This window comes from Staurois parvus, unplaced genomic scaffold (genome assembly GCF_062004578.1).
Source record: "Staurois parvus isolate SC_StPar_1 unplaced genomic scaffold, SC_StPar_1.0 ptg000192l, whole genome shotgun sequence".
NCBI classification, from domain to species: Eukaryota; Metazoa; Chordata; class Amphibia; order Anura; family Ranidae; genus Staurois; species Staurois parvus.
The window spans coordinates 10,102,889-10,174,977 of NW_028317988.1; the positions used below are offsets into that span (position 1 = coordinate 10,102,889).

The window sequence follows — 72,089 nt, forward strand, 5'->3', positions numbered from 1 at the left end:
GCAACCCACCAACATAATGAGTTGTAGAACATCAAGCAATGATACAATGTATTCAAGCACAATGTGTATAGCGACACAAGAACAAAATCGACCAATAATGTGTAATGAGGAAAACATACTGATAGCATATTTAGATTTTGCAACTAATTACACCATAAGCAAAGTGGTACAAAAATATAATTGGTATAGTAGAGAGGAGTAAAAAACAAAAAAAGGAAAATATAGAGAGAACTGAGAGAAGAAAAGTAGAGTAGAATAATGAAAAGAAATAAGAAGTGTTGCATTCTTTATGTGTTTTGCGGGTTTTTTTTTTTTTTTTTTGCTAATAGCAAAGTATGATAGTTCTGTTCATGTAGTGCGACTTTACACTCTCTGGCACTCAAATAGCATTGAAATCACATCAAAGTAGTGCAGGAACCTTTATTTATTTATTACAGGTACTTATATATCCTAGAGTATGAGCTTGAAAGAGCAGGGCCCTTGACCCCCTCATGTTTTGTATTGTTACTGTATTGTCTCATGTTCTGTCCCCCACTATAATGTACAGCGCTGAGCAAACCTTTTAGTGCTATATAAATACTGTATAATAATAATATAGTGCCATCAATTTACATATATATTGTACATTCACATTAGTCCCTAACCCTCAAGGGGTGTACAATCTAAAGTCCTTATCCTACATACACAAACTAGGGACAATTTAGACAGGATCCAATTAACCTACAAGCATGTCTTTGGAGTGTGGGAGGAAACACACTCAGGCACAGGGAGAACATGCAAACTCCAGGCAGATGATGTTGTGGTTGGGATTTGAACCAGCAACCCTAGTACTGCCAGGTGGAAGTGCTAACCATTTAGCCACTGTGCTGCCCTGAAGTGTCTGTGTGTCCACAGCCACAAGTTAGGGTATCCTAGGCCTTAACCCCAACCTTAACATGTGACTTTGAACATATAAAGGTTCTTGACGACGCATGAGCCACGAGGAGGGCCATCTTTATACCTGTTTTCTCCATTACTTCCTACATTGCTTTGTCCAGATGTGAGTTCATATTTTATTGTCATTTTGATCACATTTAATAAACATACTACACTATCCAAGCACTATTTCTCTGGCTCATTAATTTATGAGCAATTTTAAGGTGGGATCCTGTTAGTGCACATTGATGGTCCCTATATACTTGGATTGGAGCATATCCTGGAGCTTTGGAGAGTGGTAGTCGGATGATCAACTGAGGTGCGGAGGTATACCAGAGGATCCCCAAGTTCACCCCCAGGATGATGATGACCAGGAGTGGTCTATGTACTCAAATGCGCTTCTAACTGTGCTATCTGGTTAGTGCAATATTTGCTCAAATTTCACATCCACTGGAAGCACGGAAGTTCACTTTTATTATTTATTGAACTATTATTATGATGTCACTATTGCACTTTATGCATCATTTTTAGACGCTACTGACACTGCTATCCTAGCGCTCCACAGCGAATTGTCTACGTTCTTATTTATACACGCTCTACGTTGATACTAATCTGATTGTATTCTGCTTTTGAGATATTCAACATGTGTTATATCACATTTGTGTGATACACTGTGTGTACAGTTGCAAGAAAAAGTATGTGAACCCCTTGGGATTACGTGGAGTTTTGCATGAATTGGGCATAAAATGTGCTCTGAACGTCATCTAAGTCACAACAATAGAAGAACATAGTCTGCTGAACATAATACTACACAAACATTAGATGTTGCCATGGTTTAATTGCACATAACATGTAAACATTCACAGTGCAGGGAGGAAAAAGTATGTGAACCTTTGGACTTAATAACTGGTTGACCCTCCTTTGGCAGCAATAACCTCAACCAAACGTTTCCTGTAGTTGCAGATCAGACCTGCACAACGATCTGGAGTCATTTTGGACCACTCCTCTTCACAAAACTGTTTCAGTGTAGCAATATTCTTAAGATGTCTGGTGTGAATCGTTCTCTTAAGGTCATGCCACAGCATTTCAATCGGGTTGAGGTCAGGACTCTGACTGGGCCACTCCAGAAGGCGTATTCTGTGCTGCTGCAGCCATTGTTTTGTTGAAGTCAGATCCCCTGCTGAGCAATGCAGGAGTCCACCCCCTTGAAAAGGAGCCTAACAGTGAGTGGGTCATGTGATGTTGTGGCATTATTCTCCTATGTGCCCAGGCTGCTGCAATGATGTGCCCCCAGGGGGCAGGTCCCTGACCTCCTGGGCTCACAGGAAGTGGGTTGAATGATGCTGGCTGTCATTCAACAAAGAAGATGATGAACTGCAGTGTGCTAGTCTGTGGGGATCAGCGTCAGAGTATAGGAGCGGACTGCAATTTTTCTATTCCAACATAAACCCAAAAACATTGCTCAAATCTTCATGCAAAACAGGAACACGGAAAGTGTCACTTGCGGAGGTGCGGCACTCTAGAGACTGGGGAATCCTAATACTAGCAAAAAAATAATAAAACAGGGTGCACTCTCCTTGTACATTACCGTGGTAAAAACTAATTTCATATAAAACGACAAACGCATACTCACAAACCAACAGGTCATGAAAACAGAGACAAAGGACCAAAGATGTCAGTCCCAGGCAGCGGGGGTCCTTGGGAAAACAAGCTAACGTGTTTCGGGAGTGGAACTCCCTTCCTCAAAGCTGAATATCCTAGACATGTTGATGGTCCATTTATAGGGACCAACTGAAGCAAGAAGACCTAACCCCACCCCCTCCCTACAAGGAGGAAGGCCCAGAGGTGGAGCCTAACTCAAACCGCCCAAATGGGGAGTGATAATACGTATATCAATCATAGGTGATGTCATGTTTCACATGACTGTCATATTGACTGTCATATACCTTTAAGTGTTTCTATATTTTGTTTCTTCTCCTCCCTTTTCTTTGGTTTAGTTAATGCTGTATAGATAGCCCTCCCCCTTTCCCAGAAATGCATTGCAGCTCTAGCCTCATGTCATGGAGCAGGAAACATTATGATCTTTTGACCTATCGAATGTTCATTGTTGTAAGATTCTCTCAGTTTATGGAATAAACTTCACAAGATCTACAAGATGTCTTATTGAGTCACTGACTGTGGTGTCCAACTGAGGTTGAAGTTATCGCTATCTCATCACAACTGTAAATGTAAGGGATTTTGGGAACGAGCATGCACATAGGAATTCCCGCAGGAGACTTGCCGGTTGTGCGCATGCGCTCAGGAATGCGCGAATGCGCACGTGCACGCACATGGCGAAGATTGGCGCCAGACGGCCCATTTAAGGAGTGCCTCTGCTTAGGTTCAGTGCTGACTGGTCTTCAGCTCCCCCTGTGTCCTGCTTGTTCCTGTACGATTCCTCCGTTACCAACCCGGCTTTTTCCTGACCCGACTTCAATTACTCTCCTGCTACCGGTTCCTGACTTCGGCTCTGCTCCTGACTTTGGCTTTTCCTTCTGATTCTGTATGGCGCTGCCCGACTGTTGATGACCCTGGCTATCCTATAACTCTGCTCCAGTCTCTTGTCCTTGCTACCTACCTTGTTCTGCTGCACGTCTGGCAATCCGCAAAGCCTGCTCTGCCTATTATTACGGTGCCCAAATCAGAGGATCATCTGCCTTCCAAGGTCATCATCTTCAAGAGCTGCAAACAACAACCACTGGTGCTCTTGTCCCCCTGGTCCCTAGACTCCCTCTGTTCCAACATCAGCGGGGTCAGGGCTAGTGACACAAGTGAGGCCGACCTCGTCAATTCAGTCTCCCATCAGGTACGTGACAGTAAGTTACAGAGATCACACTATCAATGCTTAGATTGGAGAGACAGAACAGGTGATGAATCATTCGCATTGGCGCCCAAATGACACACTACGGTTAGTGGTGTAGATATTACTAAAGTTGATAAGTTGATATATATAACACAATAAGTGATGATCTCAATATGGAGAGCTTACAAAGCCGCCAAGTGTTATACTGGGGAGCACAGGATGATGGCAAAGTGCTGCCCAAAATGGCGGTCTCCATAGATGTTTGTGCGGGAGCTATGAATGGTTTGTTTGTATGTTTGTAATTGCTCCGGCTGGACATGTGCCGGTCTTATGGTACCGCACATGCGCGTATTACGGGAAGGGACGTAGAGTACCGAAGCTGGCACCACTTATCAGCTGCTCACCGGAAATGTGTCATACTGTGGGTGGAAGTGCGCAGGGATGGAAACCCGGTGCTGGCAGAGACAGTGGTCACAGAAAAGTGAATGATATTAACCCCAGTGCAAAGGACTGGAATATTAAGAACATCCAATGGAAATAATGAAGAGGGTGAGTCTTCTATACAATGTATACATGCAAAAAGCATTAAACATCAAATATATATATATATATATATATATATATATATATATATATATGAATAAATATGAATACATACATGGTAAAGATGAATCTTCTACAATAACATCTATAAATACATTACATTGTAACCAACAAAGACATCAAGGCCTTAAACTAGTATTACTAGTGAATACTGAATTGGTGATTAGAGGACATGACAGAAGGGCATGATTGCACTTTTTAATTAAAACACATAAAATTGGTGAAAGCACAATTCATGATGAGGTAGATACTGGATGTCAAAATGAGCCAGTGCACTTAACATATAAAAATATGTGAAATTATAAATGAATTAATAGTAGCAAAAGGAATGGAATGGGACTCATAACTCACACATGGGCATGCAAGAGGTAAATAAGAAAGAAAAATGTAAAAGAAAAATATAATATTCATATTATATTATAATATATAACCTTATCGACCGGTAAGAGACATCTCATGAGGGGAATATTTTTCTATGGCAGAGCAAAAAAATAAAAAAATACACTAGAGATTACCTTTAAAGTGTAAAACAGGTTGTGTAGGAGGTTGCAGTTATATAAATACATCTTTTTATTACCAATATGAGGAAGTGAGTAAAAGAAAAACAAATGTAGTGCATTGTGTGCCTGTGTCTGTGACATGTTTCCTGCTTGGTTCAGTAGGTGGTGGTATTAATTTGAAATTTCTGTGAAAACAGAACTTCACTCAATGGAACATAAGGAAACCTGCTACAGACTGAGTCATCTGCTATATCAAACAACCCAACATTCAGAGGTGACATTATCTAAAAAAAAAAGTTCACCGAGAATTTTTTTTTTTTGTAAACGTATCTCCATTTTTAACATCAGAAGATATATTAAAAATAAATGCTCCCCATGTGTTCAGGCCTTTGACTTGGCCACATATGTTTTTAAAACTACCTTAGGCTTTTATCACTATACTTCCCTGTGATTATGTCTACAAATCTCTAGCTGGCACCTACAAAAAAGTCTTCCAATTTTCTTGCGTGCACTGCTTCTCTCTAGAGATTAAAGCGGTAATTAACCCAAAAACAAAAATGTATTATTTTGCAGTGCAAATACAATCCCTTCAAATAAATCTAATAAGACTTTAGCCCAGGTTCACACCTAAGCGTTTTCTGCAGCATTTTGCATTTGCAAAAACTCAGTACAGTTTGTTTAACATGATCTCCTATGGGACAGGTTCACATCTTCGTGTTTTCACCCGGTGCGTTTTTTGGAAAGGGTCAGGAACTTTTTTGAACGCAAAAAGTTGGGGTTTTGGTTTTATAGACTTCAATGAAAATGCTGCAGAAAAGCATGTATTGCATTTTTGATGCGTTTTTGATGTGTTTTTAATTTTAAATCTGCCTAGCAACAAGAAAAAAATGAAAAAAAAACCAAAACGCGGCAAAAACACAATACAGAAATGGCACAAATGCAACCTGCATAGGTGTGAACCTAGCCCTACTGGGACCAAACACAATACTCCTATATAAAAATATATCCAAATTTTTGTTCAATCAGTTAAAACCAAACAATAACAACTTGGCAACCATCTTATAGCAGTTTTACTGCTACAGAGTGGCCACTCTGTGCATAATTACGTATGTATATGTGAATCTGCATTTCCAGGTAGGGGGTGTGAGCACGCACCATCCTACCTGTGCTGTCATTGGCTCCTATAGATGTCAATCACCATGTCCAACCCGGCGATCCGTGGAGCAACTGACAGGAGACAGATCTGTGAGTATAACCAACACAGATTGCTCTCCTATTAGCGGGGGCATACTGTTTTCTATCTGTCTGCAAAGCAGGAAAATAAGAACCAGCACATCACCTAGCAAAACACCACACAGTACATAAAGTAGTTAAATCACTGCCTAACATACACATAACTCTGATTGACCCACATGTTAAACCTTTCCTGACCACTGTCACTAGTACAGTGTCAGTACTTTTTATAAGCATTGATCACTGTATTAGTGTCATTGGAGAAGTCAGTGGCAGTTAGTCAGGTTCCACCCAGTGGCAGTTAGTATCAGAATACCCGCTGCATTATTGCAGTCCCGCTATAAGTCGCTGATTTACTGCTGCCATTACTAGTATAAAAAAATTAAAAATAAAAATTCCAGTATATATTTATATCGTAGTTTGTAGACGCTATAATTTTCAACTAATTAGCATACACTTTTTTGCATTTTTTTTTACCAAAGACATGTAACAGAATACATTCGGGCCTAAATTTCTGAAGAAATTTTATTCTTTAAAATTTTTTGTCGGATAAGTTTTATAGCAAATAGTAAAAAAAAAAGTTTTTTTTTATTTTCAGTCTTTTATCATTTATAGCACAAAAAAATAAATAACCCAGTAATGATCCAATACCACCAAAAGAAAGCTCTATTTATGTGAAAAAAAATATATAAATGTCATTTGTGTACACTGTTGCATGACCGTGCAATTTTCAGTTAAAATAGTGCCGCGCTGAATAGCAAAAAATGGTCTGGTGATCCAGTTGGGAACACACTTCCTGTGTTAGAGTGTCTGTACTCTAGATGGAGAAGAAACAGAATGGAAACAGAATGGATAAGAAACTTCTGGGGAAGTTTAGTACCACTTTAACATGCAAAGCTTACAGTATATGAAATTTTATTGACTGGGATTAGAATATAAGTTGGCTTTTGCATGCAGTATATTCCTAGGACTTAGGCAGGACATAGATGGGTCAAAAATCGGCTGATATTTCTGCCAAAAAAAAATCGGCCGGTTTTCACACCGTTAATGGGTTAATTGGTTGGCCGTTTTTCTGGATTTTGGCACACTTTTTTTATCGGTAAAATTGGAAAAAAATTGGCCGGTTTTGCCCATTGGCCAATTTTTGCGGCAATGATCGGCAAATCGGCCGATCTTTTTACCCATAAAAAATCTGCGCATGAGCCGTGACCTGCAAGAAAAAGAAGAAGAAGTAAAAGAAGAAAAAGAAGAAGAAAAATAAGAATAAGAATTCCAGTCCGCTATTATATTTGACATGAAAAAGTATTGCGGTTGCAACAATGTATCTATTTGTATCTATTTGTATCCGAATAAAAACATCTGTATCCGAAATGGATACATATAGATACAATGTTGCAACCGCAATACTTTTTCATGTCAAATATCATAGCGGAGCTCTCTGCAGGGACAGAAGTAATTAAATGCCGGCTGTAGATGGGACGAAAATCGGCCGATTTTTTTTACCGTTGGTGGTAACATCGGCCTATTGAACGACCAATTTTTCATGTTTTTTTTAAAAAAAACAGCCGATTTTCGACCCATCTATGGCCTGCATAAGTCTCTGCTGCAAAACGTCAATTGCCAATAGTGGGCCAAGGCCATCCAGTGTCTAGGGTGAAGATGCCAAATTGAGAAATGAAAAAAGACAAAAACATAAAATACATATGTGTAGGTCTGCATTAAAATGAACCTGTTACTTTTAATTCTATATAAAAACACTTAACCCTATAATATCCCAGAAAAGTGATCTACCTTCACCCTTGAAGGCCAGCTAAACAATATATATGTGACTTTTCTTTGAACAAATAAAATAAATAAATAAATAAAATAAATAAATAAAATAAAATAACACCAGCACAAAGCATCAGACCATAAAGATAAAATAAAAATAAAAATAAAAAATATGTCCAAAATCCCACCGTGTAAACTGGCCCAATGTGGCCTTTTTGCTCACTTGGCAACCTGCAAGCAGTCTGAGTTTGGGTCAAGCTCATTGTTGACATGGACCTGGAGCTCATCCTTATCTGGCAATACAGATACTTCCCCTGCACTTAGAAAGGGAGAAGAAGGGAGTCTGTGACCTGGCCATGATATAAACAAATAAAATAGGGTATAGATTTTTTTTTTTTCTGAAAGGGTCGGGGGAGGTGACGAGGCGCGTCGGGGACACGTGACGTCGGACGCATCGACGTTGACCGGAGGTGCGATCGCAGCCATCTTGGAAGTGGGAACATGCGGTTAATGTTTCCCTGAACCTGTCCATGTGTGTACTTCTTGTGAGGAGGAGCGAGCTGTTACCACTGGAATTTTTATGTGAGTTACCAATAAAGAAGATTATCTTTTATAACTGTGACTGGTTTTCTGGAGGAAAGTGGAGGAAGTGGCCCTAGTCTTTGGAGAAAATCGATGTGAGGAGAAATTAACCCAGAGAGGTATTCTGCCCTGCTGTTTCTGCTATAGGGTAATTACCCATCCATATAAGAGTTGGAGAGTGATGATCTGGGCTTTTTGGCTATCACTGTTTTATATATATAGGGTGTAGTGATATACACTGGCAGTGTTTTTGTGGAGTGTTTTTCACACATTGCATTTTATATCCTATGTGAATGTGTTTTCACTCATATTGACATTCACTTATTTGTATGTGTTTAGACACTCGTTTAGAGTATACACATTTTTTATTTATTTAATATTTTGCATGCTGCACAGTGAGTGGCACGTGTGTTTTATATTATTTAAGGTATGACACTATGTCGAGTTTTTTTCTTTTTTGAGGTGTATGAACATCAGGATTTGAGGGTATTAAGAATGTTTTGGTGATGAAAGAAGAAGAAAAAGTTTAAGCTCTCACTTCTCACTTTACACTTGTGGGGATTATTTTTGTTATATTTTTGGACTTTTTGATTTTATATTTTGAATTGTTTTTGGACACGGTGGGATTTTGGACATATTTTTTATTTTTATTTTATCTTTATGGTCTGATGCTTTGTGCTGGTGTTATTTTATTTTATTTATTTATTTTATTTATTTATTTATTTTATTTGTTCAAAGAAAAGTCACATATATATTGTGAACCTGTTACTTTACCCTGCATGGTTAAAATGAAACTAGAAAGTCAGAAAACAAAAAATTTCTTGGTGGTCGAGCTTTTTGTTAGAAAAAACTTTACGGGGATTGACTAAAAGAGGAGCATGCAAAATCCGGTGCAGCTCTGCACTGAGTATGCCAGTTTTAGTAAATCTCCCCTTTTGCATGTCTCTTCTGCCAAAATCCTGGCATCTGTGAGCAGCTGAGAATGGAGTCAGGACTTGGGATGACTTAATTCCAGTGCACATTTGCAAGAGTTTCATCAACACTGGCCACCCCATAGCAGAAGAAAGAGGATGCCAAATTCTGGGGATGTACCAGGGGCGGACTGACAACTCATGAGGCCCCCGGCAATAGGGGATTATGGGACCCCTGTGTCCTTGCCCAAACTCAAAAAAGACTATGAAAAATGTACCAGGGGCATCTCATGGGGCCCCCTACTGACCCCGGGCCCTCGGGCAGTGCCCGAGTTTCCAAATGGTCAGTCCGCCCCTGAGATGTACTTAAGAGTATGGCGGTGGAAACAACAGAGCAGCAAGTGTACATGTGGACCTACCAGAATTGGAGGAGAGCAGACTAGGAAGGTAGGTGTAAAACAATAAACAATGCAAAATGGTAGTGGGAATGATTTAAGTGTTACTAAACCCAGGACCCTGCATTCACTATATCTGGTCTCCCACAGTACACAGAACATGGAAATGCAATTATTTTAGTAAATATAAACTGCTAAGTACCTTTTCTCATCAGCAGTTAGAGCAGCCATGTAACTTCTATCAGTGTCCAGCAGAGCACTGGTTAAAGCTTGTAGGAGGAGTTTTCATTCTCCCTTGATTGTCCTATGAGGCTGCAGGACCCCTGACTGGACCCCTTTGTCTGGACAGTGCCAATTGGCCCTGTGCTGATCACATGTACTCTCAAAAGAAAATAAACTCTCTAGTAATACACACCAAACTGATCAAGTGCAGTTTGCCACCAAGGCTTTGTTCTATTAGGAAATGCACTGGGGACAGTAGAAGAAGGGGAGGATCCGGGAAGAAAGGATCAAACATCCTTTTTACACAATATTATTATTATACAGGATTTATATAGCGCCATCAGTTTGCTCAGCGCTTTACAATATAACGGGAGACAATACAGTAACAATACAGTTCAATACAAGAGGGATAGCAGGGCCCTGCTCCTTGGAGCTTACAATCTAGGACAATAAGGAGGATTAACCCATTAGGTTCCGCATTGAGTATAACAAGCATGTTTTACTGCATATACAGACTGATTTTACTGTTGTGGGTTCAGTAACACTTTAAGTTTACAGGTACTTTGTTGCTTTGTATAGCATTAGGTCCATTAGTGCTTGGCACCCAGAGCCTCAGGAATGGCAAAAAATGTATCAGGAAATTGGGCCCCCAACAACACCCTACTATATGTCTTTTGGCATCCAATCAGCCGTCAAACACAATACAGATTGATCTATCATTGGCCCATCCCTCATCTAGAAAGGAAGTCTACACCCCCTTTTGAGTACTGAAAAGCCACCTTGAGCACAAGTATTTCTGCGGCTCCTGAAAACTAATGATTGTCTATTTCTATCCTGACTGGGCTCTTTTTATATCATTATTACTACAACGCCCCTGTTTAGGTTTAGGACAGAAACTGATATATTTAAATATGCTTTTATATCGCCACAAAGAGGAAATATGTCTACAAGCAGATGGCATAAATTGATACTTCACACCATCCACCCACAGCAGGAGCACCTAACCATAACGTTCCATCACTCTTCCACTTCCTGATCATCACACCACTTTCAACAACTTTCAGTGAATTTATTTAAAACCACACTGTCACTAGATAAAACAAAATACTTGATTATCTGCACCCTGTTAGAGTTGTTTGATACTTACTTTTCTGTTAGCTATAGAGTCAAATCTTGTCTGTGAGTGCCACTGGTATCCAACGCCTCCAGTTGGTCTCCTGCTGGGCACTGTGGTTCTTCCCACCAGCTACTATGTCCCAAAGTAGGTACTGCCTGCCCAAGGCCCAGGGGCAACACTAGTACAAGGCACCCGGGGAATGGGCCCTGCATCTTTTACTGAGTGTCCTAGGACCCTACACTGCAATGGCCTGACTTTTTTCTTTTTATTTATGTGCTTCAGCAGTTGCCTGTTTTGTCCCCATCTATTGGCACATCCATTGCCTGTCAGACCTGCAGCACAAGCTGAGGAGCACTTCCTTCAGCTCTGTTCTGCAGGTCTGACAGGCGGCGGACAGGGACAGAAGCTGACAGCTGCCCAAGAGCACCATTTAAAGAGAACAAATGCAGGAGGTTGTGGTGTTTAGACTCACCAACAAATGCAAAGTAACATCAAGGTGAATATATTACAGGGAGGGGGAGATTTGTGCTGGAGGAACTTTTGTTTAGGGAATAAATTTGTCTGATCCCTGAGCTCTGTGAGTTACTTATTTTTGTAGGTACATGGACTCTGGCATACACTCAGCGGCCACTTTATTAGGTACATCTGTTCAATTGCTTGGTAACACAAACTGCTAATCCGCCAATCACATGGCAGCAACTCAATACATTTAGGCATGTAGACGTGGTGAGGATGACTTGCTGATGTTCAAACAGAGCATCAGAATGGGGAAGAAAGGGGATTTAAGTGACTTTGAACATGGCATGGTTGTTGGTGCCATACGGGCTGGTCTGAGTATTTAAAAACTGCTGATCTACTGGGATTTTCTACTGTTGAATTGTTGGTCGAGGGGGTGCACTGGACACCTTAGCTGCCATTTTGCTTCATGGGTGTCCAGTGCACTCCTGTACCTTTAAGCCGAGCATCAGAATGGGGAAGAAAGTGGATTTAAGTGATTTTAAACATGGCATCGTTGTTGGTGCCAGATGGGCTGGTCTGAGTATTTAACAAACTGCTGATCTACTGGGATTTTTACGCACAACCATCTCTAGGGTTTACAGAGAATGGTCCGAAAAAAGAAAATATCCAGTGAACAGCAGTTGTGTGGATGAAAATGCCTTGTTGATGTCAGAGGTCAGAGGAGAATGGACAACCTGGTTGCTGCGACATTCAGATGGTAGGGTCAGAATTTGGCGTAAACAACATGAAAGCATGGCACCATTCTGCCTTGTATCAACAGTTCAGGCTGGTGGTGGTGGTGTAATGGTGTGGGGGATATTTTCTTGGCACTAGGATTTTCTCTGACTCCCTGTTGTAACTCTATGATAGGAAGTGAAGACAATTCTCTCCAATAAAAATGACAGGTGCTGCTGAAGGCTCCACCAGGTCCTCTTGAATGACAAACTGCTAGGAGTGCCAACAAGGACAGAGCTCAAAACATCAAGTAGGGAAAGGAAGTCCTAAAGTGGCACGTCACAGCAAAACCCTGTAAGGAAGTGTATGACAGTCTTAGCCCAGGCTCCAACCAGGCCACGCCCTCCAATGCATTTCACTCCTCCGGAGCTTAACCGCTTGCCTACCGGCCACTTATAGCCCCTTCGTGCCCACGCCAATTTTCAGCTTTCAGCGCTGTCGCACTTTGAATGACAATTGTGCAGTCATACAACACTGTACCCATATGAAATGTTTAGCATTTTTTTCACACAAATAGAGCTTTCTTTTGGTGGTATTTAATCGGTGCTGGGTGTTTTATTTTTTACGCTATAAACAAAAAAAGAGCAAAAAATTTGGAAAAAAAAGTTTCTATTATAAAATTTTACAAACAGATCATTTTTCTCCTTCACTGATGTGCTGATGAGGCTGCACTGATAGGTAGCACTGATGGGCACTGATGAGGTGGCATGGGTAGGCAGCACTGATGGGCACTGATAGGATGCACTGATAGGTGGCACAGATGAGCTGGCACTGATGATGCTGCACTGATGGGCGGCACTGATGGGCAGCACTGATGGGTAGCACTGCAGGGCACAGGTGGGTGGCACTGATGGGCACAGGTGGGTGGTACTGCAGGACACAGTTGGGTGGCACTGATGGGTGCAGGTGGGCGGCACTGATGGGTACAGGTGGGCAGCACTGTTGGGCACAGGTGGGCGACACTGCTGGGCACTGATCATCATTGCCCTGATGATCAGTGCCCATCACGTCTCTGACAATTGCCAGTTATCGGCAGTACTTTCCACACGCTGTGAGCACACACTGGGTGTGTTCTGGAATGACGTCCATGGACATCGTCCCAGAACCAGACAACCGCGCTGTAGCCGTCCTTCTGCTATAACATGGTAGGGAACTGGTTAATCAGCTTGAACATGCAAATAGCAAAAATATAAACCTACATGAGCTTTCCCCTTCTCCCCTTCCATCCAAAACTAGAATATAAAAGTGGCTATACTGGTTACCGTTGACTCGTTTTTATCGTTGGTTCAATGTAGGCACCTATTTTACTGTGTTACTTTAAGCAGCACTAGAAGGCTCATATCAGAACAGGGTTAGTGGGTCATGTGTTTGCAATCAGACCCTGTTATACAATGACGGATTTTGCAGAGTATCTGTTTACAGGCTTCCTGAATTGTCTATTTATTTGCCTGTGGGTTTTCTACCTTTGAAATAAATTAAAATAAAATCGCATCCTGCCAGGCTTCCAGAAAAGTGACTGTGCTGTTATCTTGGGGAAGAAAAAAAAAGCGAAAGAGCGAGGGGACGGGGGTCATGTGACTGGACTACATTAGTCATGCAGACTAGAATCACAGCAAGTACACAGCTATTAAGCCCATTTCCTTTTCCTGTTTGGCTCAGTCAATAGTGCAGTGTCTTGTTCTGCTGCTCCCGCTGAGCTCACAACACCAGCCAGGACTGTAACTTGGCCCCGGGTTACCTGAGCAGGTCCAGGCTGTCCGTTCTCCATTTCAGCCTGAAGGGTTAACGCTGACAGATGTTTTCATTTAAAATAAATGACTATTCCCAGTACAGCCTTGGCCAATGTGGGCTTAAACATCTCCAAACCTAAATAAATGCTTAGCCCTGTGAACATACTTTCTAGGGCCCCCACTGAGGCTGCAACCGCTGATGGCTCAGAATTCAATCCTGCTAGACTTTAGATCAAAAAATAAATTTTCCTTTTGGTGGTGATATTTTATTTGTCATACAAGCCAACCATCCTTGATTTCCAAGGCCAACCAAAGTAATAGTGATTTGTCACTGGATATGTCCCAAAATGTAATCACCAATCCCCTGAATCATGGAATATGAATCCAACTCAACCCATTTGTTGGGCTTAATTAAAGTGTATTTTTATATTAATTTTGGATAATCTGAACAAGTGTTAAAAACACTATTACGTTTTTTTTTTGCTGTTTCCCGACCAGGAAGATTAAAGGAGAAGTAGGACCAAAGCTGTATTCTGTGGGTCACAGGAGTACACTTAGTTCTGCACTCCTGTGACCTACAGAGCCTACAGAGGGCTAAAATATGCTGCCAGCTGACATTATTATTATTATTATTATACAGGATTTATATAGAGCCAACAGTTTGCTCAGCGCTTTACAATATAAAGGGAGACAATACAACACTGATCCAGTTCAATACAGGGTTAGGAGGGCCCTGCTCCTTGGAGCTTACAATCTAAGAGGCATCACTGAGCCAGGTCCAGGGTCTGGAGAGATTCTGACTCTAATGTTGAGATCCACACAGATGCCTAGAACAGCAGCTGGCTCAGCCTCTCAGTGATGGATAGCCAATTTCCACAGCCACCTCCACAGGCCAGCACTCCAGTGAGCACTGGAGGGGCAGAGCAGAGAGCTGGTGACTGACAGTCTCTGGCACTCTGGTCACTGAAGACAGAGAACTGAGCAATCATCGGTCTTTGATTTCTCAGTTCTTGGTCTAGAGACAGCAGAGGGCAAATGCAGCATTGGAAAAAGTAAGTATGTAAATTTGTTCTTTTCAATCCCAAACTTCTCTTTTAATCCTCATTATTACTCCTGAATCTATTGTCACCAGGACAAAAAGTGATAGAAAATCAATACATTTACCGTTTCTGAAATTGGGGTGGTAAAGGTGGATTCAAAGCTTGGTGGTAGCCCTAACAGTATTGAATGACTGAAAAGAAGGAAAGGGCCACACACCGAAGATGTTACAGTGTTTAATTTATTTTTTTTCATCTGGTAACACATTTGCCGTCTGCCATCCACCTGCTTCAATGCGTTTCACCTAAAATGGCTTAGTTATTTGATTAATGATTAAGCCCTTTTGGATTAATCAATGATTATTAAGTAATTATTTGACTAAAAGAGAAGTATGGCCTGAAAAAACATTATACTCACCTAGGTGGGTGTAGCATTGATCCGATGCTGCATCTATCCCCCACCGGCTCTGCGCTGAAAACTGAGCGATCAAACACTGCTGATCACTCAATTTGCCCCTTGGCTCTGAGCAGAGAGCTAGGACTGTCTCTACAGTGCAGGACTGTAAAGGGGATGGAAGGGGCTGGCTCAGGGTCTTGGTAGAGCGCTGAGAGGCTGAGCCAGGTTTCTGGGTGGATTCCTACCATATGGTCGGGATCTTTTCAGAGCCTGGACTGGCTCTGTGACACCAGTTGACAGCGGGCTTCAGTCCGCTGTCGGCTTAAAATGGGCCACAGGAGTGCAGAACTAACTGCACTTTGTGGATATGTACTACCAGAATAAAAAAAAATTGTTAACCACTCTGACACCATTGGTGTGCAACCCTTTCCTTCTTCATAGTTTTATTGCTACAGAGCGAAGATGTTTCCCACACAGCATGCAAACATGCAGCCTTAGTGAGATGCATGTGGGCGCCATTAATATTAATGTTACCCCAAACGTATCCTGCAAATGCAATGCATTTGCAGCCAGCAAACCACAATATACCGTGATGCTTGCACTACTTTTCCACTATACCTATATAACTGCACAAACTGAGGAAAAATATTCATATGACAACTGATCTGGTGATAACTGTCTAAGAGAAGGTTTTTGTAACTTTAGAAATATTTTTATTCTCACTCTCTGTTGTAATTACCATTTACAATCATTACATGTATTTATATGCATTTAGAAATATCCAATAAACACATGTATATCATTTGCAGTGTAAATGAGGCCTTAGAACCTCAGTCATGTCTTTCCTTATACTATTTCTGTCTACCTGGTTCAGTGACCTCTGTTCCCTGAATTTCTTGTCTTGGTGTCACAGAGATTACAGTTGAAGGAAATGTTCACAGTGGAACACAGACAGCAATGAAAACATGCCAATGGTTCTATCCATTGTACATACACATTTTGCATGCTTGGTACTGCATCAATGCAAGATCTAAAATAACAGGTTTGGATAAAGTTGCCTTTAAGAGAGGAATATGTAAAAGTTTTATACAAAATGTCTTCGATAAATTGGAACTAAAGTGTTAAGCAGTTCTTTTGCACCTGGTCAGTGGTTCATGCCTTCCATGGGGTACCTCCAACAAGGGCAGGGGGTTTATGAAGTGCATTATAAGTCTAAAACCTTAACTTAAAGTCCACATAGGCAATGTTTCTGGTTAAAAAAAGAGTTGTTTAGCATTCATACACAATTAGGGACTATGAATTATACAACAAATATTCCTACATGCATGGAACCATGAGATTATCTAAACCAACGTTTCTGAACTAGGGTGCTGCGACACCATGGGGTACAGTCTTGGTTCCCCAAGGGTGTGCTCTGCCTGGATCAGCGTCATGAATTTCCATGGTGTGGGTGGACCAGACATGATGGGGATCTTTGATGTAATGGGGGTCTCTGATGTGAAGGGGGACTCTGATGTGATGGGTGAACCGATGTGAAGGGGGGCTTTTGATGTGAAGTTAATTTCAACACAGGGGTTTTGTGCAATGCTCAGGTTTCACATTGATTAGTAGCATTTACATTTTTTACATTTTAGACTGGGGTGCCCAAAGATTTTGTATACTTTTAAAGGATGCCATGACTTTAAAAAAAAGGCTGATCTAAACAGGTCGAGTACCATTGGCTATAAGATAGTATTTTCAGGAACTAGCTTAGATACACCAATAGGCTGCACGGGGTTCTTGGAAATTATGCAGAATTTTTAGCAACAATGCGCTGTCAGGTGAAATTGTATTAAGGCATATAAGGTTTGCATTAGCAATAACAAAAGGCTAGCGCTAGGGGCCGTTATAGGTGTGGGTTCTACCTAACTACAGAACTATTTTTATAGGCAGGTATAACATCATGGCAAATCTAATCCTAAATTCTTCTTCCCCATCCCTATTGCTACTTTCTACCCAAACGTAAATTAGCTGAAGATGTGACTGCAGTATGAACACATTGATGTAACACCCTAGCTGCCCCCCTGGGATTAGCTGAAGCCTTTAGAATGCCAGTAAGTGTCCCCCACATGTTCCCAGAGATTACAGACATTACCCATGATATCTGAGTAGACCACTAGTGCAGTGACCCACAATCTTTCATGGTTAAGGTATAGTAGTCCACAACTTTCTCCGTAGCCTACCATCCTTCAAGTTCACTATGTTACAGTGGGGAAAATAATTATTTGATCTCCTGCAGATTTTGTATGTTTGCCCACTTACAAAAAAAATGAAGGGTCTATAATTTGTATCATAGGCGTATTTTAAATGATAGAGACAGAAGATCAACCAAAAAACTAAAAAAAATATGATAAAAATGTTATAAATTGAGTTGCAGTTCAATGAGTAAAATAAGTATTTGATCCCCTACCAACCAACAATAATCCTGGCTCCCACAGACAGACACAGATGTGCTCATGTGGTACACAGATTAGTCCTGTCAATTTAAGAAGGTGCTCCTAATGACAGCTCTTTATTTGTATAAAAGACACTTGTCCACAGAATCTCTTTCAAACCTCACGTTGCCATGGGCAAGACCAAGGAGCCATCAAAGGACATCAGGGACAAGATTGTAGACCTGCACAAGGCTGGAATGGGCTACAAGACCATCTGTAGAAGCTTGATGAGAAGAAGAAAACTGTTGGAACAATTATTTGCAAATGGAAGAAATACAAAATAACCATCAATCGTCCTCGGTCTGGAGCTCCATGCCAGATGTCACCTCATGGGGAAAGGATAATCATGAGAAGAGTGAGGGATCAGCCCAGAACTACACGGGAGAAGCTTGTAAATGATCTCAAGGCAGTTGGGACCACAGTCACCAAACAAACCATTGGTAACACAATACGCTGCCATGGATTGAAATCCTGCAGCGCCCAAAAGTTCCCCTTCCTCAAGTAGGCACATGTACAGGTCTGCCTGAAGTTTGCCAATGAACATCTAAATGATTCAGAGAAGGATTGAGAGAAAGTACTGTGGTCAAATGAGACCAAAATTTGGCATTTTCTCTACTTGCCGTGTTTGGAGGAAGGAAAATGTTGACTATGTCCCTAAGAACTCCATCCCTACAGTCAAGCACGGGGGTGGAAACATTATGCTTTAGGGCTGTTTCTCTGCTAAAGGTACAGGCTGACTTTGCTAGATGGTGGTCCAATGAACGGGGCCATGTATTGTAAAATTTTGGATGAGAGTCTTCTTCCCTCAGCCGGAACACTGAAGATGGGTCGTGGATGGGTCTTCCAGCATAACAATGACCCAAAACATACTGCCAAGGCAACAAAGGAGTGGCTCAAGAAAAAGCACATTAAGGTCATGGAGTGGCCTAGCCAGTTTCCAAACCTTAATCCTATGGAAAATGTATGGAGCGAGCTGAAACTTCGAGTTGCCAGCTGACAGCCAAGAAACCTTAAGGAATTAGAGAAGATTTGTAAAGAAGAGTGGACCAAATTCCCTTCTGAGATGTGTGCAAACCTGCAACTACAAGAAACGTTTTACCTCTGTGATTGCCAACAAGGGTTTCTCCACCAAGTACTAAGTCATGCTTTTGTTTGAGGATTAAATACCTATTTTACTCACTGAACTGATACTCAATTTATAACATTTGTATCATTTTTTTCTGGATTTGTGGTTGATATTCTGTCTCTATCATTTAAAATACACCTATGATAAAAATGATAGACCCTTCATTTTTTTGTAAGTGGGCAAACTTACAAAATCTGCAGGGAATCAAGTAATTATTTTCCCCACTGTATTTGATAAAGGGACACTTCATCCAAAGTGTTATTTTTATTAAAGGTGGGACTTGGTGGACTGAGTAAGGTCTGGCTTCCTATATGTCTTGGATACTTGAACTGTAATATCATCCAAAATAATCTGCAGTTCTGTTCCTGTCCATCCAAAAGATCTGGGCGTTCCCTGCATTCCCTATAATATAAAAATCCAACAGGGAGAGCAGGAACATCTCATAATGATCATAGCAGGTGTGCAGACCTGGGAACTCAGAGCAAAGATCTCACCAGTTGAGTCCCCAAGATGTATAAACTGTCATCTGGTTTGGCTCCAGCATTCTCTAACATCCATAATATCAGTTTGAAATGGATTGACCCTTTAACTAATAAACTGGTATTCTTGAAATTGGCTCCTTTTTTTGGATTATGTTTTGGCATTTAGGTACAAGCAATATCTGCAAGACTGGATCATGATCCCCTACTGGCCTTTGGTACCATAAATTAATTCCAGAATATCATTCCAGGACTAGCATGGGCCAAGATAAATTGTTGTATACACTTTATAAAGAAACGTATATCCTGTATGTAAGTACTATATAAACAATAAAATTCATGATGATGCTGTGAAAAGCACTTTGGCCTTGCAACATTCTGGTTCTGGCTTCTTTTTTGCATGGGTTTCCCCCCAGATATCTAACAATTTCACCATGTACTTAAGTGATGTGTGAGAGAGTATGCATTAGCTTATATGACTGTGGTATGGGCATAAGATTGTAACATCCTTCAAGGACAGAAAACCCTGTGGAAAGTTGGCAATAAGACCTTCAATACATGCTAATTCTGTATAAGCTAGTAACATAAAGTCAAACTTTACGATCACTTTAGAACTAGTGTAGAATAGATGTTCCCAACTCTGGCAGCACAGTGGCTAAATGGTTAGCACTTCTGCCTGGCAGTACTAGGGTTGTTGGTTCAAGTCCCAGCCATGGCACCACCTGCCTGGAGTTTGCATGTTCTCCCTTTGCCTGCATGGGTTTCCTCCCACACTCCAAAGACATGCTAGTATGTTAATTGGCTCCTGTCTAAATTGGCCCTAGAATGTGTATGTATGAATGTGAGTTAGGGACCTTAGATTGTACACCCCTTGAGGGTTAGGGACGGATGTGAATGTACAATATATATATGTGTAAAGTGCTGCATAAATTGATGGTGCTATGTAAGTACCTGAAATAAATAAATAACTCTGACAAATACCTGCTAGGCCATTGCCCAAAACATAAATAAAAGGATAGCAAACCAAAGTTTGAAGTTAAAGTGGCCATTGCAGCCTTATATTAACACATTAAATAACACAACACTCCTGAAAACAGAAGCACACCAAGCTTACTGGTCTTTGAAGGCATCCAACACATCCCATCATTTACTGCGGAACCTTTAATCATAATAGTCCCCGAGCCACAACACACCAGCTTGGAGACAAAACTCATTATCTGTAGTGACTTCCATTTTCCATATTCCTAGTAAACCATCACTAGCAGGAATGCACCAGAGGACACCATACCACCAATGGGTCCCGAACTATTCTATTAGCCTAAATGTTTACTAAAGACTAAAGACCAACAACCACCAGGCTGCAATTACATCCACTGGACCACTGAACCAAAGAAACAAACATAGGGAAGGTGGGTGGGGAGTTTCCTCTCTGTCCGCTGAACTCCACTCCATGCCTATGGCTCTCCACCCCTTCCTAAGTTGCTGAGACTTTTGCTAATCATAATGCCACCCCCAGTCAGGTAGGCTTCTGCAACTTTTAAAACCTTTTCTAGTTTTAACCCCCTTTAATGCTTGTCACCCCTCTTGACATAGTCACGTCTGGCCTTTGCTTAATTTTTTTTTTCGGGCTGCCCTGTATGTCACTAGCATTAACAAAGCTTGCCCTGTCATATAATTTTAATATTTGTTGATCCTGCCAGTAAATCCCTTATTTTTCCATTTTATTTAACAGACCAAGCAGTCCAGCAAAAAAAATTATTTACAGTTGGGGCAAACCATACCACAATCATAACACTGCTGGAGATGCATACTGTCAGCTTTTTCATATACTGTAGCTCTTACCTCTTTTTTCCAAAAAATAAAAACTGTGTAACTGATTAAAAGATGTTAGCTGGAGTTAAGTTTTATTTGTTAGTCTCTTACCTAAAAGATCATTAAAAACTACCTGTTTCTCTAAGACTACTCTCTCCACAAGGGGAAACTCTGCTCTGTGATTTCAGAGTTTCATAGTTGGTGACCTTGAATAAAGAAACCAGTCCATCTAGTTCAACCTGTGTAGCTGTGTGTATGTGTGAATGTGTCTATGTCAATACCTTTCCCATATCCCTGTATATTGCATTCACTTAGATGCCCATTTAGGAGGTTATTTTTAAATTATCAGCACTACCTGCTGACACCACTTGTTCCACATTGTTACCACTCACTGTAGGACAAACAGCATTGCCCCCCATTACAGGAAATGTAAAAAAATCATGGATTTCCTGGCAGCAACCTTGTTACAGGAGGGGCCTGGTTGCTGTATCTCACAGTACCTTAGAGGAGCTGGGCTTTTCGGTTCCTTTTGTATTACGATCTTAAAGTCTAACTCTATTTTTCTTTCACTTTGCATAACTCATTTGGGTAAAGCTGGCCCTTACAAAATTTCTTCTTTACTAAATGCTGAAGCTGCCATCAGCACTGTATAAACTGAATGTAGCATCAGCTACATATAGTGTGCACTGCTGTGCAGCAAAACAGGAACTTCCTGCCTACTGCCAAAACAAAATCGAGTCAGGCTGAGTGCTTCTCAGCCATTCACAGAAAGCCTTGTAATTCTATCAGTGAATACAAGGCTTCCTCTGAATGGTTGAGGTGGAGATCAGGACATCATCCATCTACTTCTCCACCTCAGCGATTCACAGAAAGCTTTGTATTTTTATCAATGAATAGAAGGCTTCCTCTAAATGGCTGAGCTGGAGATCAGGATGTCATCCACCCAGCTCTCCAACTCAGCCAATCTGAGGAAGCCTTTTTATTTGAAGTATACTGTATGTAGTTGATGCTACATATAGTTTATACAGATGCAGCACTACCCTCTCGAGGGATGCTGGATTTGTTATGGATTCCTCTAAGCTCTGCATGGCCAGGCAACACACATTTTCCATGCTTGCACATTCAGAGTCAGTAAACAGTCCTTGAGCTGGGTTTTAGTTGTTTTTATTAAGGGGGTAACAACTTGGATGGGGTCTAGGGGTATATTGGATGTCCAAGGAACCAAAACTACTTTGCAACAATACTGTACAAAAATGTGGATCAAAAATAGCAACTGCCTCTGTTAAAGAGCACTGAAGTCCCCTTGGTGTACCTCCTCAGACCCCAAATTAATTCTTCCCCTTGACCTGGCTGCACTGGGGGTATCCCTGGTCAAGAGATTCCAAGATCTGTCAATTAAGTAGTCCCGGATGAGAACTAGTTGGGTCTTGCACCTGACCGCCCTCTCCCTTTATCTGGCCCAGGGGGTGTAGGAGTACTCACACTGTCCTCCTGTCAGCATGGTAAGCTGCCAGCTGCTTTTAGGCTTTTCGCTGGACTGGCTCCTTCCCTGATGCTCAGGATGTCCTTCCTGAGAGAACTTTGGCAGTGAAGATCCTCTTTTCCAGCATCCTGCCAGTAGGTAGGCTCCCCTTCCTCCTCCCCCCAGACTCCACGCTCCAGCTTTCTCTCAATCCATCTTCCACCTGACTCCCCTGTAGCTCAGGCTCTGCCACATTTGAGGATTGCCCTGGTCACCATGCCCGGCCTCCTGCCTGGGGATTGGTCAAGGTCCCTCAAACATGCAGATCTGGACCTCCTCTCCTCCTCCGCCCCTCTTTCAGACAATTCTGGAAGGGTGGAAGGGCTCCAGAAGCCCTGACCTGTAGAGCCCCCCAACCTGTCCTGAGGTGAACAAACTACCTCACTCCCAGGCTGACTCACTCATCCCAGGCTGCTACCCAGCCTCTAACTAACAAAAATCCTATCTAACTTACCTAGAGTGTGTTACACAGAGTTGACAGAGGCAGCAGCAGTTAGTCAAAGAAAGAGGTCAATTGGCCAGCTTGGCCCAAACAAACTAGAAAAGACTGAGTTAGGTTTTTATGCTTGTCCTGTGACTCTTGAAGGACTCTATTGTTAGATTGCATCATATACTGTACGTTCCTTTTTTTGTTAATAGTTCTACTTTAAATAAAAATGAGTAAATTAAAGAAGGATTGTTGCATTAATTTCTGCAGTGTCTGTGTACCCATAGTTGGGTGAACCTGGAAAAGTCCCAGCTATTGAAGTTAGATAAAAACCGTCGTCCACTCCAAACTCATCCAATTACAGAGATGAAAGGGCGCGTTTTTAACACTCAGTTCTGATTACATTCCGCTCTGCAGAGAGAAGAGGAGAAGCACACCCTTTGCTTACAATGCAACATTTTGTTTTAAAGCAAAAAGCAGTTGGGGGGGATATCAGTTTCGGTGTCATGTCACTGTTCCCTTCCTGTTGTACTGGGTGGACTCCACAGAGCCTGCCAGAATCTTGAGCCAAGCGCATGTATTATCACGGCTATGTTCTATAAACAGTCCCGTCTCACACGCCACACAAAAATTAAACACAGGGGAAACAAATTACTGACTATTTCAGCAGATTGTTTAAAGAGGAATGACCCTTAATGACTCTGCACTTTAAAATGTGATTTCCAACATGTACATAAAGAGGAAAAAAAAAAGTATGAAGCTGACTTTTAACTCTTACTCTGGGACTTCCATTGCGGAAGGAAAGAAAGACATTAACTGATCTGTAAGTAAATATACTGTTCTTTTGTCTGAAGGGAACAGTTAATACCTTCCAAGCAGCTTTTGTAAATCCCATTCTCTGCACATTTTCGTCTTTTTTTTTTTTGCTGGCTGTTTAAAAATATGTGTTGTGTTTGCTAGTACAGACACACCTTTGTGACCCTTCGTATGCACATTGTTGGGGTTTCTGGCTGACAGATTGACTTTTTTTTTTCCCACAAAGAAGGTTAAAACAAGCCAGTTCTTACAAGTAGGCCATCATGTATCTTAGCAATGTTCTCCTGCTGAATAGAAAGGCTGCATTCTCTTGAAATGCCTCCAGTCCACAAAGCAACTACATACACCAAGGGCTAATAAACAAAAAAATGTATAGTGGGAACTAAAGTATACCTAAGTCAAAGAACAAAAAATGTAATGTATTCCTCCCCCCGCTGGATGTTGCTAACAATCCACGGTCTCCCTTTTGGGTGGCTCTATAGGTGATAAGTGACTCACCAAGGGCCACAAGGAAAGGAGACCAATAGCGTGATACCGTTTTTAAGGAATTAATTTTATTTCAGTACAGTATAGCATAGGTAAAGGAATCAGAAAATGCCACTGACCATGAGGTGAATTAGAAGATGGCCGCCGGGACCTCCATGGTGCCAGCGGCAGAAAGATAGTGACGCTGTAGCTCCTTTCCTGACGCGTTTCGTGCTAATCGCACATCATCAAAGGGGATAAGCTTCCTGGCCTGACCTGATCTTTAGGAGCCACCAGTGGATCCAGTAGAGAGATTTATCTCTAAATGCGCAGTTACACTGTACATCTGGTGAGTGCACAGCCTTACCCTTCTCACTATCACCGCATGGAAGAAGCACTTTGAAGGAGAGGGATTGTCACTAAGACTGTTTATTTTGCACTGCATGTTACTCTGCTTGTGACATAATGTCTGTGATCACATTAGTCACCTGATTTATAATCACTATATATTGATATCTTGGATGTTTTGCATAATAATATCTGTGATATAGCGCCGCATCTTTCATATTTCATGTTTTTGCAAGGTTTTTGGTATCCTTTTTGATGCTGTGGCTGCTTTATTTGTCCATAGCGCTCACAACTTCCTTTAAAAAATGTAATATATTGCAACTTACCAGTACTTTGTAGGGATGACCTTGGGTTTGGTCCAAACCAGGTACAGTCCAAACTGGGAAGGTAACTGTCATTACCAGGCCAATGACTGGCAGGTGGAGGATTCCTTGCCCAGCAGTTGGACGCATAAAAAGGAGCAGGTATGCTGTTGACATTATTACCCCAATATGGTCACATGGCCATATTAGATCAATGATAATGACCTAGTTTGGCCCTCCTTGAGTTGGAAACTAAAGTGATTCTAAAGGCTTAATTAAAAAAAAAGAAATCATGTCTATACTTACCTGCTGTGTGCAGTAATTTTGCACAGAGCAGCCCGGATCCTCCAGTTCTCAGGTCCCCCACCAGCGCTCCTGGTCCCCCTATCCTGTCGGGTACCCCCATAGCAAGCAGCTTGCTATGGGGGCACCCGAGCAGTGCACTTCCCAGCCGCTGCCCCGAGTGTCCATTCACACATGCAGCCATGGCTCGACCCCACCCCCTCTTTCTTCTCATTTGCTCACTCGCTTTGATGGACCATTGACCATTGAGCCATTGGCTCCTTCTACTGTCTCAGCCAATGAGGAGAGGGAGTTCCGGGATAGCCGAGACTTCAGTGCGCATCACTGGATCGAGAGGGGGCTTAGGTGAGTATTAGGGGGTGCTGGGGGGGGACAATGCTGCACAGAGAAGCTTTTTTTACCTTCATGCATAGAATGCGTAAAGGTAAAAAAAACCTTGAGCCTTTACAGCCTCTTTAACCAATTGCCGTCCGGCCGCTGTATATAAACGGCAGGACGGTGGCACTCCAGGGCCGGGTCGCCGTTCATAAACAGCACCCGCCATTATGGACTGTGCATGCTCCCTGGGAGCGTGCAGCACAGCGATCCGGTTCCTGCTGTATCCGGAGGACACAGTGGAACACCTATCATCGTACGGGACCTCTGTGCGAGGTCCCGATCATGTGATCACTGATTGGCCAATCAGTGATCACATGCAGAGTAGTAAGCAAGATGTCACTTCTGACATCGTTGCTTACTACGTGTAAAATCTGTGAATGATTACAGGGGTCACATTGTACAAGGCTATTCACAACAGCCTTGTACTATGTGACAAGCTGTGACCAATCACAGCTCACACAGTAGTTCTCAATGGCTGCAAGAATGCAGCCAGAGAGAAGGAGAAATGATTGCTTTTACAGCCTGTATGGGTGTAAAAGCAATCAGTGTAAAAAAAAAAAAAAAAATCTTCATCACCCCCCACAAGTAGTACAGTGTCCCCATGGTGACACTGTACTGCTAGGGTGACAGTATGTAGAAAAAAAAACATAAATAATAATATAAAAAAAATTTGTTTAAGTTATAATTTTTGGTATAAACTAATTTGGGTTATTTTTTTTTACTAAAAAGATAACTGAATAAATTTTGGCCAAGATTTATGATGAAATATTATTTATTTGCAAAATTCTATAAAAAACACTTTTTTCAAAATTTTTGGACTTTTTCATTTATATAGCAAAAAACATAAAAATCCCAGAGGTGAATAAATACCACCTCTTCTGAAAATATGTATATGTTCCAGATCTGTAGATAATAAATAATCCCACATTCAGAATCCCCCCCCATCCCCTCAACTCTAGGAACCCAGTTCTTAGTACCCAAGCAACTTATCACAGAGCCTTAATGCCATCTTGCAGGGGAAGTGCGTTACTCTATTCAGGTACTGACTTACATACAGTCAGTAATTGCAGAGAATTATGGAAGCTATATCAATTACGGCAGTGGGGAAAGCACAGTGAAGATAGAAACTCTTAATACATAAAAATAAACCCTTAAAGTGTTACTAAACCCAGGACCCTGCATTCACTATATCTGGTCTCCCCGGACCCTGCATTCACTATATCTGGTCTCCCCGGACCCTGCATTCACTATATCTGGTCTCCCAGGACCCTGCAGTCACTATATCTGGTCTCCCAGGACCCTGCAGTCACTATATCTGGTCTCCCCGGACCCTGCATTCACTATATCTGGTCTCCCTGGACCCTGCATTCACTATATCTGGTCTCCCCGGACCCTGCAGTCACTATATCTGGTCTCCCAGGACCCTGCATTCACTATATCTGGTCTCCCCGGACCCTGCATTCACTATATCTGGTCTCCCCGGACCCTGCATTCACTATATCTGGTCTCCCAGGACCCTGCATTCACTATATCTGGTCTCCCAGGACCCTGCAGTCACTATATCTGGTCTCCCCGGACCCTGCATTCACTATATCTGGTCTCCCCGGACCCTGCATTCACTATATCTGGTCTCCCCGGACCCTGCAGCCACTATATCTTGTCTCCCTGGACCTTGCATTCACTATATCTGGTCTCCCCGGACCCTGCATTCACTATATCTGGTCTCCCAGGACCCTGCAGTCACTATATCTGGTCTCCCCAGACTCTGCAGTCACTATATCTGGTCTCCCCGGACCCTGCATTCATTACATCCGCTCTCCCCGGACCCTGCATTCACTATATCTGGTCTCCCAGGACCCTGCATTCACTATATCTGGTCTCCCCGAACCCTGCATTCACTATATCTGGTCTTTCACAGTACACACAACATGGAAATGAAATTGTTTTAGTAACTATAAACTGCTAAATACCTTTTCTCATCAGCAGTATATAGCAGTCTTGTGACTTCTATCAGTGTCCAGCTAAGCACTAGTTAATCTTGTAGGTGGAGTTTTCACTCTCTTCTGACTGTCCTATGAGGATGCATGACCCCTGACCCTCTGTCCGGGCGTAATTGGCCCTGTGCTGAGCATATTAACTCTCCCAGAAGAAAAAGAAAATATCTCTAGCAATACACACCACACTGAGCAGGTGCAACCTGCCCCCAAGGCTCTGTTCTATCAGAAGATGGATTGGGAACAGTAGAAGAAGAGGAGGGTCAGAGAAGGCAAGATCAAGCAGCCTTTTTACACAATGCGGAGGAGTATAATAAGCATGCTTTACTGCATATACAGATTGATTTTACTGTTGTGGTTTTAGTTACACTTTAATATTTTAATACTTTAATATTTGAACCATGAACTCCTTATTATTAAGCCCCAAAAATCTAACCTGTTGGCCCACACACCTCTACTCTGCTCTTTCCCAAACCCTAGAACTTAACCTAACACCTCAAACCAACCATTAGCATTTAAACCACCTCTCAACAACTAATTGTACCCCGTAACACATGCAAATTAACCCTTAATACTTAAAACTTTAACTAATAATAAACCCCCTAAACTTTAACCCTTTTAACGCTAACACTAGTCTTAAAGTGTTACTAAACCCACAACAGTAAAATCAGTCTGTATATGCAGTAAAGCATTCTTGTTATACTCACTGTGGAACCTAAGGGGTTAATCCTCTGCATTGGGTAAAAAGGCTGTTTGATCCTGTCTTCTCTACTACTCCTCTTGTTCAAATGCCCACATCTTATCTCCTGATAAGACAGACTGAACCGTAGCCATTCTGTACATGCTCGGTTTGGTGTGTATTGCTAGAGAGGTTTGTTTGGTTTTTTTTTGGGAGAGTGCATGTAATCAGCACAGGGCCAATCAACAGAATGAAAACTCCCCCTACAAGCTTTAAGCAGTGCTTTCTGGACACTGATAGAAGTCGCAAGACTGCTGATGAGAAAGGGTATTTATCAGTTTATATTTACTAAAATAATAGCACTTGCCTGTTGTGTGTACTGTGGGAGAGCAGATATAGTGAATGCCGGGTCCGGGGAGACCAGATATAGTGAATGCAGGGTCCGGGAAGACCAGATATAGTGAATGCAGGGCCCTGGGAGACCAGATATAGTGAATGCAGGGTCCTGGGAGACCAGATATAGTGAATGCAGGGTCCGGGGAGACCAGATATAGTGAATGCAGGGTCCGGGGAGACCAGATATAGTGAATGTAGGGTCCAGGGAGACCAGATATAGTGACTGCAGGGTCTGGGGAGACCAGATATAGCGAATGCAGGGTCTGGGGAGACCAGATATAGTGAATGCAGGGTCCGGGGAGACCAGATATAGTGAATGCAGGGTCCTGGGAGACCAGATATAGTGAATGCAGGGTCCGGGGAGACCAAATATAGTGAATGTAGGGTCCTGGGAGACCGGATATAGTGAATGCAGGGTCCGGGGAGACCAAATATAGTGAATGTAGGGTCCTGGGAGACCGGATATAGTGAATGCAGGGTCTGGGGAGACCAGATATAGTGAATGCAGGGCCCGGGGAGACCAGATATAGTGAATGCAGGGTCCGGGGAGACCGGATATAGTGAATGCAGGGTCTGGGGAGACCAGATATAGCGAATGCAGGGTCTGGGGAGACCAGATATAGCGAATGCAGGGTCCTGGGAGACCAGATATAGTGAATGCAGGGTCCTGGGAGACCAGATATAGTGAATGCAGGGTCCTGGGAGACCAGATATAGTGAATGCAGGGTCCTGGGTTTAGCAACACTTTAACCTATCACCCAACATTCATTTAAGGATTAGCACCAAAAACACGTTCTCCTGTACCAAGATCAATGAAATATCAGCCAATTCTTCTCAGTGAACCCTGGATTGATGGGGTAGTATTTTTACCAATAATCTTGATATTCCTGTGAAAAAAAACTTGCCTTTTGCATCAACATCTCTTAGATTGTAAGCTCCAAGGATCAGGGCCCTCCTAACCCTCTTGTATTGAACTGTATTGTTCTGTATTGTCTCCCGTTATTATTATTATACAGTATTTATATAGCACCAACAGTTTGCTCAGCGCTTTACATAATAATGGGAGACAGTACATGAGACAGTACAGTAACAATACAATTCAATACACGAGGGGTTCGAGGGCCCTGCTCCTTGGAGCTTACAATCTAGGAGGGAGAGGAGAGTGGTACAAGAGGAAATAGCTGTGGGGGATGGAGTGGTAGGAAGAGTGGAGAAGATCGGCAAGGGTAGGCTGTTATATTGTAAAGCGCTGAGCAAACTGTTGGCGCTATATAAATCCTGTATAATAATAATAATAATAACATAGAGCAATATGAATGTACATGTTCCTAGTCTTCACAAATAAATGTATCAATCCTGAAAACATCTCAAGCCCACTGGGCATACGGTGGATAGTTGCCATATGGCGTGATCCAAGTTTCCAAGTTTACTGCTTGAAATGCTAAAACAAGTACCTGCTTTCAGGCCCAGGGCTGTAAAAATAAGGTTTGCACTAAAAGGTTAGAGGTCACTTGGGAGATTTTGAATAGTTCTTTGAGACCTATATTATGGTCAAAAGCTAGCCTTTTATATATATATATATATATATATATATATATATATATGTGTGTGTGTGTGTGTGTGTATTTTTTTACCATAGAACTTTACACTGTCAATTTTTTTGGTATTCTATTAAAAAATCTAACTTTTAGCCCAGTCTGAGCTGTGATGCAAGTCGCATGACACTGATAATCCGGCATAGACTGGTTTTACATACATTAAAGGACTGGCAGGCCAGTTAAAACAGCAGAGTGTGTTTTTAATTATATTCGTGTCTGGAACTGCATCAAAACAAGGCCTGATGGAAAAGTTGTGTTCGAGAAGCCAAAAGTCAGTGATATTATCCATCAGTCCTCTCGTGGGGTCAGAGAGCACTTCTGCAAGAGGAAAATCAAAAACAGATTGAGCTTTTAGGCAGTTTCCATAGTAAACTTGTATCTCACTTTATGTTTGGCTCTCTGCGTACCTTTGGAGAAGTTTGAAAAGACAAATCTTTTTTTTTTTTTTTTTTCATTTGGTTTATGCAGATCAGAAATATGCACACAAATTTACTGTCATTCAGACCACCTACAGAAAAGGAGCATGGAAAAATTATGAGAGCAGAAGCTAAAGTTTTGAGAAATGATTTGGGATTAAGTCTATAAATTACAGCCACCAAATGACGTCCATCTTGGTTTTCAATGTCTGGCTCTCCCTTTCGGAGGTCTGGAGTGATGTTTAGAAATGCAAAAGAAATACGGTCACACTAAAGTTACTTGTGTCCATTATATTGAATTTAATGTTATTTTCCCTGGCATTTGTTTTTGAAAATCACATTTGAGAACTACCATTTTAGATTTGCTTGGCTAAGCACTTCAGTTAAAAGAAAAATGTACCTAATTTCAATCATTGGAGTTTAAACCACTGAGTATAATATTTAAAGTGTTACTAAACCCACAACAATAAAATCAGTCTGTGTATACAGTAAAACATGCTTGTTATACTCACTGTGGAGCCTAAGGGGTTATCCCTCTGCATTGTATAAAAAGTATGTTTAATCCTGTCTTTTCTGATCCTCCTCTTCTTCTACTGTCCCCAATCCATCTGCTGACAGAACAGAGCCTTGGGGGCAAGTTGCACAAGCTCAGTTTCGTGTGTATTGCTAGAGAGATTTTTTTTCTTGGGAGAGTGCATGTGATCAGCGCAGGGCCAATCAGCCTCATAGGACAATCACGGGATAATGAAAAAATGAAAATTTCTCCTACAAACTTTAACCAGTGCTCTGCTGGACACTGATAGAGGTCACAACACTGCTCTAACTGCTGATGAGAAAAGATATTTAGCAGTTTATATTTACTATAATAATTACATTTCTATGTTCTGTATACTGTGGGAGACCAGATATAGTGAATGTAGGATTCTGGGTTTAGTAACACCTTAAATAATATTCACGCTTAGTTCCGCTGATCTCATTCTGACCATCTGTGGCCTAATCTCACCTGTTCCTTCATGTACTTTCACCAGTTGGCGTATTCAGTGGGACACGGAGCAATGGAAGCCAATCAAAACTTAACCTTGTTCTGATTGATTGGTATTAAATTTGAACATCATCTGGTTCTTTAGGACTTCAAGCAGTAAGAAACAAGAGAATAGGTATTCAAAGCCCTGACACGTTCCCCCTGAATCCAGCAGCCTTAAACACAAGCTTCTTGTGCTTTAAAGTGACCCTGTAACTTTGCCAATTCAGGGCAAAGTACCAGGCTTTGCATGAATCCCAGGGCACCCTTGCCACTCCTTTTTCTGTGTCCAGTACTGCAAAATACCTGGTGTTTCCAGGTAAAGTAGAGGAGATGACCTCCTATCCTGAAGAAGTGCTCAGGTCTAGCAGCCAATCGCTAGGCCTGAACACTGTCACATGACAGAGAGGAAGGGCACCACTACTCCAAATGAGATCCAACATTTGCCCAAATCAGTTTTTCTGTGGCAGCAATGATGGAGGAAGGAATAGTTGGAGAGCACTGGAGAGGCGATATAAACACATTTTCACTTTACTGAATGGGTAAGATGAGAGGGTCACACTAAAGGAGAACCCCCTTGTTTGTTTGTTTTTTACTCACTAGGTAACAATAAATATAGTTACATGCCCAATGAATCCAGAGTCCTGCATGGCCATCTTCCTTACTTACGTCATTGGGAACCAGCAGTCTCTTTCTAGTTCTTGCAGCCAGCCCTCTGATGATTACCAGAACATTCCTCTAGCTGCTGTGTGGAAGCCAATGCCTTCTGGGGTATGTGATGGGTATATCCCAGAAGACATCGCAAGCAGTGTTCATGCCATTCATGCCTAGGTTAGAGTGGAGGTGGAGGAAAGATAATGAATGAAAAAAAAAGTAAATAAAAACAAAAAAGGTAAAGGTTGGCTATTAAATTGTGGAGGGCGTAGGGATACAATGGTGAAAAATGATTTTCGGTGTGAAGGTCCACTTCACACCAAAACGTTTTGTGAATTGAAATTAACTGATTGAATATGTTTCTTTATTTAGTATGGTTCCCAATTCCACTGCAAAGAGTGAGATCAAAACCCCGCAGATAAATACAGTGCTATGTAGAGGGGGCCACTTTCTGTTGCTAGAAGCAAAAGCCTAGGTCTTATTGACATAGAACTAAAGGCAGAACTTTTTGCTTTTCATTTCAAATAAGGTAAGGTAGAGTTATAACCCCTTTCAATTTCTCTTTGCCATCTGTGTCCCATTGGGATGAATACCCTTTGTGCTTCGTGTCCCAAAGCCAAAACAGGCTCCCTCTGTAAAGTGAGGGAATTCCTGGTTATTACCAAGGTAAACAGAACTAGTGTCCCTATTGAAAGATTTTCCTGTTCTGATGGCAAATCAAAATTTTGGATTTTCTGTCAATTTCACTCTTGGTGGTAATGATAAACAGGTCAAACAGAAAAGATGGAATCTCCCTAATGGGACACAGACAGCTATAAAAACCTGTCTCAATCCTTCTCCACTCTATCCAAAACCAGAAAAAAAAGTTATGCCTTTAGTTATTCTTTAAATTCAGCCAGCACTTGGAATGTAGTATACTGTGAGTTTTTTAAATATTTTCAAGGATCCTTTGCAGTCAGGTTGAGTTGACCAATTTAGCTGTATACATCGTCCTGTCTCAGATCTTCATTTCTCTGATGTAATCCTATGTGTATAGGTAATAGTAAAGGTGATACAACAGGACAGATCAATTTCTTCCACATTATAGGTGGTGCACAGAGAGAGATTGCATCAGGGCTGTGCTTAATTAGACTGCAGACCAATTTTGAGAACATCTAGCATGTAGAATTGTGATCTCAGGATTAGGTGTCCCCAGAACACTAGGTTACTGGCAGCATGATCCATAGCAGTGAGGTCTTGACTAGAGTGTACCCCCAGGAAAACAGCCTAAGGCCGCTTTCACACGGGTGTTCCATATGTAGGTTTTTCATCTGTCCATTTACAGATGAAAAACGGACACCCATGTATTTCTATGGACTAGTGGATGTAAACAGATGAACAGATGATGTCACCGGTGCATGCGCACTGCGCTCTGGAGAGATGGAGAGATACTATTTGTTAGCACATCCCGGGTCAGGTGAGTATGAGCTTTGTCCTCACTCACAGAAAAACCAACCAGCTGATCTATGCAGTGGGGCATTGACCAGAAAAACTGACCAGAGTTCTGCTTTAAAGTGGTTACAAACCCCTACAAATACCCAGTGAAGTGACTTTCTCAGGTGATACACAGAGATGAAACAAATCCTCCTACACAAGTCGTACCTGTTTATCTGCAGTCTTCTCTTGTCTACATCTTTTCAAAGTCCAAAATATACACAGCATTTTTAAACTTCAGAAGGCAGGGGTCAGGAATCTGATGTCACATACTGCATAGCATAAAGCAAAGAGCTGAGTGTAATCTGAGACCTGAGTAGAAGGAACAGACCCCCTCTACACAGTGTCATAGGGAAACATGCACAGTTCAGGCTGTCAATCATCTGCTGTGTGTTGAAGAGTAAGCAGGACTGTCTTCTGGGATTGTTTCATGTCAGTATAGACTGTCAGAAGTGACTCATGCAGATAGAGGAATGAGAGAGGAGAAAGATATCATTTGGATAGAGACAAGTACAAACTATAGAAGAAAATGCTTTGTTAATTGTTTCATTTCAGAGGTTTACAACCACCTTAAGTTCACAATATACATTACAATTTGTTTGTACAACCTCCTTTAGCTCCACCAACAATTATATAGCACAAGAGACTATCTGATTGGATACAAATTGATTGGAAAGCTTAGATCCACATATTACATAGTTTTGCTAAATCCAGAAAGTAGATTGTACAAAGAGCGTATGGTCAAAAGGATGGAGGCGCATGGGGGGGGGGCAATTATAATTATTTTTTGTAAATTCTGTTATACTTTATCATTAAAGTGTGAAGTGATCACTAAAAAAAGAATGTCAGGAATGGCAATTACATCATCAACGGCAAAAATCAATATCCTAGCAACCTTCTTTCCATGGCAATTCATCAACATATTTGTCTATAATTTTTTATTAAACCACCGGGGTTTCTACAAGCTGTTGGGGAAGACAGACAATAATTCATAAATATATTATGCAGCGGTTAATCAAACCAGGGATTTTTTTTGCCAACAAGGCAGAAAAGGAGTGTAATTAAAGTCCTGAAAACAAACACATGCTGTGTCATTACATAAGGGTGTACTTGGCAATAAAACAACGTCATAATAACAAACACTGGTGTACAATGAGTCATTGTTGTGTCATTTGTGGTGACATAATTTTAGGATGACTCAGAATTAATCAGGAGTTGCCAGAAGACAAAAATTAATGGTCATTTGGGTAGAGAAGGAATGTGTCATTGGATCATCTTGGGTAAACTATCCGTTTACTTGATGCCAAATCTAGAAGTATGGGTATTAGAGGTGACTGAGGCAATGAGAACAAGTATGGCTTATGTAAACCTTCAAAGAGTTTGGTTTAAATGATACACAACATAACCAGGAAATGACTGATCTTGTCCACTGTAGGTATTGAAATGCATTCATAAGATTTGATTAGCAAGATATAGTAGAGTATCCGAGAAGGATGATGTGATCTGGTATTGCCTGAGGGAAAAACCTGCGTTTTCAATATACAAGGAACAGGAACGATATGGACATGGCCATGTGTTGTCTACTATAGCTTGTCTCCACTCTCCACCAAAAAATATGGAAACAGTCCATATGCCGAAATCCAAACCTAGTTCTTTTTGCTGTACTTATTGTCAGCAAAGTGACTGCATACAACATGTCTCCACCAGAAAACCAACCTTCCTTGATGCCTTTTGCCACTCCTGTGTGTGCCAAAAGCAAAGCTAGCCATACACGTTTAGAATTTTGTTTGAAGGTGTTTGCTTATAAAACAATTAATTTAATGCTAATGGTTAATGGGGACGAAGGTGAAGGATGAGAAATCATTCTCGTTTCTTTCTGAATTAACAAAATTTTAACTGTCAATGTGGTCCTCGGTCTAATAAACTCATAGTTATTGTAATTCTCATGTGCTGGGAAAAGTTTCATGAACATTCGTTCTTTTAAACAATTATGTATGGCATGGGAATATATAAAAGACCAAAGGTTTGGCTGATGGGCATATTTTATATATGCATGAATTGGGCATAAAATGTGCTCTGAATGTCATCTAAGTCACAACAATAGAAGAACACAGTCTGCTGAACATAATACTACACAAACATTAGATGTTGCCATGGTTTAATTGCACATAACATGTAAACATTCACAGTGCAGGGAGGAAAAAGTATGTGAACCTTTGGACTTAATAACTGGTTGACCCTCCTTTGGCAGCAATAACCTCAACCAAACGTTTCCTGTAGTTGCAGATCAGACCTGCACAACGATCTGGAGTCATTTTGGACCACTTCTCTTAACAAAACTGTTTCAGTGTAGCAATATTCTTGGGATGTCTGGTGTGAATCGCTCTCTTACGGTCATGCCACAGCATTTCAATCGGGTTGAGGTCAGGACTCTGACTGGGCCACTCCAGAAGGCGTATTCTGTGCTGTTGCAGCCATTGTTTTGTTGAATTACTTGTATGCTTTGGGTCATTGTCCTGTTGCATCACCCATCCTCTGCAGAGCTTCAGTTGGCGGACAGACTCCACGTAATCCCAAGGGGTTCACATACTTTTTCTTGCAACTGTATGTGTGTGTGTGTGTATATATATATATATATATATATATATGTGTGTACACTATATATATATATATATATATATATATATATATATATATATATTTCTAAACATGCAATCTACTTTTTATTATTTATATTAAATGTATAATTTAATAAAATGAAATAAAACTTTGCTTTGTAATATTCTTTCTTTTATTTTAATAATTAATAAAAGAAACCTGTTCAATACCTTACGTCTGGGAATCCATTCAAGTAACAGGTCTGAATGTCTACTTGTCTTTGTAATTGTAACCTCTGCCACATCTCTAAAATATGCCCCTTCCTAACCAACGATACCACAAAGCTCCACTCCCCGGTCATCTCTTGCCTGGACTATTGCAACTCCCTCCTTATTGTATTTCGTTTACATAGACTATCCCCCCTACAGTTCATCATGAATGCTGCTACCAGACTCATCCACCTTACCAACCATTCCGTGTTTGCTACTCCTCTCTGACAATCCCTACACTGGCTCACCCATTGAATTAAATTCAAAATACTAGAAATAACTTACAAAGCCATTTACACCTCGCCCCCAGCTACATCACTAACCTGGTCTCAAATACCTAATTGTACTCTCCCTTCCTCCCAAGACCTCCTGCTCTCTAGACCCTTTGTCACTTCCTCCAATGCTCACCCATAGGACTTCTCCTGAGACTCTCCCATCCTATGGAAGTCCCTATCCCAATCTGTCTAACTATCTACTACTCTGTCCACGTTTAGTGAAAACCCATCTCTTCAGAGAGGCCTATCCTGTCCCCACCTAACAACTGTACTTCTATTTTCTCCATCAGCTCATCCCCCACAGTTATTAGCTTTGTATCACTTGCCCCCCCCTTAGATTGTAAGCTCTAATGGGCATGGTCCTCTGATTCCTCCTGTATTCAATTTTATTGTAATTGTACTGTCTGCCCTCATGTTGTAAAGCTGTGTGTGAACTATTAGCACTATATAAATCCTCTATAATAATATTAGTAATAATAGTAAATTACTTGTAGGCCTTTAGATTTTGAATATACTGTATAATAGATATCTTTAATGATCAACCCTGTGTTTCTGATCTCCTCTCTACCCTGAGCGTTTTGACTGAGGATATTCAGATTTGTAATGCTTTCCATGTTTTTTTTGTTTCAGTCCTTATCTCCATGCAGACTCTCCCCATCACATAAACAAATTCCACGAAAAAAAAACAACTTTTAAGACCAGAGATAAAAACAGATGTAACTGCATCACATTTGCGCATAGCAGTGGGAGAGAAAAAATAACTGATTTTCCATCTTGCACAATGACTGAGAAAAAGTTGCCAAAAGAATCTTACTGTAAGGGGAAAAAAAGAACAAGAAAAAACAATCAAAAGAAAAAGAAAAAAGAGAAAGAAAAAAACAAACACAAAAGAAAAAAAAGCAAACCCATTCAAACAAAAAAGAGAATGGAAAAAGAAAAAACAATCAGACAAAAGAAGAAAAACCAAACAAAAAAAAAAAGAACAGAAAAAAAAAGAAAAAACTTGCTTAATAGAAGGCTGTATAAAGTACTTGAAACAGGACCTATTTTTCACTCTGCCTTCAATAAAAGTACACAAACACACACATCCATCTGATATTCCTTAGCCAGAGGGTGACCTCTGACCTCCTGCAGGGGTTGCTGGACAATATCACTGACTTTTGACTTCTCAGAAAACAGTTTTCCCGTCAGAGCTGAGCTCTGATGCAGCTCCAGGCACCGTCAATAATCAAAGCCATACTTTGATGCTATTTTCAGACAACAGCCCAGCCAGAAAAAAAAAACATACACTCCCTTACATCCACTTATTGCTATCAGCTGGGCCCTTGCTACTTACCAATTGGATTTTAAATACCTATAAAATACAACCCTTGACATGCCATTTTTAAAGAAAGTAGTTATTAAAACTGCTGCAATAAACAAGGCCTGATTTCTTCTTTTTTCGTGAAAGTTTGGGATAGAGCTTGTGGCAGAATTTGGATAGAGATTAATAGAATAGAGTCAAGGCATTCTCTTGGCCTCTCTCAATGAGATGACTCATGAAGTACGAGCAGTCCGATACTTTATTGCTTCAAATTTAGTTCCTTTTTTTTTTTTCCGGCTCTCTTCAGGCTTTTCATTTCCTAGATATTTACAGCAATGTGTTTTTTCGGCAATTCATCCCATAAGTGTTCTGTTTTTAGGGAATGATAACGCAAGGCCCTCTTTAAGGGGTTCAGTTAAAGCGGATCTTCTCCCTCTTTAATCACTTTTCATCATTTCCCTCTTCCCCCACCTCCTACCCTCCTGTTCAGGGGTGGACTGACAACTCATGGGGCCCCCGGGCAAAAGGGGATCATAGGGCCCCTGTGTCCTTGTCCAAACTCAAAAAAGCCTATGAAAAAGGTACCAGGGGCATCTCATGGGGCCCCCTACTGACCCCAGGTCCTCGGGCAGTGCCTGAGTTTCCAAATGGTCAGTCCGCCCCTGCTCCTGTTACATATTCTTTTTTTTTTTATTTTCCCTTGTAATACATTTTTTGCAAGATCCAGCTTCTGGCTTTGTCCCACCCCTGCTTGAAAGCTCTTGGGATACAAACATCATGCATCCCAGAAGGCTTTGGGGCAAGCTCTATCAACAAGACTTCTGGGCAATCTCGAGCACACTGTGCATGCGTATCTCGGTGTCATCAGTCTTCTGGCTGCATGATACAAAATACAAAGAGAGGACGCGACAACCTAGATCATTATCTTTATACACCCTCTAGCCACTTTGTTAGATACATCTTGCTAGTACCAAGAAAATATCCCCCACATCTTTACATCACCACCACCAGCAGCCTGAACTGTTGATACAAGGCAGGATGGATCCATGCTTTCGTGTTGTTTACGCCAAATTCAGATCCTGCCATCTGAATGTCGCAGCGACCAGCCTGCCCATTCTCCTCTGACCTCTGATATCAACAAGGCATTTTCATCCACACAACTGCCGCTCACTGGGTATTTTCTCTTTTTCAGACCATTCTCTGTAAACTCTAGAAATGGTTGTGTGTGAAAATCCTGGTAAATCAGCAGTTTTTGAAAGACCAGCCCATCTGCCACCAACAAACATGCCACGTTCAAAGTCACTTAAATTCCCTTTCTTCCCCATTCTGGTGCTTGGTTTAAACTTCAGCAAGTTGTCTTCACCACATCTAGATGCCTAAATATAGTTGCTGCCATGTGATTAGCTGATTAGCAATTTGTGTTACTGAGCAAATGACCAGGTGTACCTAATAAAGAGGCCAATGAGTGTATATAATTTATTGATAGAACAAAAGCAAATGTTATACTCTTTAATACCAGTATATACAAAGCTCATCAATATATTCCAAAGCCAAAAATGCCAGATCCACTGCACATGGGAGTATGTCATGGGAAATAGCCGCCCAGGTCTGTTATGGCTGATGCGTTTCAAGGGGAGTTTCCTCTTCATGAGAACCAAATGATCAACTATCTGTAGCATGATTTGTATATCTTGAAAAATGCTGAATGAGACACTTAAGCTCTACCCACCACCCATGTTGGCTGGATTACATCATGTGAGTCATGTGATGACACCTGTATGGGACTCACCTTGAAATGTGTCAGCCATAACATATCTGGATGGCTAATTTCTATGACAAAGAGTATGTGCAGTGGATCTGGTGCTTTTGGCTTTGGAATATATTGATGACCATGTGCCTTCTCTACTTTCACAGGTAAATGCACCTTTCTCCTACCTCCACTCTTAACTCCAAAACGCATTGACTCCTGCTGCCTTCCTCCTGGGTAAATGCACCTTTCTCCTACCTCCACTCTTAACTCCAAAACGCATTGACTCCTGCTATATTCAGAACAAATGGTGTATTTATATTTTTGTATATGTTGACCAGCTCTCACCTTCAGCCGCACCCGTTTTACGACTGGTGTCTGTTTCCTGAGAGAATCATCCCCCACTCCTCATGTGATCTTTATCAGCTTCTAATTGGGATGGAGTTGAATGCTCATTTGAGCATCTCCCTATAAATTTAGATCAGCTCATGGGGGAGATCTCTGATGGGGGGCACAGTCTCTGATGGGGTGCTGCTTCAGATTGAGTGCGGCTTTGAACGAGTGCATAGAAGAAGCAGTTAAACGCAGCAGTTGAGTGCGGCTTTGAACGAGTGCATAGAAGAAGCAGTTAAACGCAGCAGTTGAGTGCGGCTTTGAACGAGTGCATAGAAGAAGCAGTTAAACGCAGCAGTTGAGTGCGGCTTTGAACGAGTGCATAGAAGAAGCAGTTAAACGCAGCAGTGGGGTGCGGCTTTGAACGAGTGCATAGAAGAAGCAGTTAAACGCAGCAGTTGAGTGCGGCTTTGAACGAGTGCATAGAAGAAGCAGTTAAACGCAGCAGTTGAACTAAAGCAGGAGAACTCAAGCAGCAGGAAGACACAACAACAGCAAGAAGCTCTACTGCATGCTGGAAGACTGCAAGCAAACACCTTGGGAAACCTCTTACATGCCTGAGTCCCACTCTGTGTACCTTTATATAATACACCCATCTTCTCCTTATCATATTACTACCCTCTGTTCCCAAATCTCATTTCTTTACCCCTCTGCTCCACCTCACAACCTGTACATCTCCCCCTCACTGCTATCATCTCCCTACTACTGCTCTCTTCACCTCCCCAAAATGTCTCTTCCACTCCTCCTTCTCATTTTCCTCTCCTCCGTTCCCAAAATCCATTCACTATATCCCTCTGCCCCTCCCAAACATTTGTATATTGTGTCCTCACTGCTTCCCTCACCCCTCTATGGCACCCACCACCTCCTCCTATTACTCCGCTCTCCCACTGACCCCAACACCTCCACTAGGAGTTTCTCACGCTCCTGCACATCCCGCTCCCATGCCACCTTTCTCACCCTTCTCCTCCTCCTAGCCGCGGGGGACATCTCCCCGAATCCTGGCCCTCCACCTCTCTCACCCGCTCAACACCCTCCCACCTCCACGTCCTACTGCAACCCCCACAACTTAGTATCTGTCCCCCTGCTCCCTAAAATCTCCCCCCCGTTTTCATGTGCACTCCTGAACGCCCGTTCGGTGTGCAACAAGCTTACCGCCATCCACGACCTCTTTGTTTCCCGCTCCCTCAACCTCCTAGCCATCACGGAAACCTGGATCCAGCCCACTGATTCTACCTCCCCTGCTGCACTCTCCTACGGAGGTCTCACCTGGACCCACTCACCCAGGCCTAACGGTCGTAAAGGTGGTGGGGTTGGTCTGCTCCTGTCACCGCAGAGCACCTTCCGAGTCCTCCCAAACCCCCCCTCCCTATCCTTCTCCTCCTTCGAGGCCCACTGCCTCCGACTATTCTCCCCAACCCCCCTGAAGATTGCTGTGATATACCGGCCTCCTGGATCCATACCCCGCTTCCTGGATGACTTCTCCTCCTGGCTACCCTTCTTCCTCTCCTCTGAGCTACCCACCATAATTCTTGGGGATTTCAACATCCCTGTCAACCTCGACAACCCGGACACAGCCCGTCTCCTCCACCTAACCTTCTCCTTTGCACTTGCACAGTGCATACAATCCACCACCCACTCCGACGGAAATATCCTGGACCTTGTCTTCTCCAACCGCTGCGCTCCCCACAACCTCACTAACACCCCCTTCCCTCTCTCTGACCACAACCTGATCACCTTCTCTATCTCCTCGTCCTCCAACGCCTACCCCTCCAAGTGTCACACTACTACCAGCCGTAACCTCCGCAACCTTAACCCTGCCTCCCTCCACTCTGCAGCTGATCAACTCCACGACCGCATCCTCCCCCTGTCCTGCCCTGACTTGGCTTTGACCGCCTACAACAATGCGCTCTCAACAGCCCTCGGCTCGCTAGCGCCTTTAACCAAACGCAACATCAGACCCCGACCGCTCCAGCCCTGGCAGACTGATCACACCAAAACCCTCAAACGACAAAGTCGTGCCCTGGAGCGACTATGGCGCAAAACCAAATCCCAACAAGCCTTCATCCGCTACAAATCTGCCTTCCACACCTACACCTCCTCCCTCCATGCTGCCAAACAGGCCTACTTCTTGACCCTCATCAAGGCCCTCTCCTCCAATCCTCGCCAACTCTTCTCTGCCTTCAACTCTCTACTCTCTCCACCCCCACCTCCACCCAGCACCTCACTCACTGCCCTTGAGATTGCCAATCACTTCAAAAACAAAATTGACACAATTCGCAAGGACATTGCCGCAACTCACACGCCCTCTCAACCCGTCCCCTCTCACACAGCTACCCCCTTATCCCCCCTCCCCCTCGACATAACCCGCAGGGACTTCGTCGCTGCTCAAACTCTCTCCAACCCCCTTCACCCTCACTCAGCTACCCCCTCATCACCCCTCTCCCACAGCCCCACCACTGCTCTGACCTCCTCTTCCACCCCACCCTACATTCCTCATACTGAAGCTCCGCCAACACTCCACACCTTTGACCTTACTACCATCGAGGAAGTCTCCAAGATCCTCTCTGATGCCCGCCTCACCACCTGCCCCCTCGACCCTATCCCCTCACAACTCCTACGACCTTCCTCCTCCTCCATCCTACGCTCCCTCACCCACATCTTCAATCTCTCCCTCTCCTCAGGCACTTTCCCCTCCCCTCTGAAACATGCACACATCACCCCCATACTTAAAAAGCCCTCCCTGGACCCCAATGACCCGAACAACCTCAGACCCATCTCCCTGCTCCCATTTACATCTAAACTCCTCGAGCGCCTCGTCTACACCCGCCTATGCTCTCACCTCAACGACAACAACCTCCTCGATCCCCTACAGTCCGGCTTCCGTCCCCTACACTCCACCGAAACTGCCTTACTCAAACTCTCCAACGACCTGCTAACCGCCAAAGCTAATGGCCACTATTCAGTGCTCCTACTCCTTGACCTCTCTGCGGCCTTCGACACAGTCGACCACCCCCTCCTCCTCAAAAAACTACACTCCCTCGGCCTCAGAGATTCTGCTCTCTCCTGGCTCTCATCCTACCTGTCACAACGCTCCTTCAGCGTTACCTATAATGCTACCACCTCCCCCTCACTCCCCCTCTCTGTTGGGGTCCCTCAAGGCTCTGTCCTCAGGCCCCTTCTCTTCTCCATCTATACCTCCTCCCTTGGCCAACTCATACACTCTCACGGCTTCAACTACCACCTCTATGCCGACGACACACAAATCTATCTCTCAACCCCCCACCTCACCCCCTTGGTCTCAGCCCGAATCACACACCTACTGAGCGACATATCAGACTGGATGTCGCTCCACTTCCTTAAATTGAACCTCTCCAAAACCGAGTTTCTTGTCTTCCCCCCAGCCCGGACACCACCCCCCATTGATTTCTCCGTCACATCCAACAACGCTACCATCAAACCCGCCCTGCAGGCCAGAGTACTGGGTGTCATTCTGGACTCCAACCTATCCTTCCAGCCCCAAGTCCAATCTTTAACAAACTCGTGCAGACTCCACCTCCGCAACATCGCCAAAATCCGCACGTTCCTAACCCCAGAAACCACTAAACAGCTCATCCACTCCCTCATCATATCACGACTCGACTACTGCAACTCCCTCCTCACTGGCCTGCCTCGCCGCTGGCTATCCCCTCTTCAGTCCATCCTGAACACGGTTGCCAGACTCATTCACCTTTCCAACCGCTCTGTCTCCGCCACTCCCCTCTGCCAATCCCTCCACTGGCTTCCGATTGCGCAACGGATCAAATTCAAAATCCTAACGCTGACGTACAAAGCTGTCCACCATACTGCCCTGAACTACATCACCGACCTAATATCCAAGTACCGCCCAGCACGCACACTCCGCTCCTCACAAGACCTCCTTCTCTCTAGTTCCCTGGTCTCCTCCTCCCATGCCCGCCTCCAGGACTTCTCCAGGGTGTCACCCATCCTCTGGAACTCCCTGCCCCAACCCATCAGATTATCCCCTACTCTCCTCTCCTTTAGGCGCACCCTGAAAACCCATCTCTTCAGGGAAGCCTACCCCACCCCCTGCTAACTTGCCGACCTCCTCCACTCTTCCTACCACTCCATCCCCCACAGCTATCTCCTACTGTGCCACCACCCCCTCCCTCCTAGATTGTAAGCTCGAAAGAGCAGGGCCCTTGATCCCCTCATGTTTTGCATTGTATTGGTATTGTTCTGTCACATGTTCTGTCTCCCTTTGTAATGTACAGCGCTGAGCGAACTATTGGCGCTTTATAAATACTGTATAATAATAATAATAATAATAATGTGTATACTGGTGTTTTTGAGTATAACATTTGCTTTTATTCTATCAATAAATGATACATGAAGGAAGAGCATCATGTGTATCGAGGCTCCCTCAGTCCTAGGAGGGCAGTAAAGCATGGTGGCCTGTCATACCTCCAAAGTGGAAGAGTAAGAGTTTATTGACTTCTGAACACCACACTTAAGTGCAAGAGGTTGTTCTAAATTGCTGGCTGCAAGAACCTGAAAGAGACAACTGCCCCCCTGATGATGTAAGAAGAGAAGTTGGTGGCGCAGGACGAAGCGTTTGGCGGTGGAACAGCAGATAATACCAGACAACACTGGATATGCTGCTTTTTATAACTGCCTAGAATTGTTTTTCTAGAGGAACCTCACTTCCCCTTTACAACTGTTCACCTGCATCCAGTGTTGTCTTGTGTAAGCCACTGCTCTGTTGCAGCACTCTAGGTCCTGTACCACTATCTCCTTTTCTGATGTCATCAGGGAGCCAGCTGTCTCTTCTTGGTTCTGGCAGCTAGCCCCTGATGACACGCCATAGGGCATGTGCAGTGTGGTGAGGAATAGACCCAATATGTGCAGTGTACTGAGGATTGCCCAAAGCCTCCTGGGATGCATGCCTTCAGTGTCCCAGGAGGCAAGTGGGAAAAATGTCTTTCTCACCTAGGCGAGATGTGCAGGTCCAAAACTCGCATAACAGGGAGTCCCGGAATAAAAGAAAAAGAAAACATGATAGGAGGGCCAGCATGACAGGGGTTAAAGGGGTTTGGATCTGGGTGTCCTATTAGTTTGCAAGAAAATAAGTTGTCAGAGACTTGCGTGATTGGTGTCCAAGGTAGGAATGGGTGGAACCACAAGGGGTGACCTGACAGGGTGTGGCAGGGGGTCTTCATTTGAAAGATAGATTAGTTGGGGAAACTTCCCTCCCACCTGCCCCTTTCTTACCCTATTTTGTGGTTAGTGGGTGAGATTTTGTAGTTTGGGTGTTTGTTGTCATGCAGCCAGCGTGGGAAAGGTTCTTGTAGGTTACTGTGGGCACAAAGGCACTTTGTAGGGAATGTCTGAAGTTCGGCTCCAGTTGTTCAGATGATGGTATCTGCGTTTGCTGTATCCAAGTCAGTGGTGTTGCAGCTGGAGGCCTAATTTAAGTTGGACACAGGTACTTTCTTTTCTTGATGCCTACTATGACCTTGAGGCTCCATTTACATTGTGTTTACATTGTTATTTGTTATGTTATTTATTGAGTTTGTTAATATAAGTCTGCTTTGGCCATTTCACTCCTGCTTGTTGTCTGAGTGGTTACTTATGGGTGGTGCCTGGGGAAATAATGGTCAGAGCAGACTGTAGACAAGCCATCTTTAATACCCAAGTCAAATACTTGCCCATTGATAGAAATTTAAATTTTTGATTTTGTAACAGGGGTGGAGCTAAAAAACTATGGAAAGTCATTAAAGAGGATAATAGTCTGCTTTAAAAATGTAGTAATCTAAGTACAGTGTGTGAATTACAGTTTCTATACATGCCCAGAACAATCCTTCGTGACCCTTTGTGAAGTTTTGTTTTGGCTAAATAATGCCCAGACAAAGCCTCTTAGTGGTACCTACAGTATATGCATTTAAAAAAAAGGTGACCTGGTAGCTATTATAGGAGCTCCCTAAAGATACCAAAAATGAAAACACGCTAACGTCTCATGCCAGGGTACTAGGTGTCCTAGACTCCTATCTGTCCTTTCAGCCCCAGATCCAATCGCAGTCCAAATCTTGTAGACTTCACCTCCGCAACATCTCCAAGATACGCCCGTTCCTAACCTCGGAAACCACTAAACAACTTATTCACTCCCTGGTTATCTCTCGCCTTGACTATTGTAACTCCCTCCTCATTAGCCAACCTCATCACAGGCTATCCCCTCTTCAGTCTATCATGAATGCTGCTGCCAGACTCATCCACCTTACTAACCGTTCAGTATCTGCCGTCCCTCTCTGCCAATCCCTCCACTGGCTTCCCATTGCCCAACGGATAAAATTCAAAACATTAACAATAACATATAAAGCCATTTATAACTCTGCCCCAAATGACATTACCAATCTTGTCTCCAAATATCACCCAAACCGTACTCTCTGCTCCTCCCAAGACCGCCTACTCTCTAGCTTCCTTGTCTCCTCCTCCCATGCTCGATTCCAGGACTTCTCCAGAGCCTCCCCCATCCTCTGGAACTCTCTACCCCAATCTATCAGACTATCGCCTACTCTGCCCACTTTTAGGCAATCTCTGAAAACCTACCTCTTCAGGGAAGCTTATCCTGCCTTCAGCTGATAACGGGATCTTCTATTCCTCCTACCAGTCCATCCCCCACAGTTATTACCTTTTGTACCATCAGCCCCTCCCTCTTAGATTGTAAGCTCCAAGAAACAGGGCCCTCCTATCCCTCTTGTATTGAACTGTATTGTTGCTGTATTGTCTCCCTTTATATTATAAAGCGCTGAGCAAACTGTTGGTGCTATATAAATCCTGTATAATAATAATAATGCTACATTTTGTTTTGCCAAAATATATGTCACCACACTTTTTTTAGTTGGTAAAGACCTTTTCTCATTTTAGTTGGTAAAGACCAAAAGGGGGAACCTATATGTGTACTGTGTATAGCAAAAGTATTTTTAATGGTCATGATATACCAAAGAAAACTAGACTCAGCATGCTGCATTTACCAGAAAAATGGACATTCCAGCTGAAAAGGTTCCAGTTTGGAAAACCATGACAGCTTCTGGATAGATAGGTCACATGGGAGCCTTAAACATATCCCACTAAAAACAAGCCCAATCTCAAAGTCACGCTGATCTGTTTGACATATTGTCCCAGCAGCTGGCTTACATATGGGAAGTGATGGCTCTTGAAGTAGACAGTTCAATCTATCTGTGTTTGTTTATCTAATAATTAATATCATTCACACAGAACCAAATGAGCTGCTACATAGTGATGAACTCAGTCAGGGACAGTACAGGGATAGTACTTAGTAACTGAAAAGTGGAGACATAATAACTGGTGAGCTATTGCCTAGGGCAGTGGGGTAGAGAATAGAGCATGAAAGTCAACATTTGTTTTTTTCAATTTTTTTTATTGTCTATACACAATATGGTGATTAATAAAAAAAAAGAAATCAGCAGCAGAACTGGAAAATGGCAGGGTTCTCGAGGATGCTTAGAGGAATCACAAGACTCTCTGTAAATAAAGCAAGATGCAGATCTTTCCCTGAATATTATACATTAACATACATTAACATTCTGCCATCTGATACACATTCCTAGGAAACGTTTTCTTTAAAAACAGGGATTCTTGGTTCTCAGATATTGCAATTCATATTCAACTTCGTGAACCGTATGATCCAGATCTTTCTCTGGCCAATCCCTACTCGACCAGCAAAATGTTAAATATTTACATCTACATAGCACACTTTATGGATATATAAGAAATAATATAATCAATAGGTAAAGACCATGCTTCCTAACAGGTCTTAAATACTGAGATTCCTAAAATTTGAATAATAATGAGAAACACATAAAATGGGAATTTCAATTTCAGCATTCATGGCCGTATAACCATATCCACTTTTTGCCACATAACATACACAGTATATGATCAGCCTGTACATATATATATATATATATATATATATAATTTTTTAATTTATTTTTTATGAATACAAAAGAGTCAAAAATACATAAAATACCAAATAGTCCAAACTCAGACCACCAAATTTGTGTACAACTCATTCTGCATATGGATGTTGAGCCAAACACATTACTTGAATATCATTCATACTGCTTAAAACAGATCTATCATTATAATTGTTTTACAGTTCTGTCTGTAGGCAGGTGCAGTCTACTTACTCTACTGCAGGGAGCGTTGCATCCGTGTGACTCCTGGCAGCCAATTGGGTTGGCAGGGTCTTTATAAGTCCTTGTTACTGGGTTTTTGGTGCACATTTGCAAAGTGGGTAGAGTAAGGAGAGATGCCACGTCTGACAGGGAAAGCAACTAGTGTCAGGGAAAGGTTCCTAAAGAGTAGGGATAGGTTAGGGATTCTCAATCTTCAAGTAAACCTTCTCTCTTTGGGACTGGCCAAGCCGTCGGAAAAAAGATGCTGTTGGTGCGCCTCTCCCCATTGCATCTCTGCACGTTTTAGTGCAACCGAACTTTGAGTCTTTACTTCCACCGTACCATGCTGCACCTACCCATATGTTCCTTATGGGACAATGTACCAGTAGTCTTTTGTCCCATATTTCTAAGTACTTTCTAACCCTAGTTATCAGGTCTGATCTTGCGGCTGATCCGACAACAGCTATGAAGGAGATGGCTGATTTATAGCTGAAGCTTGTCTCGGCTGTGAACACTTGCCCAAGACAAGTAGTCCACCTTTGTGGGTTGTTAAGAGAAATGGTTCTTCCCAAACTGGATGTTAAGCAAATAAATAGTAAATAAGAGAACTAAATCCTTTGCTAAGTGGAAGAATGGGATTGATAATAAAGTTGGCTGTGCCTCCACCCAGGACAGTAAACAGAGGGGATTCTCTTCTATGGGACTTAAATAGTAATCTAATCAAAGTAATTGGAAGCAGAAGAATTACGGCAACACACATATAACATTAACCACAAGTATATAGATGCACACCTGTACAGAAATAATACAAGCTTTATATAAGAAAGGAATAATAACAGTCCTGTACATCTACTGTACAAACAGATTTTACCAGCAAATGGCTTGATAGGAGTCCTGGTGAAATTGTCCGATATACTCAGGTACAGTTATATACAGAGATACCTCCAGATGAATGTTGCAGCAAAGTCCGATTGCAGGGGCCCCTGAGAATGATGCCTTTGTGTCGGAGATCTAAAGACAAAATCTGCAGTGATGAGGTGACCCTCCAGCCATTACCTAACCAGCCTGGAACATAGTCCTAGTTATCTGGCATTGCATAATCTGATCTGGTATAAGTAGCATGGACAGGACATGTGGCTGAGACCTTCTCATTTACTCCTTCCAGGATCTTTTTCCCAACATCCCCCAAGTCAGGAAGTGACATACATAATTATTCATTACAGTGTGATAGTAGAAGCTGGCAGTAGAGGGCAGCGAATCACTGCAGCTGGGTTACTGGTAATCAGAAAATGTTTTTGACAGGAATCTAAATTTCACAAGAAGAACAAAAGCCCTGGGCAATTAGGACAAGTCTATGTACGCAGTTCCAAGCTAGTGCTATTGTTGATCTTTGCCATTGTGGATTCCCAACAGCCAGAATAAATGAGATATCCTCAAGCAAGTTTTTTAAGCAGTTTTTTAAAAAAGATTACACTTACAATTCCAAAGGGGTCATTTCAACAGATTAACACTTAGTACAGCTTCAGGCATGAAGCAGAAAATCTCCATAATCTGAACATCAGCACGATCTTCTCCATCTCATTATCCAGTGAGGATGACGTAGAAGGTCGAAGTATCGTATTAGATTATATCTGTTTTATCAAGTTACACTGTAGCTATAATGGTGGGTATATATTTAGAACTGTCTGGAGCTAAAATGATGCAGGTACTGGGGGCAGTGAGGGCTACATCCTGTTTAATTCCACGTAGAACACAGTGCTATGAACTATTTTCAGCTGTTTGAGAAGGAACTCATCAACATTATCCTGGAATTTTATTTGAATGCTTTACTTGATGGATGATATGATGATACAAAATACACTTGATTAAATGCCTTCCTGTAAGACAATATCATTCATGGTGACTGTTCAAAACTTCCCTACAAAGCCCTCTTATGGCAGCCAAAGTGAAGGAGTAGATTTTACCTACTTTTAGGAGCAGCTAGGTGATAAACAAATATTGTCTAAATATAAGAGTCATGTGCAATCTTGGTGTGCTTTGTGTATTTTTTCCAGACCTGTGCAGTAATCCCATGTCTAACTTTACCTTCCTGTAGTAGTCAATACTGCTCTCTCTTCTTGTGTAGGGTGATTGGCAAGGGTTGACCAGCAACTTTTGGTCCAGGGGACAACCCAGAGGTCCATGCTGCAGAGACTCATTCCCCCTCCTACTCTCCCTCTTCCCTGCCTTCTATCAACCCCCATCCCAGGCTGAAACTCTGCTCCAGGTACTTTCTGCTCAACGGGTGGGTTGGGTTGGACAGCACCTGCTGCCTGCACCAGTTCCCAAACTGGTCATCAGAGGGTGGCTGGGCGCTTCAGGGGGGAGCCGGGGCAACTCAGTCCAGGCTTGCCGGGGGAGAAGAGCCTCCAGTGGGGCATGGAGCAGGGCTCTGCTCAGACACAGCATGCACCCTCCATGCCCGGTGAGGGGGGGGCGGCCTGCGCTCTGTCCTCATCCCGCACTCCTCTTTGTAAGCCTTTAGGCATGTCTTTGGCAGAAGCGCTGCAACCTTTTTTGGGGCATCAGAGCGGCCCGGGGGGCAATTGCCCCCCTGCCCTTAGTCACCAGTCTGCCCCTGGTGACTGGGCTTGCCTCCTCCCCAGCTCATGTAGTTTTTCTGCAGACAGCCTGTAGTTGGTGGGGCCTATTGGGGAACCAGCAAACCAAATCATTGGGAGTCAGTGGGAAAAATGTTCCTTACATTGGTGGCCAGTAGGAAAATGCCTCCTTTATATGGTCAAAATGTCACACATGCAGACAATTAAAAAGATCATTAGTATCTCTGCCATTTGCAGGCACCATCAAATGGAATGTCAATTAGCCAGAGCTCAAGGAACCCCTAGCAACTTCTGAGGAAACCCTATGGTTTCTGTTTGCGAATGGCTGTTCTAAGTGCTCATACACATGGGTGCATTTTCCCATAGAGCTTAAATAGGTGCTCTGTGCAAGGACCCTTTAATGGCCTCTTTCCTGTATTAAAGTGTTACTAAACCCAGGACCCTGCATTCACTATATCTGGTCTCCCACAGGACACAGAACATGGAAATGCAATTATTATAGGAAATATAAACTGCTAAATACCTTTTCTCATTAGCAGTTGGAGTAGTCTTGTGACTTCTATCAGTGTCCAGCAGAGCACTGGTTAAAGCTTGTGGGAGGAGTTTTAATTTTTCCTCTAAGAGGATGCAGGACCCCTGACTTCTGTCTGGACAGTTCTGATTGGCCCTGTGCTGATCACATGAACTCTCCCAAGAAAAAAAAATGGAAGAAGGGGAGGATGAGATAAGTCAGGATCAAACATCCTTTTTACACAATGCGGAGAATTAACCCCTTAGGTTCCACAGTGAGTATAACAAGCATGTTTTAATGCATTTACAGACTGATTTTACTGTTGTGGGTTTAGTAACACTTTAAAGTGATGTTAAACACATAATTTTGAAAAAAAAACAACAAACATGTTATACTTACTTGCTCAGTGCAATGGTTTTTCACAGAGCAGCCCAATCTTCCTCTTTTTGTTCCTAGCTCCCCCCCCCCCCCCCGCAGAGTACCCATCAAGACAAGCCAACTGTTATGGGGGTACTCATGTGTGCTCGCTCCAGATCATAGACACACAGGGCATGGCTTGGACCACCCCCACTCCCTCCTCAATGGTTGTGATTGACAGCAGTGGAAACCAATGGCTCCTCTTGCTGTCTTTGAGCCTATGAGGAGGGGGAGAGCTGAGAGAGACTCTGATCTCATGCACAGCACTGGATTGAGATTGGGCTCAGGTATAAGAAAGGGCTGGGGGGGGGGGGGGTTGCACCAAGGATTTTTACCCTAATGCAGAGAATGCATTAAGGTGTTACTAAACCCAGGACCCTGCATTCACTATATCTGGTCTCCCACAGTACACAGAACATGGAAATGCAATTATTTTAGTAAATATAAACTGCTAAATACCTTTTCTCATCAGCAGTATATAGCAGTCTTGTGACTTCTATCAGTGTCCAGCTGAGCACTAGTTAATCTTTTAGGTGGACGTTTTCTTGTGCACTCTCCCAAGAAAAAAAAAATCTCTCTAGTAATACACACTAAATTGATAATGTGCAGAATCAGCCTGTCTTATCAGGAGATAACACATGGACATTTGAACAACAGGAGGGGCAGAGAAGACAGGATCAAACAGCCTTTTTACACAATGCAGAGGATTAACCCCTTAGGTTCCACAGTGAGTATAACAAGCATGCTTTACTGCATATACAGACTGATTTTACTGTAGTGGGTTTAGTAATGCTTTAAGGTAAAAAGCCTTCAGCCTTCAGAATCACTTTAAGGCAAAATGAAACTAACTCTGGGGATGGAGAGACTGGGAATATCTAACTACGGCTGTACTAACTTGTACACAAACAGAGGGGGAAACAAGGCAACATATCCAAACATATATACTGTATGAAATATTAAACAGGCTGTTTTGTCAGCACTATAGTCGAATTTTGTTTTTTCGTAGCTGAATGATCCCGAGTAAACTGTTCATTTATGGAACAAATGCATTGAAATCTCTAGAATCAAATAAGAAAGAAGTCCTTACAAACACCCAAAATATGTCCTACTTTAAATAACTGGCATAGACTTCATTACCTTTACATAAAATGTTTTTGCTTCTCCCCTGAAGAGGTTTGATCTATTCTGGCAGATCTTATTATTCCACCATGTGTGTAACATCCACTGTGAGTTTCCTAATACACCTACAGATACATAGCATGAAAAATCCTCAGAGCTTTGAACTTTGCTTTGTACGTTCATGTGATCTCCCAGAACTAATCATAAGTTGTGTTATCAAATGTCAGATTATGCTTTGGAGATCTTTTTGGCACAGAAAAAAAAATGCTGAATAAAACTTAAAGTGACACTAAACTCAGTCTCCTCCAAATCTCCAACTTATTCCTTTTAGTCCCACTGTATATGGGAATGTATCCACCCCAGGGGCGGACTGACCATTTGGAAACTCGGGCACTGCCCGAGGGCCCGGGGTCAGTAGGGGGCCCCATGAGATGCACCTGGTACCTTTTTAATAGGCTTTTTTTAGTTTAGGCAAGGACATAGGGGCTACATGATCCCCTATTACCCGGGGGCCCCATAAGTTGTCAGTCCGCCCCTGATCCACCCTCTCTTGTTTGCTCCAAAAATGGACTAAGAACTATGAGATTTGTAGTGCGCATAGAGAAGTGCAAATGACCGCAACTAAGCTGCACTGCTGATTACAAACAAATGGAAGTGAGAGGGAAAAGTAGAGGTCCAGAAGCTCACTTGTAAGAGGAGCTTCATAATTGGTTAGAATTTGTGCCAAAGTCCCTACCAGGGGTGGACTGACCATTTGGAAACTTGGGCAATGCCCGAGTCAGTAGGGGGCCCCATGAGATGCCCCTGATACCTTTTTTATAGGCTTTTTTGAGTTTGGGCAAGGACACAGGGGCCCCATGATCCCCTATTGCCCGGGGGCTCCATGAGTTGTCAGTCCGCCCCTGGTCCCTACCACCACTCCTGTCCTGCTAGAACACTGCACCTCCTGCTGAGGCCAAACCCTCCACCATTTTGTGCCCCACTCCATGCCAGAGACCTCCACATGACATTCCCAGCCGTAGACCTTTATGTCACGCCCTGCTATAAATGTCTCATGCAGGATGTTGAAGCCAACATAAAATGGCACTGTTCTGCAGAACAGTAGCAGCCACATGTTGAAGAATAGCCATTTGGAACTTGAAGGCTGAATTGCAGGACTTTACTAAAGAACAGTGCACCGGAAAACTACATATCCCAGAGGAGCTTGCGTGTGGGTGGGGGCATATATAAATAAAAGCCCAGGAGCAGGGGCAGACTGACCATTGGGAAACTCGGGCACTGCCCGAGGGCCCGGGGTCAGTAGGGGGCCCCATGAGATACTCCTGGTACCTTTATCATAGGCTTTTTTGAGCTGGGCAAGGACACAGGGGCCCCATGATTCCCTATTGAGGGCCTGGGGTCAATAGGGGGCTCCATGAGATGCCCTTGGTACCTTTTTCATAGGCTTTTTTGAGTTTGGGCAAGGACACAGGGGCCCCATGATCCCCTATTGCCCGGGGGCCCCATGAGTTGTCAGTCCGCCCCTGCCCAGGAGACTGATCAGGAAGTGAGAGGGGAGAGATTGAGAGAGGAGGAAGTGGACTGACGGCTGGAGTATTGGACCAGGCCGCGGAGCCAAAGTCAGAGAGGGAGAAGAAGCGGAAAGAGTCTGCTGATTGTCAATCTTGCCATGCTGCCCAGTGAGCCAATCTGCAAGGAGAAAACCAGCTGGGACAATGAATCAGGACCAGAGAGTCTGTGGGGGCCCCCATCTGCAGGGAAAGACGGACCAATAAGACCTGCTAGACACCATTAATCGGGTGAGAGAGTCCCATACACCCACTAACTGAGAGAACCTTGACAATTTCATCACATCTGCTATCTCCCTGCACATAGTCGCGGACATTCCACATAGTTACTCCAGTTTATGACTTAGTTCTTCCAGCCGCCATTGTTGGAAAACATTTGCGTTACAGTCTCATCATCCAAGCTGACCACAGGACACACAGCTGCAGGCGGGAATACAGCAATGCCCACTGAAACAGCAATTTACCCTTCCCAGTTGAATGGGATTTCTACTACTGTTGCCTGTGGCCCCTGTCACCCAGAGAGAAAGCTGTTCTTGCTTACAGACACTTATTCCGACTGTTACACTTTACTACTTCAAATCTGTCCTTGCTTTGTACCTTAAAGGGAACCTTACATCAGTTCACTACCATTAAGAGGAGAAGTAATTATTAACTATCATCTACATCAGGGGTCTCCAAACTTTCTAAACAAAGGGCCAGTTTACTGTCCTTCAGACTTTAGGGGGGCCGGTCTGTGGACATTGGGAGTTGAAATTGTCCTGGTGTCAGTGGGAGTAAACAATGCATCTTTGGTATTAGGGGGAGGAATAGTACCCCATGGCTGGTGTCCGTGGGAGGAATAGTGCCCTATCGTTGGTGTCAGTTTGAGTGCCTCATCATCGGTGTCAATGAGAGCAATAGTGTCCTGTTGTTGGAGTCAGTGGGAGAAATAGGGCCCCATTTTGGGTGTCAATGGGCCCCATCGCTGATGTCAGTAGCAGGAATTATGCCCCATTGTTGGTGTCAGTGGAAGAAATAGTGTCTTGAATCAGTTGAAGGAAAAGTGCCTCAAGGGCCATATTAAGGCAAGCAAAGGGTTTGCAGTTTGGAGACCACTGATCTACACCTTAGATCAGGTCTTGAAATTTCCACTCGCCTGCTCGCCAATGGCGAGTGGAAATTATGGTGGGGGCGAGCGTGTCCCCCAGGGCCGTCTTGCTGAGCAGGCTCAGAGCTCAGGCCGGATCTGTCATTGGCACTGGGAGCCGTCAGACTGCTTAATAGCTGAGCGCAGTGAAAGCAAAAGAAGGAGTGTGTGCTGTGCTCTCTGCCTCCCCCTAGAGTGCAGTACCCGGCTCTGTGAGTGAACAACGAAGTACTGCCACTTTTTATAGGGGTGTGTGTGTGTACATGTGTGTACATGTGTGTTTGTGTGTCTGTGTATTCATGTACATGTGTCTGTGTGTGTACATGTGTCTGTGTGTGCTTGTACATGTGTGTGTGTGTTTGTGTGTATGTACATACATGTGTCTGTGTGTACATGTGTCTGTGTATGTATGTACATGTGTCTGTGTGTATGTACATGTCTCTGTGCATGTGTATTTCTGTGTATGTACATGTATCTGTGTTTATACGTGTCTGTTCGTGCCTGTGTCTGTATACATGTGTCTGTATGTGTGTGTACATGTGTCTCTGTGCATGTGTGTACATGTTTATGTGTGTGTGTGTCTGTACAGGTGTCTCTGTTTGTGTGTGTTTGTTGGTGGGGAGTAACTCTTAAGGTCTGGCTAGTAGCTCAGGACTTGAAATTTTAAGCCCTGCCTTAGATCACCTTCACACCAATTGGGCCCCACGTAGCACACAGAAGACTCCATATTGTTCCTAAAGGGACATTGGTAGATTATAGACAAGAGCTCTCTCCATTGTTAAAACTAATCCTTGCCATCAGGTTCTGAGGACCCGCAGTGAGCTTACCTGTTTATTGATAGTTGTTCTCGCTTGCTGGGTATTCAACAGTCACCTCAGATTGGAGGCAGTGGATTATTTCTGAAAGCAGGCCTGCTAAGAGTTACTGGCACTTTTCTGTGGATGCTGTTACTTTTACTTAAAGTTGACAAGTGTGATCATATTGCTGCATATGCCAATGCTATTTTGTGTTTTTTGATCAAACCACGTTCAAACTCAATATAAACTTCATACTGATTTACACTAACTTATGTGTGAGTTCATTTTACATGTGGTGACTTATTCGAGTTATAAGAGTGCGGTGGTGTCAGCAGTGGTTGAGCTTTCAGAAAGAGGTCCAGATTGACAGGGAACCCAAAAATTACTAAGCAACCCTTAAGGGGGTAGTGCTACATGAATATTGCAAGGAACAACTGTCCACACAAACTAATAGATTTGCTGCACTTTACTGCTGGAATTCAAGGGATGGAATAACAGTCACATACATTCTGGAGTCACTTGACCATACATAGTCAATTACATTTAGTGGATGGTCTGCAGTAGTGAAATGTGAATACAGATGCAGTACTTTAAGCAGCCATCTCCCTCTAATAGTCTCTCCTTCCACCCGGGGTCATTAGTAGTCACAGGACTGAGTTCTCTGTAGACACCTCTTCCATAGGAGCACCTCTCCTGAAACCCTCCAAGGAAATAGCCTCACTCAGGGAACTCTTGATCTGGCCTAAAAGGCCTTTAGCAAACCTCCCTAGGCCCCACCTCCATAAGGGTCAGAAAGTATACCACCGGCTCTCCTGGGTGCTGGTCTACTCTTCCCTGGCCTCCTGCCCTGTACAGGGCCTCCAGGCTGATTACAACTGTGCTGGTGTGGGGTGCTTGGCTTCCATGCTCTAAGTGCTACTAGGGCTCCTCCCAACATGGCGTATAACTGGGCACTGGCTCACCCATGACATGACTGCAGGAAGGCTCTAACTTAAAGGGGTCTAGCAGCTGATGACACTGTCTTCTGTACCCAGACACTATTCTGGTACAGAGCCAGCTAGTGGCAGAATAGCTAACTGCACCTGCCTACACTCTGATGATGTTACATGGAGGCTGAAAAACAAAGTAAGGCACAATTCAATGAATATAGTATTACAGGGCTAGATGATATAGACAGAGGATGTGTATGGATTATTTTTGGTGAATAAAGATTTCATTTAGGGTCAGTTGAAAGAGTTACAAGCTAAAAACCCCAAAACAAAAATTTAACATATTGTAGATTACCAGTCCTTAGATACAGTGGCTGCATTAGTTTTCTTTTTTAAGGCCAGGAACAATATTAACAAGTACAGAAAATACTTGTTGATCTTGCCTGAAATGCATTGCCTTTGCCATTCCATGCGAGCTGAATTGAAAGCACAAATAGTGTTATCTTTCCTGTGTAAAACTACGAATCTAATCGACAAGGTAGACATGTTTGTAGTCCAACCTGGGTGGAAACAATGGCTCCTCACTCTTTGTAAGCATAGGGAGTGTTGAGAAATGTCTCTAGAGGCTGCACAGACTGGAATTTCAGTAAAATAAGAAAGGGTCAGAACCTTTTTCAGTGCATTTTTCTGTGCGTACTTGGCAATGGCTCCCTCCGTTCTTTTTCTGCTTGTAAGGGTGGTTGTTTGTCATGTCCTCTATGTTGGGCGCCAATCAAATGTTACATGAGAGTCCTACCCGGGGGTGGGTTCTTCTGGGTATTCTAGACACCAGAGACAGGGTCACTCAACTACACACATGCTACCTTTGCTGTAGTGCCATTTCACCAATATCTTTGGACAAGGCTGAGGCTGGGGGAATATTTGATCTTAAGGTGGGTCTCCAACATTAGAGATAATCGATATTTCTGTTCTGGTTGCTGTTGGAGAAGGAATGCGGTGTAGGGAGTGTCTACAACCAGGGGTGGACTGACCATTTGGACACTCGGGCACTGCCCAAGGGCCCTGGGTCAGTAGGGGGCCCCATGAGATGCCCCTGGTACCTTTTTCATAGGCTTTTTTGAGTTTGGGCAAGGACACAGGGGCCCCATGATCCCCTATTGCCTGGGGGCCCCATGAGTTGTCAGTCCGCCCCTGTCTACAACACCTCCCTCATGGCTATATGCAATTGCAACTATAACAGCTACACATTTACGACAGGCTGCTTTCTGACTGTACCTTCCATTGCTTGTGGCAACCACATGTATAACTTGCACTAGAATGACTCTTAACATGCAGATTCTTCCTACCTCATGTGCTGGTGACACAAACTGTAGACTAAGTGCAAAGTTGCACCAGTTGCTTGCATTACACCCCTTTAAAGGATAAGTTCATGTTTTGCACAAAAACAATAAATGCACATTTTTTTGTAGGTAAAAAAATGTGCAATTATTATTTTTATCTGCAGGAGCCTGGAAAGCATAGCACCAGCGATCAACAGATCGCTGATGCCGTGCAGGTCTGCAGATCTGTCAGTATACCTGTTTGCCCGTTCGGGATGTACGAGCAAGCAGATATATCGTGCAGTGCAAGCTAGTAAATATATTATGCAGTCCACAGAAAGGCCACATAAATGGTCCGCCAAAGATAGATATAGAATAAGAGTCAAACTTGAATCTTATTCCATATCTATCTTTGGCGGACCACTTATGTGGACTTTCTGTGGACTGTGTAATATATTTACTAGCTTGTGCTGCACTTTATGTTATGTATGGTACTGTGAAATATGCCAAAGTGTTCAGCTTGCAACAAATTTGATTTATGTATTAGGGTATTGTTTGCACTGATTTGTTTTTGTATACATTGCAAGCACATATATAGACAGGAAGATGGAAAGAACTACCACGGTGCTCCACAGCGCCGTGGTAGTTCATTGAAAACTACAAGCCGATAGCCGCTAAGGATGTCGGGACTTGCAGTTCATTCATTCACAGAAGTCTGTGAATGAATGACGAGGCCATGTGGGCGGAGCCCCGCATAGCTGCTCTGTTTTCAAATATGACAGATGGTAGGGGGAACTTCTCCCCATACTTCTGTCACAGGAAGAGGAGGGGCAGCGGGCGGCGGTTGCAACATTGGGAACCTGTTACATGTTCCACCCTAAAAATGGGTGGAACATGTAATATGTTCCCAAAAGTGAACTTATCCTTTAAGTAATTTCAGACCAGCAAAGACAATGGGCTTGATTTGCAAAAACTGGAAAGTGTAAAGTCAGGTACAGCTCTGCGTAGAAACCAGCTTCCAGGTTTTATTGTCAAGGCTTAATTGAATACGCTGAAGTTAGAAGCTGATTGGCTACCATGCACACCTGCACCAGATTTTGCACTCTCCAGTTTTAGTATATCAACCCCAATTTTTCAATACTTTGCTGAAAAAGTGGTATAAAGTCCACAAAAGAACAGTCTCTAGTCCTAACTATAGGGTTAAGTGCTACCCTGGCATACCTGCAAAGGTGTAGTCCAGCAATTACAGTTCTTCAGAGGCACTTTAGTGCAGATGGAAGTCCTTTAGAGGCATGCTCTAGTGCTGGTGTCTTCAGAGCAGGTTCAGATGACTTTACATCCAGGCAGTGATGAGTGACATCCTTCTACTCCTCTTGGGTATTGATCTCTGTCTCATTCCCTTACGGGCATCGAACCTGATGCAGGCCCTTGTCCTCTCCACCCTCTCTCCTCGCAACCTTCCCTCTTGAGTTCTCTGTGGGGAACAATCCTCGAACCTCCTCCAACTACCTCTCCGGGGATCCTCTCTGTACCGGACTACTGTCCTCTATTTATATATCACAGGATTAGTGGGCCAGACAAAAACAGCAAAAAAAACCCAAAGAACCAGGAAAGGCATTAACTCCTACCCTCCCAGCCAGGACAGCATCTAACTATTTTAACCTGCCCACATATTGTCACACGGAAATCTGACAGTTGGGTCGCAGACAGCAATAAAAAGCCTGCTATAAGTGCTTACTCTTTCCAAGTCTACCTAAAAAAATGTTTCTGCTGGAACTGGGTTTTATGAATTCTAGACAGATACCGGTCAGTGAATGCTTTAGCCAAATGGTGTTTTTAAAATACATTCTGAACATAAACAGCCTGTCCAGTGGCCCAATCCAATGGGCCAATGTGAAATACATTGCATGATAGGACTTAAGGTAAGATATGAACACTTCTAACAATGTAGTACACTATATAGCAAATAGTACGTGAACAGTCTCTAAATCAGACTTTCTCAACCTTTTAAACATGGAGGAACCCTTGAAATAATTTTGTGGCTTCAGGGAACCCTGCTAATAATTACTATATTTACAGTTCACAGTACATTAGTCTGTTGGTCAGTGTGAAGAATACTCCTTACTTTTGTGGTCATTGGGAAGATCACTCTCTTACAGATAGCTATGAAGGTCATAAATGTCAGTGGTTACTCATCTGAGATACAGAAATTTCTTATTGCTTGAGGAACCCCTAGCAACCTCTGGAGGAACCTTAGGGCTCCACATAACCCTGGTTGAGAAACCCTTCTCTAAATTATTCAAGTGTTTCCAGTTAAGGGTACTATTAATGCTTCTGAATTTAAAATCAGACTATGGTGTGCGTCCTACATTGTGGCAACAGTTTGGGAAAGGCTCTTTTTATTTTTCAGCATGACTGTACCCATGTGCACAAATCCAGTTCCTTTAAGATACGGCTTGATGAGTTTGGTGTGGTTGAATGGGCAAAAATTCTGCAGACAATCTTAGGGAAAAACTTCCCAGAAGAGTGGAAGCTTTTTTGACCACAACAGGGAACAAATCCTTCCATGGCTTCGGAATGGGATGTCCAATAAACTCATATAGTTGTTATTGGTCACTTTTGGCAATATAGTGTATCAGTGCTTGTCAATATAGTGCGACGAATGCAAGGAGGCTAATGTGAACAAGTCCTAAAAGTGGTCTGTGAAATCCTTTGTGCCTACATTTTATCCTTCTGCCGAAGTCCTTGGCTTTAGCAACATAAGCTATATGGTTGGGACAAATCCAGACAAGCTCAGTGGAAGAGAGCAGTGGTCAGCTATTGTATGACATTAGTGAAGAGTGGTGGCAATAATTAGGAAGAAGTGAGAGGATTACATCACCTTCTACCAGAGCTATATTTAAGACGTGCTCACAATTCACAGTTTAATGTTAGTGGAAATTATGACTCCACTGCATAATTACATTTTGGCTGGAGTGGTAAGGTCAAAAGCCCTGTCATGACATGGAACCTATTTGTTCCAACAGCTGAATGCTACCCTAATGTATTATTATTAACATTAGTATTTCAGTCTGATGGGTACTGCATTTTTCTCTTATTTAATCATACACATTCACTAAACTTACTTTATAAGCTGAAGCAACTAATATTCGCATCAGTACATTTAAGAACGTTTGACCTATACTTGGTAAAGATGTGTAAAACTGAAAAATTTGTTTTGTTTCGGATTCATTCCTTAAAGGATAAGCTCACCTTTACACAAAAAATAATATATGCACATTTTTTTTGTGTTAGGAGCCTCCAAAGCAGTGCACCAGCAATCAGCAGATCACTGATGCCATGCAGGTCTCCTGCAGACTGTCAATGTATCTGTTTGCTCATACATCCTGTACGAGAAAGCCGATACTGCCGACAGGAAGAATCAGTGATCTGCCACTGTGCTCACAGCACTGTGCTAGTTCATTGAGGACCACAAGCCGACAACCGCAGCTATAAAGCAGCTTAAGTAGGAATCATCATCTTATTTAACTTTTATACTTCACTATATTTATTGCAATATGTTTCCATTTCGAATTCAAATTTATTTTCAAATTCAATTTAATTTTCGAATTCATATAATAACTGATAATATCTGAAACTCCAAATAACGCAGATTTTGTCTGGATTTCAATTCATAAAGAAAAGAATTGCACATGTCTAATACCTGGTAAAAGTATTATTATTAATATTATAACACAGGATATATATAATACCAACAGTTGCACAATGATTTACAATTAAAGGGAGACAATAGAGTTGCAATACAATTGAAGACAAGAGGGTTAGGAGGGTTCTGCTTGCAAGAGCCTACAATCTAAAATAGAAGACAAGTGAAATAGCTAAGGCTTCCTTTAAGGGATGCATTTTTTAGGGATCGGCTAAAGGTGGACAGAGTTGGGCTAGGGAGTTCCATAGGATGGGAGAGGCTTTGGAGAAGTCCTGGAGACAAGCATAGGAGGAGGTGACAAGGGAGGTCTTGAGGGCAGAGTTTTGGATGGCTTTCTATGTTAATTTTCTTATGGTATAAGCCAGTGGAGGGATTGTCAGAAAAGGGTTACAGAGAGGTTGGTAGGGTGGATGAAAATGATAGTGGCATTCATGATTGACTGAAGAGAGAATATCCTTTGTAGTAGTAGGCTAATGAAGAGATGGACTTCTAACCCAAACAAGTTAGTGATTGATTATTTTTACTGCTGTTGTTGTCATTGTGGTTGTTATTATATTTAGTTGTATAGAAGCAACAAATTTTGCACCACTTAACAGAGCACATCAAATTATTGTAATCATTCTTTGCCCACAGCAACTTATAATTTGATCATAATCTGTAACCTGTAGTTATGGTGGCAACCATGAACAGACGGTAAACCTTTTCTTATGGTGACCATACCACGGCAGAACTTTTCTTACAGGGGCTTCCCTGGCAGTATGTCTCAATGCAGAGATGCACTAATGGGTATCACAAACACTTGGCCACACTTTTCCTTCACGAAGCCTGATACTACATTCTTCTTCTTCTCTTTCTATGGAACAAGACCTCAGCAGGATACAGGCTCTTTACCATTTCACCTGTGCCTCCCCTGATGGATAACATGGCACCCATCTTTCTCTGTCTCTCATTTTCTGTGGGTCTTCTGACCCTCACTATTTCATTTTTTTTTTCATGTGTTCTTAACCTGAACTCTCAACCTCTTTGCAGTCAGTATAAATGTCCTGTCCTTCTAATGTATTCCTATAATCTTCAGCCCAGGTTTCTTTTTTTATTATTATTATTATTATTATTATACAGGATTTATAAAGCGCCAACAGTTTGCGCAGCACTTTACAAAATGAAGGTAGATATTACAGTTACAATACAATTTGGTACAAGAGGAAACTGGCCTATAAGGGTAAATAATATCCACACACCTGCAGTTATCTATCAGACTTCTCTGTATGTATCACTATTTGCCAAATGACAAATAGTCTCTTTGTTCACAAGTTCAAGTGGCTGCCTTATACATAATCAAAGCTTCAAAAGGGCCACTTTTCCATAGGCCTCTTACTCAACATCAAAGATCAATGACCAATTTTCCATGCATCAAGACATATCAGACTGGATGTCGCTCCATTTCCTCAAATTGAACCTTTCCAAAACCGAGCTCCTGATTTTCCCCCCAGCCCGTGCCCCCCCCCCCCCCCTCCACCCTCTCCATCACGACCAACATCGCCACCATCAGTCCCACCCCACAAGCCAAAGTCCTAGGTGTCACTCTAGACTCAAACCTGTCCTTCCAACCCCATGTCCAATCGTTGGCAAACTCATGCAGGCTCCATCTCCACAACATCTCCAAAATACGTACGTTCCTAACCCCAGACACCACTAAACAACTCATTCTCTCCCTTATTATCTCACGTCTGGACTACTGCAACTCCCTTCTCACCGGCCTACCTCATCACAGACTATCCCCGCTTCAGTCTATCCTGAACTCAGCGGCCAGACTCATCCACCTTACCAACCGCTCCGCTTCTGCCACCCCCCTCTGTCATTCCCTCCACTGGCTCCCGATTGCCCAACACATTAAATTCAAACTACTAACACAGACATACAAAGCCATTCATAATGCTGCCCCAAACTACCTCACCGACCTGATACCCAAATACCACCTAACCCGTAATCTTCGCTCCTCACAAGACCTCCTACTTTCTAGCTCCCTGGTCTCCACCTCCCACGCCCGACTGCAGGACTTCTCCAGGACTTCCCCCATCCTCTAGAACTCACTACCCCAATCCATCAGACTGTCACCTACCCTCATCACCTTTAGGCATCTCTTCAGGGAAGCCTACCCCGTCCTCACCTAACAGCCGATCTCCTCCACTCCTCCTACCACTCCATCCCCCACAGCCACTTCCTCCTGTACCACTATCCCCTCCCTCTTAGAATGTAAGCTCGAAAGAGCAGGGCCCTTGAATCCCTCGTGCTTTGTTTTGTTACTGTATTGTCTCATGTTCTGTCCCCCACTATAATGTACAGCACTGAGCAAACCTTTTAGAACTATATAAATACTGTATAATAATAATAATAATAATAATAGTCACACCTGTTGACCCCCTGCAGCCAATGGTACCAGTAGTCAGTTATATGATGACTCTTCACACAGAAGCTACCTGGAAGAGGCCACGGACCCAACCTCTCAACCTCCAGGTCTCCACTGAACTACTCCATACCATGCCACGTAAACTACTATGCTCCCTTGTCACACCAATTACAAAGTGAGCAGGCCACCTGGAAACTCTTTAAGGGAATCTAACAAGAACCCTTAAGGATCCCCTAAAAACTTTGTCACTAAATGTTTGGCACCTGCTTTTTGTTTGAACAGTCTCCTGATTTTTAAAGGTGGTAAGGAAGCATGAACACTACAGAATCCCTGCCAAGAGAAACAGCAAGCCACTGTTATTTTAGCATATCTCATCACATGGCAAGCCAAACACTTCACTAAGTGCCTCCATAGTGCACTTCTTAAACATGGAGCTCTAGAGGGTTATTAGGAACACATGCATGTTGATGCCCATGGATACAGAGCCTAAGAGAGCTTTAAAGATTCAACTTGATTTAAACAGAGACATGCATCTGTGACACTGCCCTGTAATGTACATATTACAAGTGGATGGACACCTGTTCTCTGCACACAGAAGTGCCAGCAAATATTTCAGCACAATGGAAACCAAACAGAGATCAGCCATAAAGAATTTCTGGTGACATTACCTGCACTATTATTTACCTATAGCACAGAAAATATGTTAAGGTTTTGTGTTCTCTGCTCTCTGGGTAAAAGGGATAGCCTGAGGATACCCAAAGGCTGTGTTATAAACTTTGTGATATCTAATTTGCTTGTTGCTAAATGTTCTAATTTTTAGTAAAATGATCTTCAACACAAGTTGCTGTCACAAAAAAAAAAATTTAGAACTGCAGTATTTATTCTGATTTCAGTCATAATTTTTTCTCATGCCTGCTTTTATTTACATATGTAGTGCTCACCCCTGGAGGGGCTGCTGGAGGGACACCCTTGCTAGTTGAGAAGCTGCCAGTCACAAGCACAATTCCATGCACATGAACAATACAGGCTCAATCTAGGGGAAGTCTTTTTAAAAATGTATTGCTGAATAACTTGAACACAAGAGGTGTTTAGGGTCACAGGATATTCCTGTAGCACTCTCCTACATAGGTGCTAGGTTTAGATAGATAGACTTAGTTTGTATTTTGATAGATACATTTAGTTGTCACACTGTGGTTGTAATTGTTGTTAGGTATGGGCAGAAAATGGGCAGACACATTTTTTTATTAGAAAATCCTTAGAGGAGCAGGCACGCACTACAGTCCCACATTAGGTTTTATTCACAATGTCCCAGGAGCTATCCACCACCCAGCGTTCATAGGTAGATCCAAATGGAGAAACCTCATTTTTCCTTACTGGTGGCTCACTAATGTAAAGGAAAGCCTCCTGAAAGACCTGGTCAGTGACCCATATGAGGACATATGTATGGCTTTACCTTAACTGCTTGAGGAATGCAGGATGACTGAGCCCACTATCCCCGTAAAAGGTGATATCACTGTCCAAACACCTTTTATTGGTCATTTACTCACATACTAGCATGTATCTACCACAGCCCGAAATGGAATAAGCTAGTCCTCTAACAGAACGTTGTGAAGCACGTGTCTGCCCTGATCGAAACTCTTGGAAAATGGGTGGGGACTTGTGGAAGAGCATTTATATTCTACCTACAGATATGGTTTTTTATATAGTCTTTTGATACTATTGCATTTGTACTTCCTTCACTATATCTATCATTACTCAATTAAATGTTATACTTATAAGTGTATGATCTCTCTTTGCAAGACAGATCCAATGTTTGAGGCGAGTTTGGTGGACTACAGAAGCACTTATCAATCATTCTCTTATAAAACCCATATTTAAGAGAACTTACAGTAGCTGTTCAGTCGTGGAATAGAAGGATGAACAAGCTGGACCAAGCTGTTTATGCCTATAGCCTCTCCACTTTGCAAGTAAGTGTCTATTCTGTCAGGCTCGTGGTCAAACACCGAAAACCTTACATGGGGTTCCACGGCCACCATTGAAGCCCAGATGGACTTCTCACAAGGTAAGAGGGCCTACATGACTATTAAGCTTCTGCAAATGGGCCTTGCCACAACAATATAAAGAGCTGCTCACTGCAGTCAAGTCAACTTCAGGAAAAATGTTCTTCAAAAACTTTACACCTACATTATATTTTACATTGATTTATATTATCAGTTTACATTTCTCTCAGATGCTGCATCAATGAGTAGGTGCTTTGGGTCAGCAAGTGGATTATAAACTATAATTAATACAAATTACTATAGAATTTTTTTTTCTTCAAGGAATATGCAAGCTTTTAAAACATGCAGCAATTTTTAAATCTCTACACATTTATTCTATTTAATTCTATTCAAGCGCTCTCACAAGACTACCCAGTTGTAGGGGATGGGAACCAGGTGCTGCTCTGTTTCCCAGCTTGCATGTGGGCAGATGGAATCTGAAGTATGGAGAATTTTTCTCAATCTTCCTACAAAGGGCACAACTTGAGATAAGTATTTTACCTTAGCCTTTGGTGGTATTGACCCTGTAGTTCAACAAGTTTCAAAGACCACTGTATGGCTTAATCTGATGTTTGGTTGTGTAAGATAATCTTTTCATAGCACTAGGGAATGTGACAGTAATTTATTACTAAACTGTAGTAATAATGATTTACATTGTTTCATAGGAAAAACTTAATAGGAAAAATGAGTCACATTTAGTGGCGGCTCAGTGTTGTGTTTGGATTTCATTTAGGCATTACCAACTGTTGGTGCATATCCGTTAGATCCCAGCTCTGTGGATGCCTTTATTTTTCAAGGACTGCCAAACTTTATTTTATGCTTTAAACATAAATTCTCATGAGAATAGTGTGCTTATGTTCTCTCCAGTGTGATGGAACAGCAGGATGTTCTAAAATATTGAAACATTGAACTTTGAGCTAAATATAACCAATTAACACGTCCACTCCTTAATACTGGTTGACACAATAGCTTCCATAGAACACATTGGATTAAGACTCCAGTTGCATCATGGGAGGTGATATTTATTCCTTGGTTAAGATTTGCACATCTCTGACATGCAAAAAGAACAAGCATCCCATTCTGACTGCGTATTGCTGCAAGCTGATTGTTTTCTATAACTGTCTTGAATTACTTTGAAAAATTCATAACAACAGTGATTACTAAACATTATGCTCATTGCCTTTACTTTGTGTTGGTTTTTGTTAGTAACCAGGTTACTGAACATTGTCTGCCCAATCCATGTCTGGACTTGGAGTGTCAGAAGGGTTGCGGTGATTTCAAGGTCAGGGCAGTTTCAGGCGACAAGCATAACCGAGTGGCCTTTCCAGGGGTTGTGCGACATGTATGTAGAGTGATCCTAAAAGATCATTGATGTCAGTAGGTATTTGAGAGGTAGAAGTTGCTCTTTGCTCAAGAAACCCCTAGCAACCTCTGGAAGAACCCTACGGTTCCATGGAACCTTTGTTGAGAAAGGTTAGACTACACCCAGTTTTCACCATCCCCATCCTTCAAGGGCCTTAAAGTCTTGTCAGTCAAGTCGGGATTGCTGGGATGTAAACTTTATCGCTGCTCTCAATGCAGAAACAGCTCTGCACGTGGCTAACCCTTAACCTCCCTAGCGGTATGATTATTTCAGATTTTTGGTGCTGAAAGCGGTACCATTATTTTGCATGAAAATATGTAGTTTTTTTATTGTAGGCTGTAATTTTTAGGAATAACTCACTGAAATCTCTCCGAACAAGAGTCTAGTAAACATCCCGGGTATGATAAAATTTGAAACACAAAATCATAAATTATAATTTAATAAATAATCATAAAAAATAATAATATAATAATAATCATTTAATTCAATAATATAATCAAACCAAAAACACTGAAATTTGAAATATAGCGCCAAGTTCGCACATCGCTGAGCAAAGTTGCAAAATCGTTTTCAGTGTCTGATGACGAATTTCCCCCACGAATCATTATCACTCAATTCTGCAAGTGGTTCTGATTTACTATCGCTGTACTATAGCTGATCTAAACCCGCTTTTGACCTAAAGGGACGCTTTTTGGACGCCATGGACTTTTCTCAGTTTCCAGGCAGAAAGAACAGACAAAATGCAGGCAGGGCGCAGGACAAAGCACTCGGGACAAAATGTATGTGAAATGGGTAGAAACTGCAATGTTTTGCTATGTAAAATTTGTTTGGAAAAAAATGACATTTTTCTTAAAATGTTCAAATTTCCCGCCACCGCCGGCGCCCGTACGTCCCAACGTCACAGGGACCGAAACACAGAAGCCAGATGCCGGCATCGGCCGGAGGAGATGGCCGGGGACGCTGCAGGGGACACATCGCGAGAGCAAAGGACAAGGTAAGCTCTGCAGGGACTCCCTATGCAGCACCGCATGGTAAGCCCGAGTGTAGCTCGGGGTTACCGCTTTTGGTACAGACATTTTACCCCGAGCTACACTCGGGAATACCGCTAGGGAGGTTAAAGGGACTCTGTCATGAAAAAAGTTGGGGGCTGCCATTGTTGACCTCTTCGTTAACCACTTGACCTTGATTTTACTCCCTTCATGACCAGGCCGTTTTATGCTATTCAGCACTGCGTTATTTTAATTGATAATTGTGCGGTCTTGCCACACTGTACACAAATAATTTTATATAATTTTTTTCACACAAATAGAGCTTTCTTTTGGTGGTATTTGATCGACAATTTTTTTTAAATTTTTTTATTTTATAAAAGAAAAAGGAATGAAAAATATTTTTTACTTTTTACTTTTTGCTATAACACATATCCAGTATAAATAATTTTAAAAAAATCTTCATAAATTTAGGCCAAAACATTCTTCTACATGTCTTTGGTAAAAAAAAATCCCAATAAGTGTATATTAATTGGTTTGCATGATTATAGCATAAGTTATAGCATCTTCAAATAATGGTATACTGTATATACTGGATTTTGTTTATACTATTAAGGGCGGCGGTCAGGGACTTATAGCGGGGCTGTTATAATGTGGTGGGCAATCTGACACTAACTGACACTGAGTGGGAACTGACTAACTGACATGCTAATATTAGGCACTGTCACTGTACTAAGTAATTAACATCTGGGGCAAACAAAGGGTTAACTGTCTGCCTAGCAAGTGTTATTGTGTTAACTGTGTGCTGATTTTACTAAGGGATGCTTTGCAGGGAAGTTAAAAACCGTCCCATCTGTAGGGAGATCTGTGTCTGTAACTGTGTCTGTAGAGAGATCTCTCTCCTGCCATCCATTCCCCTGATCGGTAGGTTAGGCCATAAATCATTGGCCGGGACCTGCTGAACGACATGTAAGGGAGCCAATGACAGCACAGCCACACATATATACCACTGCTCCAGGTGAGGAGGCTCCCAATCTCCAGGCACTACTCCTCCTATGGTTCTCACCCAGCTTGTGTGCTGCACAATGAAAATCCAGTCCACTGCACTGCAATCAATCCACTTTATTAGGCAGGCATATGATAAATGGGTAATGAATAAGCTCTGCTCTTAGCATGAAAAGCCTTTACCTGTTTTTCCCCCACTGTATTTCCACTGTCTGTCATTTGGTTTTATTGACAGCACAGCCGGGTGGGCGGGCGTGTGGTCCTTACCCAAAAATAAACAAGCAAGTATACTGTAAATATGTGTGGTTTTGCACAGTCGGCCTGCACTGTAGCAGTAAAACTACAGCGCACGGTCGGCAAGCAGTTAAGGATGGTAATTCCCCATTCATACTGATGCTTGTTCACACCATGGTGCAAAGACATCAGTTTTTGTGCATGCTGTCCGCAAAAGCACAACAAAATCAATTGTTCTCTATGTGCCCTGTTCACAGCACATCACTTGTAGCATGTGCAGATTTTTTTCTGTACAGGAACCTGCAATGTGTATAAAATTCATTGAAGTGCACATGAAAACTGAAGTGTCTCTGCAAATGAAATCTACGCATCAGTTTTTATCAGTTTTCTGTGCGTTTGGTGTAAACGAGGCCTAAGTCAATCACAGTATGCTTGATTTTGAAAAGAGAGCTAACAATGGTCCCATGACAGAATCGGATATTAAACCTTAACCACTTCCCATCCGGCCCATATAGATAAACGGCCAGACAGGAGCGCTGCTGAAGCGGGTTGACATCTCTAAACATCGTCTGTGTTCACTGACTGGGAGCGCACAGCACTGTGATCGCTGCCCGCTGTGTCTAGAGGACACAGCGGAACACCGATCGTTGTACGGGACCCCTGTGTGAGGTCCCGACTCATGTGATCACTGACTGGTCAAACAGTGATCACATGAATAGTAGAAAACAAGATGTCACTTCCTGGCATCATTGCTTATTACTTGTGAAATCTGTGAATGATCACAGAAGTCACATGGTACAAGGCTATTCACAACAGCCTTGTACCGTGTGACAAGCTGGGACCAATCACAGCTCACACATTATTTCTCAATGGCTGCAAGAATGCAGCCAGAGAGATGGAGAAATTATTGCTTTTACAGCCTTTATGGATGTAAAAGCAATCAGTGTAAAAAAAGAAAAAAAAATCTTCATCACCCCCCACAAGAAGTACAGTGTCACCATGGTGACACTGTA

General features: G+C 42.7%; 2 long non-coding RNA genes across 2 annotated transcripts; one reads left to right on the plus strand and one right to left on the minus strand.

Moving 5' to 3' along the window:
* Positions 1–8,470: 8,470 nt before the first annotated feature.
* LOC149461802 (uncharacterized) lies at positions 8,471–38,734 on the plus strand. The gene is made up of 2 exons (XR_016312780.1): positions 8,471–8,593; positions 37,943–38,734. It is a non-coding gene; the product is annotated as an uncharacterized LOC149461802 (long non-coding RNA).
* Positions 38,735–48,169: 9,435 nt separating this feature from the next.
* On the minus strand, positions 48,170–53,703 carry LOC149461803 (uncharacterized). The gene is made up of 3 exons (XR_016312781.1): positions 53,616–53,703; positions 49,822–49,961; positions 48,170–48,294 (listed from the first exon to the last, which is right to left on the minus strand). It is a non-coding gene; the product is annotated as an uncharacterized LOC149461803 (long non-coding RNA).
* Between the last annotated feature and the right edge of the window lie 18,386 nt (positions 53,704–72,089).